Below are 72,089 nucleotides of genomic sequence, written 5' to 3'. Positions count from 1 at the left end.
GCAAAAAACTGGAAATTGCCCGGTCACCAGATGCCCATCAATTGGGGAATGGTTGAACACGTCATAGTGTATATTTGTGATGGAATATTTCTTTGCTATAAGAAATGATGAACTCCGTGACATTAGAAAAACATGGAAAGACTTGCACAAATAATGAACAGCGAAATGAACAGAACAAAGAGCACATTGTGTACAGTAGCAGCAATATTGTTTTAATAATGACCCTGAGTGAATAAGTCATTTTGACTATTATAAATACCCAAATTAACTATAAAGGATATATGAAGAAAGATACTATCTGTATCCTGAGAAAGAACTGATAAATAGAAGTATGTATAGAATGATTTTACATACATATATAGAGAATATATGCATATATGTATATATATTTGTTTCTAATGATAGCCATCTGCAGGGTTGGGGGGAAGGAAGAAAAAGAAAATTATGTGATGACTTAATAACTTGATATACATTTAAAAAGAATAGTAAGTTCTACATAGTAAATTTGCAGTTTCATGTGCAATCATAGTTTTAATTATACTATGTTATGTAAATATTTGTTTCATTCCATAAACTAAAACTAAAATAAAAATTTAAAAATTACATCATGCTGAATGGGAAAGATTTATGCATTTTTCAGGCTTTGGGCTCACTATCCCAACTTCCACTTGCATTGGCACTACTCAGAGCTAAGCTCACAACTTCTTTCTATGAGTTATAGGGGCAACCCAGAAGAGATGGAGGTGGTGTTCTATTACTTTGGCTCACAAGCCCTCACTGGTGTGCTTCCCTCCTACCCCCATGATTATCAATTGATATGAATTAGCCAGATTTAATTGAGGCTTATTATATGTTACTCATCTAGTCACATTATGAACAGCTTTTAATATTAAGTGAGTTTGGTTTTGATCCTAAAATCAATCAGGAGTCACTGAAGCTTCTTGACAGGGGAGTAATGTAGTAAGACCTGTGCCATAGAAACATTACTTTGGCACTTGCATGGAGGGTGGCTTGAGGAAGGGAGAGACTTGAGGCAAGGAGAACAATTAAGAAGTTGTTGTGCTAGTCCATATTTTAGTTCAGAATTAGCTTTCAGAAACGGCTATTTATTAAAATGGTATAGGAAGATTAGTTGGTACAATCTATCCCCAAACTAGGGGCACACTATTCTGTAAGTATCTACACTGTCCAGGGAAAGTGGACTCGAACTGAGAAAGCACACATAACACAGGAATAACTCATGGCTCCTGGAATTTCTTTTGTTGGAAGTCCCTCTCTCTCCTTAGTGAAGTTCTCATGAATTTCCTCCTAGACATGCTTTCGCTTTCTACTAGGAGTCCAGAAGCTGCCTTTTCTTAGTTTGTTTAGTTTGTCTTCATTGCCCAATGTAAACACTGCCATCATCTACTGCTTTTCTAGGGATATGATAAGAAGTTCTAATCTTTTGACCCTTCAATGTTCACAAGGTTTTTTTTTCTGGTCAATGGAGCAAGGAGGGGACAGATTCTTTTCCTCCTCCTCCCCAAGCGATTCCTTCTTGGGGGCTTGAATGTAAATCTTTCCTCCTCTATGCTGCCAGACACTGGAACACTCAGGTTCTGAACTGGCTTGTAAAAAACAAAACCACATGACAGCAGTAACAATAACAAACACACAGGACATGATTTCTCTTCAGCCATTCCCAATACACCACCTTTGTACAGTCTTTGATTGACCAGTTTCGTAGATTTGTCTAGGCCTTGGACAAACCTAGTTCATATCTCCTCCGATTGAATGACTCATTTGAGAAGTCTAGACTCTCTATAATTATTGAGGTAGTGGCAGGGAACACCCCCTCAAACATTAGCAACGTGGATCTACGGAAACACAGATCACTGTAACAAAGCTTAGTATATGTTGCTGTTCATTCAACAAAAATTTATTGATTATAAGCATTATTTTTTAGTTTAACCCAGGAGTATGCACTCACTCACACACACACACACACACACACACACACACACACACACACACACATCTCAGTAATTCTTGCAAACAATCCAGGGAATTACTTTGGAAAGATTAGTGATAACTAGGACAAATCTGAATCGTAGACTATTTTAAAAGAAATGCAGGTAGATTGATCTCAAGTACAACAGTAACATTGCTAATAAAATATTTCTAAACAGAGGTCCTGCTAATGCTGCTTTTGTGAATAGATGAAAACTTAATTTTGATGATCATATTTTTTTGTTTAGCATGCGTGTAGGAAACATTAAAGACTTTTTTCCCCTTCTAACTTAATTGTGTTTGAGTACTATATTGGAGGACTTGAGAGAATCCCTTTGAAGCAAAGGGGCCTGATAGAACTGGAGAGCAAGTATCAGATCCACAGCTATATTAGCTCTCCAAGACTCATTTTCATCACTTGCAAAATAAGGGGGTTGGGTTAGATCAATTTCAATCTATAAAACATTATTTTCCTTGTATTCATTCATTCATTCATTTATGTATTTATTTATTCATTTATTCATTTATTTATTTATTTATTCATTCACCTATCCGTTCATTCATTCATTTAATTAATTAATTAATTCATCTATTTATTTATTCATCCATTCATTTATTCATTTTATTCATTCATTCATTCATCTATTCATTCATTCATTTATTTATTCATTCACTTATTTTTTACTTTGTCCAAACTTTTGTCCAGTAAAAAGCTCTGATCTTCAACCCGTCTCTACTCATTGGTTGGCAGTGAAGAAAAGGAATTGTAGCCCTGGATTTCATGGAAACTGTTTTCTGAGGAAGAGAAAGCATACGGCAGTGTCAGTGCCATTGGCAGAGACAGTGGCAGGATAGCAGAGCCCCAGAGCCTCCAAAGTATAACAGATGTGATTAGATGTAGCACAAAAATTCAGAGAGACAGAGGTAGAGACAGAGAAACAGAGGACAAAAAGAGACAGAGAAGGTACTAGTCACATGGATTGTATTGAGAAAGGGAGCAGACTCTAGTGGTCTTGACTTCATTCCCCACTTGGGACTTCTCAACCCAAAGGTGTCACTATAAGGCTTGCGGTTCCTTGAGGGAGATAAGACCTAGTGGAAGAAAAAGTTTTCCTGATTGTCTATGGGCTCTGGTATGGTATAAGTTTGTGTAGATCCCTGAGGGAGGTGGAACTTAATAGAGAAAAATGTTTTCTTGATTCTTCATAGGCTTTAGTATGAGTCTTTGCTGTATTCTTTGCTGTGAGTTATAAATTAATTCTGTTTTTCGTGCCTTGGTAACTTCTTATGTTTGCAAGGGAACTGAATATCCTGAGGAGACTGGTTGAGAGGAACCAAATTAAAATGTTCCCATTGTTGCCTTGGGGTGGGTGGATGGAGACACAACCTATAGAGTTATTATTGAGAAATATTCAATATTGATTCTGGTTTACGTGACCCACAGCAACGGTTGTTGATTAGAATATACTATCGCTCTTTACCTTTGAATGGTATCTGTATCAGAGGTAAGGAACCAGAATGTAACAAACCTAGAACCAGAATGAACCAGAAAGGAACAAACCCAGAACATTCTCTTAAGTAGGGTTGTGAGTTGTATGGACTGTGATGAGAGACTCTTGATAAGAGAGGTGACTCTCTAGTGACTCTAAATTCGTTTTCCACTTGGGAATTCTCAACCCCAAGGTGTCACTATAAGTCTTGTAATTCCTTGAAGGAGGTAGGACCTAGTAGAAGAAAAAGTTTTTCCTGACTGTCTATGGGCTCTGGTATAAGTCTTTGCTATACTTTTTTGCTGTATGTTATAATATGGCAGGGGTGTAGACTATGGAGTTATTATTGAGAAATATTCAATATTGATCCTGGTTCATGTGACCTATAGCATAGCTGTTTGTTAGACATGTCTTTTATCTTTTTAAAAAAAATTATTTATTTTCAGTTCACAACATACAGTTCCACAAGGTTTTGAGTTCCAAAATTTCCCCCCTCCCTCCCCAAGATGGCATACAATCTGATATAGGTTCTACACATACATTCACATAAAACATATTTTTGCGTTAGTCATGTTGCAAAGAAGAATTATAACCAATGGAATGAACCATGAGAAAGAAGAAACAAATCCAAATAAAAAAGAGAGAGCAAATACTATGGTTCAATTTGCATTCAGACTCTGTAATTCTTTCTCTGGATGTGGACAGCATTTTCCATCATGAGCCTTTTGGAGTTGCCTTAGAACCTTGAATTGTTGAGAAGAGTGAGGTCAGGCATCTCGCAATGTGGCTGTAATTGGTATCATTTCATGTAAATCTTTCCTGGTTTTTCTGAAGTCCGTCTGCTTATCATTTCTTATAGCACAACAGTATTCCATTACATTCATATACCACATCCATTGTTCATCCATTCTCTAATTGATAGGCATTCCCTCAATTTCCAGTTCTTTGCCACCACAAAAGAGCTGCTACAAATATTTTTGTACATGTAGATTCTCTTCCCACTTGTATGATCTCTTTGGGATACAGACCTAGAAGTGGTATTGCGGGGTCAAAGAGTATGCACATTTTTATAGCCCTTTAGACATAGTTCTAAATTGCTCTCCAAAATGGTTGGATCAGTTCACAACTCTACCAAAAATGCATTAGTGTTCCAACTATCCCACATCTTCTTCAGCATTTATGATTTTGCTGTTTTGTCTTGTTAGCCAATCTGACAGGTGTGATGTGGTACATCAGAATTGTTTTGATTTGCATTTCTCTAATCAATTGTGATTTAGAGTGTTTTTTCATATTACTATAGATATCTTTGGTTTCTTCCTCTGAAAACTGCCTGTTCATATCCTTTGGCCATTTATTAATTGGGGAATGACTTGTATTCTTATAAATTTGACTCAGGTCTCTATGTATTTTAGAAATGATGCCTTTATCAGAGATACTGGTTGTAAAATTTTTTCCCCCAGTTTTCTGCTTCCCTACTAATCTTGGTTGCATTGGCTTTGTTTGTGAAAAACTTTTCAACTTAATGGAAAATTATACACTTTGCATTTCATAATATTCTCTGTCTCTTTTTTGGTCATAAATGCTTCTGTTCTCTATAAATATGACATGTAAACTATTCCTTGCTCTCCCAGTTTGCTTATAGCATTAGCTTTTATGTCTAAATCACATACCCATTTGGACTTTATTTTGGTATATGGTGTAAGATATTGGTCTATGCTCAGTTTCTGTCATGCTATTTTCCAGTTTTCCCAGCAGTTTTTGTTAAATACTGAGTTCTTTTCCCAGAAGCTGGAGTCTTTGGGTTTATCAAACAGTAGATTACCATAGTGATTGACTACTGTGTCTTGTGTACCTAACCTATTCCACTGATCTACCACTTTATTTCTTAGCCAGTACCAAGTAGTTTTGATGATTGCTGCTTTATAATACAATTTAAGATCAGCTATGGCTAGGCCACCTTCCCTAGCATTTCTTTTCATTAACTCCCTTGATATTCTGGACCTTTTGTTCTTCCAGATGAATTTTGTTATTATTTTTTCTAGCTCTATAAAATAATTTTTTTGGTAGTTCATGTCTTTTATCTTTAAAGATGATTGTGAGATGTATCTGTGATGGGCTGAAAATAGTGACCCTTTCCACATGTCACATTTATGAAGACAGTCTTTTGGTGTGATACTGTTAGCTATGCCCACTGCAGCTCTCAGCTTTGCTTTTTAGATTTGTAGCCTTTGTTCAAAATGACTCATCTTGTTACTGATTGCTGTTCTCTGGGACTAGGTTTTCTTTTGTGACCCTCTGTCCTTGGCTGTGCCATAGTACTTGAAGCTGTGATTCATTGAGTCCTTAAGTGCATGCCAAGGGGAATTTGTTGGGTAAAGAAGATGAGCCTCTATTCAGAGAGAGATATTTCCAGCATCTAAACTGAATGTATATGACAGCCAGGACATATGAATCCCAAAGGGAATTTACATACTGATTCTAGCATGCTAGCCATAAAGGACATGTAGGAACCAATTACAATTCACTTTGATGGAAGTGCCTCCTTGGCATAATTATTGGAAATCATGAAAAATTTCAGAAAGGATCCCTTATCCTTCTTTATTTGACACATAAAGATCTCCATGGATATCATTTGGCTATTTTGACATAGTACTCTAAAGTTTGCATAAAGCTCTTAAATTCATAATTCAGAGATGGGAAAAGGAGGAGCAAGTGAGAGATAATGTCAAGAGATTTTGAAATGAAGAAAATGGTAGAAAAATGAGAAACCATGTTGAATGGTCTTAATTTTCTCAGTAAAATGAAGCAAGGTCCTCAAATTGGCAGAGATCTTGGAGGCTTGAGGAAGAAGAAGGGTTGCGATAAATTCTGTGGGGAGTGAAATAAGCAGTCAATCAAAAAAGGAATAAAGGGATTGTCTTCACCAAAACACCTACTGAAAAGGCAAAGCAAATCCATAATATTACATAATTTTCAACCTATAAACCTGAATCACCTTCTTCTATCACTATACATAGATTTTGTGGGAAGAATTGGCCAATACTTAAAAGTCTCATGGTAGTAAGGCACACATATAGGGAATACATATGGGGAAAACTTGTACCTCTGGACTTTTATATCCTCCTGTGTCAGGGGGAACTGTTCATAAAAGTTCCTTGGTGAGTGTAGTTTCTATGTGAACAAATGCTTTTACTTCTAAGCTGAGCTGATCCATACCCTTCTGGACTAATGTCTCTTTGGACACTGCAACCTGCCTGGAGGATTAGAATCACTGGCCCACTTCTCTGCTGCTTCCTTTCTAAGCTGTCCCCTGCTCAACTGGGCTTGCTCTTCTGTAACAGCTGTAGTATTCATCATTTTCAGCCTCCTTCAGACTTAACTGATCCTTCAGCTGAACTAGCCTTTAGCTTTTTCAGGAAAAGACAATGACTTTTATCTTAAAGTTGGCAAAACCTCTCCAACTCTACTTCTTTGGCAGAATTCTTCTCCATTTCTCAGCAACAGATGTAATACAAAGAAGTATTTTTCTTTTCCTTCTTTTCTCTTCCCCTTCTCTTCCCTCCCCTCCTCCTCTTCTCCCCCTCCTTCTCCTCCTCTTCCTTCTCCTCCATATGGCTCATTTTTTTTTTCCCAGAACTAACTCCTCTTCTGAACTTTCCTATTTCTGTTGAAGACACTATGATCCTGCCAGTCACCACGGTTCACAACCTTGCCATAATTTTTGACTCCTCATTTTCCTTTAGTATATAAATCCAATCAATTGCCAAGTCTTATCATTTCTTCCTCCATAAGATTTCTTCCTCCTGTTCCCTTCTCTCTATTCACACAGTCACCATCATACTTCAGGCCATAATCATCTCACAGACTATTGAAACTAGCCTCCTAATTAGATTCCCTGTTTCAACTCTCTCCCCACTCCAACTATCCTCCACAAAGTCGCCAAAAGGATTTTCCTAAAGCTCTGACCATGTCATATCACTTTCCATTCAATAAACTCCACTGGCTCGCTATAGATTCGAGTATCAAACATTATTTCATCTATATCTCATCTTTTTAATATTTCCAGTTTATATGTTATATAACATAAATGTTATAGACAAATACATGTAAATTGGGAGTATTCTAAAATGTATAAACTTTGTTTTTTGCCATAAAGCAATTCTCTTTTGTTGGCAAAGAACTGGAAATTTCAGGGATGCCCATCATTTGGGGAATGACTGAAAAAGTTGTGGTATATGATTGTGATGGAATACTAGTGTGCTATAAGAAATAATGAACTCAATGATCTTAGAAAAACATAGAAAAACTTGGACGAAATAATGAAGAGCAAAATAAGTAGAACCGAGAGAACATTGTATACAGTCACAGCAATATTGTTTTCAGAATGACTTTGAGTGAATAAGTCATTTTGACTATTATAAAATACCTAAATTAACTATAAAGGACATATGAATGAAGATATTATCTCTATCCAGAGAAAGAACTGATAAATAGAAGTAGGTATAGAATAGTTTTACTATATATAGACCTATTTATATCTAATGGTAACCATCTCTAGGGTGGGAGAGGGAAGAAAAAAGGGACAAAAGGAAATTCACATGCGAATTTTGTTATATATTTAAAAGAAATAGAAAGTTGTACATAACAGATTTGCAGTTTCATGTGCAAACATCTCTTATTATACTATGTTATGGAAATGGCTATTTTATTCCAGAAATTAAAAATAAAATACATTTTAAAAAAAGTATGTGCTCAAAAAATTTTTGCTAATAGGATTGTATGATCAAAAAAGTTTAGAGACCACTGCTTTAATCAACTCTGACTATAAGCTATCGGGAAGCTGTTAACTTGCATTGGTGAAATGAATTTTCTCATCTAGGAGTTCCTTACACCAATGAAATCATAGTCCCTATTCCCCTATTATAGAGAGTAAGCATAAATGTTTACAGAATTGCTTAATTACTTTTAAAAGTTCATTGTTTTGAATGGTTCATTTTTTAAATACAATGTTAATTTTCTTATATGCCCCTCCAAAGGACTATTTCTTATAAAAATGAAAAACAAGCAAAATAAATTAGCACAGCCATTGACTGAAAAAAGAATGCTATATGATCTTTTTTTATAAAACAGAAAATTTGTTATTGAATTAATTCTTCATCTTTTAAAAATAATTATATCCAAGTTTATGTAATGATGAGATAAGACTTCTGAGGAAAGTGGTTCTCTAAGATGTACCAGGATAGAGTGATAAGGAAGGATTGAAGATCATTTCAATAAGTTACTTGAGATGACTCCATGTCATGGACTCATTGGCGAATTTGACCCCAGTGTTGATGATGATGACGATGATAATGTTCCTATTGTCCCTATTCCATTTCCTGGGTGAAGAGGTATATAACCTGGGAAATCAGTCACAATGATCTTTAGCACCCTTATTGTTCCTAAGACTGATATTAGTTGTGTTAAGTTTAATTGCCTTTTAGCAGGATGACGGGTTGTTATCTGGGGGGCACAAAGATGCAGCAAGGTCCTTGAGAAAACTTGTGGAGAGAGGAGACAATGCAGCTGCCTGGAAGGAGAAAGCAAGTTAAACATTTTGGAATTTTAAGGGGAAGTTCAGTTTCCCTTTTCTCTCCCTGACCCAATCCCACCTATCATTTCTCCCTCAGAGAAAAGTACAAGTCAAAACCATAGGGTATTACCTAGTGTGGCCATGGGGTGGTAGTAGATAACTAAAAGCTCTGGATATATTCAAGATGGCACAATAGTCAAATATTTAGATTTACTCCAAGAACCTCCATATCCAGCCACCTAAAAGATGGTCGAGAGAGCTGGGAGGTTCCCCCTTTTAATTTACTAGACCAGTCCATTCAACTGAGAGTATATCTCACAGTTCTCACAGGTTGGGCAGGCTCCTATTGTGCATAGCCTTTTGAGGGTTTATCAGCTGGGTTGGGAACATGCTGATAAAAAAGTTAATTTCTATTTGCTGTTGCTCTGTAATTGGATGAACATGAAAGCAATTAAATATTAAAACATACAAACAAATAACTAAGTCACTGTAATTAGCCAAAGTTTGATCACTGTCATATTTATTTAGTAGGAGATGATATGTCTCAGCAGGTGACATTTTAAATACCCTCGGCCTCTTTGGTGTTGTCTTTGGAGAATGCTGAATAATGTACAGAGAATTTAATTAAACCCTGTTGTAAATCAGCTATGATGACAGGGAAATGACAGCCACATGTTGAAAAGAGAATTAGTCTACAGCAAGAGATATTAATTAATTCTTTTCTGAAGGGCCTCTGGCACGGAATATTATTTTAAAAAGAGAAACCAGTTTTTGACAGGGGGAGGGGACTCTGTCTATTATTATTATTTTTATCTTCATTATTATTATTTATGACTTTGATGGCTCCAGTGGCTAAAGTACAGCTAATAATGATGATTTGTACGTTGTAAAAAGCTTTTCCTTACTGGGAGCTTTCATCAAATGAAGATAACGTGAAAAGAGAGCAACATAAGATGTTAAGAGAATTTACAGAGTTCCCTTTTAAAGTTGAGCATTTTTATGAACAAAGTACATGAATCTTTTCCCTCTCCTTTGCCCTTCATACCCTACCATTTTGGGCTAAGGGATAAGATAGGGTTAGGGTAGGGTCTTGACTGTGCTTTCATTAATATAAAAAACTTCCAGGTGAGAAAATTTCTTGTGATGTGGGTTAACAGCTTATCTGAAATTTATTTTCTTAGAGAGTTACTTAGGGCTCTCAAAAAGTGATGTGCTCAGGGTCACATAGTCTGTGTTAGAGGATGGTTTGAACCTAGGTCATCTTGATTCAAAGGAAATCATTATGCCAAGTAAGACTATATAAGAAACAAAATCCTAGATCTTGAAAATTGGGAGGAACCTTAGGCATTATCACCTAGTCTCATGCCTTGATTTTACAGATAAGAACTGAAGAGCATTAAGTTCCCAAGAACACATAAGGAGTTAGCGACAGAGCCAGGATGAGAACACAGATCCCTTGGTTCCCAGTTCAGAGAGCTGTCTTTCTCATACTGAATTGCATTTCATAATTTAGAAGTGTGGATTGCCACAGATGATTAATAAAGATGATGCTCACACTCGGCTAATGAAAATGCCCATCAATATTGGCATTGGAGGGGTCATAGAAAGGCTGTTGGTCAAACTGTGAATTTGTCAGAACATTCTTGAAAGAAATTTGGATTTATGATAAAAAATGCTTAAAATTTTCATACCCTTTGACCTGGAAATCTTACTGCTTAGGCATATGCTCCAAGGAGGTCAATGATTAAATGAAAGGGGCTATATACACAAAAGTATTTATAGAATTGAGTTTTGCAGTAGTAGGTAACTGGAAATAGAGTAGAAATACATCATTGAGGAATCAAGTTGTGGTACAGGAATGTAGTGGAATATTATTACGCTGTGAGAAACAATATGATGACTATAGAGAAGCATAGGAAGATTTTTATGAATAGATGTACAGGGAAATAGACAGAACCAAGAAAACAATATACCAAATGACTGTAACAATGTAATTCTGAAAAGCAACAACAAAACAGAAAAAACTGAATACTATGAAATGATAATGACCAAGATTGATGCTAGAGAAGAGATCATGAGAATACATATCTTTCCCTTTTGGTAAGGAGAGAGGAGAAGGATATATTGGGAAATGTAGATGATTTGAAAACAAAATATATAAATAGAAAAATTTTTGAAAAGAGATGACATTTAATTGTGATAAAAAATTTACTCAAAATGGGGAGTGTTCTCCAAATTCCCTGAATATGGTAGTCTCTGTGGTTTTGTCAACATAATCTTGGTTATCCTTCCCAAAGAAAAAGAGGGAGGCTGTGACTATCATTGGTATTTCTTTCTCCGCATCAGTACAGACACTTTGAATATATCTTGCAAGTAGGAAGTTGCTTGTGTCCTCTCTGTGAAAGGAAAACAGTGTTTGAAGCAACTAGTAGCTTACCAAATTCATCTAGATCAGAGGTTCTTTACCTTGTAGTCCATGAATTTGCCTTTTTAAAGAATCTTTGGGTTACTGTATTTCAATATAACTTATTCCCTTCAGAATCTTATGTATTTTATTTTATGTATTTACCATCATTCCAAGAAGGTCCCATAGGCTTCACAAAACTTCCAAAGTGGTCCATCACACAATAGGTCAAGAACCCCTTGCCTAAATCATCCTTGTGTGTATAATGTCCCTTGAGGATTGTTTGGACTCAATGCAATAAGATTTATATTGCTTATTAAATAAGTAGAGATAGGCTTATCCTATTAACTGCAGTTGAAAGGCATCTTAACAGAGCAGATGACATTGGATGATAGGATCATAGTCATAGACCTGGAAGGGATGTTAGAAGCCATCTTAGTGCAACTCCCTCAATTTTCAGATGAAGAAATTGAAGCCTAAGGAAATTGTTTGATTGCACAGGTAATGTGTCCATTGGAGAGTGAGGAGTTCAAACCTAATTCCTCTGACTCCAGAGTTAGTACTTCTTGCATCAGGATTGGGCATAAGGAAGATCTGAATTAAAATGTCACCTATGATATTTACTAGCTGTTTGTCGTAGATAAGTCACTTGAACTTTCTGAGTCTCAGTTTTTTCACCTGCAAAATAGGGATAATGCCTTCTGTAATACTTATATGTATGATAAAATATAGCATACTAATCTTGCGAAAAAGATGGAGAAATTTGGTCTAGATTATAATACAATTAGATGGATTCAAAATTGCTAGATGGTTAGACTCAAGGAATAGTCTATTAATGGTAAAACGTCATTTTGGTAGGAGATCTCTAGTGGAGTGTCCTAAGGATTTGTACTTGGTACTTGACTGTTTAAGATTTTTAACAAGGACTCAACTATAAATATGGCATTCTCATTAAATCTGTGGATGACCCACTAGTGATAATTGTGAAGTCTTACAATTGGGTTCAAGAATAAGTTTTACAAATACAAGAAAAGGGAAGCATGACTGCCTATCAGTGTGCCTGATAAAGGTCTGGGAATTTTAGTGGATTCTAAGCTCAATATGAGGCAACAATATAAAAAAACATCTACAAAAAGCTAAAAGCTACAAAATGGAATTTGATCATGGGTGCATTAAGCGAGGTATAACTTACAGAAATCAAGAGGTGATAGTCCTTCTATACTCTGACCTGGTGAGACCACATCAAGAGTATTGTGTTCAGTTCTGGGGGTCACTGACAGGCTGAAGGAGTCAGGTGAAGAGCATGCAGGGACAGCTCACTAGAATAGTAAAGAATCTCGAATCCATGTCATATGAGGACTGGTTAAGAAGAGAAGACTCAGAAGAGGTATGATAGCTGTAGTGGAAAAGACATTAGACTTAGTCCTTTGGGCCCCATAAGGCAGAACCAGGTGCAAGTTAAAGAAAAAAAGGCAAACCTGGGCTTGATATCAGAAAAAAAAATATCTTCAAAAGTTAGAGCTGTCTGAAAGTAGAACAGATTGCTTCAGAAGGTAGTGGCTTTCCCCTTACTGATGAGGTCTTCGAGCAGAGAACGACCACTTGTCAGGTGTGTTATAACAAACATCCCCACATCCTATGGAGGTTCCTGTTAGACTAGATGGCTGCTGAAGTCCTGTCCAGCTCTACAACGTATAGTCCTATGATTCTATGTGCTTAGTAGTGGTTGGGGGTAGAAGGTATTTGGCTAAGCTAATTATTTCCTCTCGGCTGGTGTGGCATCACTGCTATTCACTGTTCCAATGCCCTAGGCCAAGCCCTTCTAGGAGATGGATTTTCTTTCAAACCTGGGGGCGGGGGGAGGGAACAGTGAGAATCTAAATAGCCATAGAAAAGCTAATACCATGTTGTTTATGGGCCTTCCCCTAAACAGGATAGCCTTAGATCATAGGACCTAGGTTTTGCTCTGGATTCTTATGTTCTCTCTGCTTTGGGGAAACTATAAAGAAATGAACAATAAAATCCTTTTTCAGTCTAGCTCTGAGCTTCAATGCTTAGGAATGCTCCCAAGAATTTGAAAAATCTCTCTCTCTCTGTCTTTGTTTCCACATATACGCGCGTGCGCACACACACACACACACACACACACACACGCACACTAAATATAAAGAGAATAAATACCAGGCAGTTAAATAAAAGGCAGGGAGTGAGGGCACTAGCTATTGGAGGCGGGGATGAGGAAAGGATCTGTGTAGAAGGTGGTGCTTGAAATTTGCTCTGAAGAAAGTGAGGGATTCTGTGATGTGGAAATGAGGAGGGGGTGCATTCCAGGCATGAGGGATATTCGGTACAAAGACACAGAAATTGAAGATGGAGTGAGCAACAGAGAGAAGGCCATTTCAGCTCACTGTACTCTGTGGGAAGGGGAATAATGTATAATGTGAATTGAAGGATAGGTTTGGGCCAAGTTGTGAAGGACTGAAAAAGCTAAACAGAAGAGTTTATATTTTGTCATAAAGGCAATGTTTTTGTTTTTGTTTTTGTTGTTCAGACGTGTCTGACTCTTCATGACCACATTTGGGGTTTTCTTGGCAAAGATAATGGAGTGGTTTGCCATTTTCTTCTCCAACTCATTTTCCAGTTGGGGAAACTGAAGCAAATGGGGTTAAGTGACTTGCCCAGGGTCACACAGCTAGTAAGTGTCTGAGGCAGGATTTGAGCTTATGTCTTCATGACTCTAAGTCCAATGGCCTATCCTACTACACCACCTACCTGCCTCATGATTTTGGGAAAATCATTTGACCTCTCGAGACTAAAATTACTCCGTCTCTAGAATGGGAAGAATAGCAGCATTCACCTCAAAGGCTTCTTGTGAAGGTTTAATGACAAAGTGCATATAAAGTGTTTAGCAAAACTTAAGGGACCTTATAAATGTCTATTATGATCTTATTTTTCTCATCTTGTTTGGTGGAGGTCAGATAGAAATGGTCCAGGGACAAGTTGCTGTCCTATTTTTTCTTTAAGCTTAATATTTTGTGGACTATTGTAAGTAGACAAAATGCTTTTTGTAACTGAGTAAAGGTATTGATGTACACATGCCTTCTGTAGGTCTGTTGAAAGTGTGAGAAAGGTGCTAGCTCCTGAAAGAATAATACTCATCGTGAAGCCAGGAAAATTCTCTTTTTATTTTACATTCATTCCGAATGAATGGGTAACTCCCAAATGGAGTGCGCTTGCTCAGACAAATGTAGGTCTTTTTGTGCTGTTCCCAATTCGAATTTCCTGCCTTGTTCTCCATGGGCTTCATGTTCTATTACTTGATATGTTCCCCTTCAAACAGCTCATTAAGCACGAGTACAAGCTTCTGACCTTTTAGCTGATCAGAAGCCTGGTTCTGCTAGGTCACAGCTCTGATTAGAACTAGTCACCTCTGACTTATATCCTGTTATCACTTCTGTTATCACCTCTACAAAACTGGGAGTAGTTTTAATCCTGTGGAAACAATTCCTTCTTTTGTTTCCCACAAAAGCACCTTCAGGACATCTCTGGAAGCAGACAAGATTACAGGAATAATACATAACTCATTCTATTCCCACATGGATTTGATGCCTGCTGCTAGGTTGTTCCTATGAATATTATGAATGGAAAATATGAATATTAGTAAATGATGGTTAATAAATATATTAAATTGTTCTTAAATTTCTGTGGATCAGTGTTGTATCTGCATGATTGTGAGCAACACTTTTGAATGTGACAATGTTATTGGGTTCTAGTAGAGTTAAATTCTCAAGGATGTTTTGAGGTCTGTACTTGCAATTTGTGGATTTGTAATCTGTTTATGAAGGATCATGGGATTATTATCATTGCTAATTTTGTTATTTTCCTCATCTTAGGTCTATAGAGTACCTGTGAAACAGTGTTAGAATAGATCACTCTCCTGCCATTACTCTTTTCTCTTTAATACTTTGTATTCTCTTTCACAGTTGGATAAAGTATGAGGATGTAAGCTTATCTTCTGTAGTCACTGAAATTTTCTCTGGGAAAATAGCAGAAAGGATGTACTTTATTTTTTCCCACATGGTTTTAATTTTTTCTAATAGAAGTCTATATATTTTGAAAGATGAAGATGATGATGATGATGATGATAAGCCATCTCATCCTTGTCACCTTTTTCTATGAAGTCCAGTCCTGGGACAAGTCACTGTCGTGCTGTTTTTTAAATTTTTGATGTTCTATAGACTATTGCATAGATGGATAAAATATTATTATTATTTTATTATTTCTCTTTATCCTTATAAAGGTTAGCAAGCTTCTGGTGTATGATTCTAGATACCAGAATGTTCATCTTATTTTCATGTTGTTGCTGTTGCTTTTTTTATAGAATGCTCCTGGGATAAGTCACTATCCTGCTATTATCCCTTCATATCTAATGTTCTCTAGACAACTACCCAACTGATTAAAATGATTGCCTTTTGTAATTAAATAAAAGTATTGTGATGTAAGCTCATCTTCTGTAGGCTCATTAAAAGCATCTGTGTGACAAGTTGAGTAGTAGATAGGATCATGGGGATAGTCTTCATCCTATTCCTGTATGATTTGAATGTTTTCTTCTAGGTCTCTTTATTTTAAAACCTTTTTGTTCTATGTAGTTTGGACATTATGAATATTTGGTGTAGTGACACTTATGAAAAAATATTCTTTAATTATTTCAGATCAATGTTATATCTGGTTACATGTGGGCCACAGCTTTGCTTTGTGATGGTCCTGTTCCAGTTTATTTCTTGAATTTTCAAGGACAATTTGAGGTCTGTACTTACAATTTGAGGTACTGTATTTACAGTACAGGCATTTATTATCTGTTAGTTTATGAAAGATAGCAAGCTTCCAATGTATAATTCTAGCTAGTAGGTCATGTCTTGGTAGGTATTCAGTAGGTGCTAAATTTAACAGTTTATAGTGGTGAATTCCACAGTTTCTAACTTTTTTTCATAATTTGGATTAGTAAGCCTGTGATCCTTAATGATAACTCTTCTGTAATTTCTGGTGGTGATGATTGGAACCTGAGTTCCTATCACAATTCCATCCATTTCTATAAACAAAATCTGATGACATAGCTATTTATTGGATACATATTTGTTGACACTGTTGATTAAATTCATTTGGATATCACCCTCAGAGGGTCACTTGATTCCACTCGGGTTTTAGCTGTATTATAGTCTAGACCTTAAGTTAAACTACTTAGAATTACATTCAACCAATTCAAATGCTAACCTGTTGTTAACCTCTACTATTTGTCAGTAAAGTGATGTCTGCTTGTTTTAAAAGTATCTCTGCAAGTTTTAAACTTATTTGCCATGTGCTCTGAAGATATCTATGAGCCATCCTCCTTTTTTGAAGTAGACACCTTCATCCACAGAGCGACTGGCTTATATTTTCTTACTATTATACCACTTTCTGTCAGGACACTTTCCAAATTTGTAATGGCTCATTTTACAGTTCTGAAAATGAATATTAAAACTGGCATCATGCAGGTGTTACTTATTTTAATATGTGCTTTGCATTGAGCTTGGATTTCAGGATGTCAATGTCTTTAGGTAAACAACTATATATTCTTCTTGCTCAATGTGTCTTGCCTAGAGGAGAGGCCAAGGTACTTTCAGTTAAATTTTATTTTATTTTCAAACAAAGATCAATCTATTCTCTCTCTCACTTCCCTCAACCTCCATGTTGAAAAGAAAGAAAAACAAAAGTTGTTAAAAGCAAAAAATCAGGCAGAATAAAATTTCTTATTGATGATGTCTAAAAATAAAATCTCAATTTGTGCTGAGTTGATGGCCTTTGTCAGGAAGTGTGCAACATGCTTTATAATAAGTCCTTAGGAATCGTGCATGGTTATTTTGTTGATCAGAGTTCCCAAGTTTGTATCTATATCTAGACATATATATCTATGTATGCACACATACACACAGATACACATATGGATATATTTGTATATTTTGTGTAACTTTATGTACAGAAACACATGCACACATAAGATATACATATTTAGACACATATATATGTGTGTGTATGTATGAATGTATGTGTATATATATGCATATCAGCCAAGAGCTACCTTCTCACCCTACCACCCCAACTCCTCCCCTTTGAGAACACAAACAAAACAAAACCTATTGCCATGGATCAAAATAAATTTCCACATTGGCCATATCCTAAAAAAAAAGTCTCATTCTGCATTCTGAGTCGTTTGGCTCTCTATCAGGACAGGGGTGACATGGTACATTATTAGTCCTCTGGAATGCTGATTGGTCATTTGCTGATAAGAGTTCAGCACAATAGTATTCTTTCATATTTATATACCATAATTGTTCATCCATCCCCCAATTTATTGGTTTATTCTCAGATTCCCATTCTTTGTCACCTTCAAAAGAACTATAGTAGGTGTTTTTGTACATCCTTAGAATTTGTTTTGCTTAGGACTGATCTCCCTCTTAATCTACCTTCCTTCTAATTCTACCTTCTCTCTTTCCCCCTTTTCTTCTTATTTGACCACTGAGTGAAATATATTTCTGTACCCAGCTCTCTCCGGGTGTGTACTTCCTTCTTTTGACCAGTTCACCATGAGAATTAGGTTCAAGTGTTAGCCACTTCCTGCCTATTCTTTGTTTGTGTAGATGTCTACTTGTATACCCTAATTATGTGAGAAGAGAGTACACATGTGTCATTTCCTCATATTTGAATGTAAACAGTTTACTTCTGTTTAGTCCTTTATCATTACTCATTCATGTTTATATTTTTATATTTTACTTCACACCCGTGTTTGTATTTCAAGTTTTCTATGCAGCACTAGGCTTTCCATCAGGAATGCTTGGAAGTCCTTTATTTCATTAAAGACCCATTACCCCACTGTAGCAGTTATTCTGTAAGTTCATATCCATTGCCTTCAGAAATACAGTATTCCAAGTTCTTTGCTCATTTTTAGTAGCGGCTGCTAAATACTGTGGCTTCTAGATACTTAAATTCTTTTTTCTGGGTGCTTGCAGGATTTTTTTGTTTGTCTTGGAAACTCTGAATTTTGGCTCTGATATTCCTAGGACTTTTCATTTTGAGGTTTCTTTCAGGACCTAATTCTGATTCTTGTATTTTCCACTTTGCCCCCTAGTTCTAAGAGATTGGGATAATTCTTTTAAGATTTCTTGAAATATGATGACTAAGATCTTTTTTTGTTCATGGCATTCAGAGAGTCCAGTGATTCTTAAATCTTTCCTCCTGAATCTGTTTTCCAGGTCAGTTGTTTTTGCTATGAGATACCTTACATTTTCTTCAATTTTTTCTAGTATTTTTACTTGGTTTTAATATTTCTCATTGTCTCATGGAGTCATTGGATTTATTTGGTCCATTCTAATTTTCGGGGAGTGAAGTATTGGATAACATTTTGTACTTCTTGTGCCAAGCTGTTAATTCTCTTTCCAATTCTTTCTTTTATAGCTCTCATTTATTTTCTAACTTTTCCCCTCAAGTGCTCCCCTTTCACTTATAAAAACATTATTTAACTCTTTTTAAAAAAAACTCTTGCTTCGTGTCTTCTGGGAATTCCAGCTGAGTTTGTGCCTAACCAGTGTTTTTTCCCTGAGGCAATGCTTGTATAGATTTTGGAGTCATTCTTTTTTTGTGTTTGTATCTTGAGTATCCTTGCCACCACAATAGCTCATTATAAGGGGCTCTTTTTTGCTTGCCCATTCTTTCAGTCTACTTCCTGACTTCAGATTTGATGTGCTCTGTGGCACTTCTGGAGGGACGATCTGGGCTCGTCTTGTTGCTGTTTTCTTGAAGGTATCGAGTGTTATGTAATTCCAGTTGCAAGCTTTCAGTGCTCTCAAAGCAGTCTGATCCAGGGCAAAGTTTAATTGCAATCCCCCTAGCCTGAATTCTGCATGTTCTTGACCTGGGTTTGGGTCTGAGTAAGAATAGACTGCTGCTAAGCTTTGCCCCATTGGCCAATTAGAAAGGTCTATTGGCCTAGGGTAGCAGAATTGTAAACTCTTCTTTGGTCATGTCCTACCCTAACCAGGACTCTGCAGACTGGGCTAGATGTTGTGAGGTCTCACACTTTGCATGTGAGGTCTGAGCCATACCACCACTGTTGCTGACTTCTGATAATCCTCCTTTCTCCATATAACACTCAAGGTCTCCCTACCTGGGAATTCCAGTGCTGTGTGCAGCTTTCCTTCTTCCTCCATCTGTGATCTGTGATCCAAGTATTAGGTAGTATTGGGTAGTAGGCAACAAAGCTGCCAGTTGACATCTATCTCCAGTGCCCCATTGTGGCTATGCTTCCCTGGCATGGGCTTGAGACCACCTTTTGCCTTGGTGCACAGCCTCTCCCTGGATTCTAGAAAGTTCTCTTTTCTCCTCCCCCAGTGGAGTGCTGCCTGTGAAGTAAGATCATGATTTAGCCCATCTCCAATGTCCTAAGACCTCTCTGTCTGCCTCTCTATGCCAAGCTGGGCTTGACAAAGGAATCACTGTGACTCTTTTTCAATTCCCCCATCAGAATTTGACCTGGTCCATTTTCTAGATCTGTTAGGAAGACTTTGTGCAGAAGAACTCACTTCATTGCTTCCTATCTCTCAGTCATATTGGCTCCAACTCAAGACCAAGGTACTTGTAAGTATTGTCTGTGTCTGTTGGTTCAATTTGGACTTTGGTTTTAATCCCTAAGCTTTTGGCTTCTATCTTCCCTTGTATATAAAAAATTTTACCCTTATTGATTCTAAATGACATTTTGATACTACTGGATAAGGTTTCCACAAGATGTAGTAGCTATTTAATGATGCCATTCATGGATGTCAAGGGAGTATTATGATTTTTGGTACAATTCTCTGTTTTACTTGAAAGCTATACTCAACCCATTCAGGAATAAAGATAATGGATTTAAGGTTAGGCAGAACCATAGAAGGCTTAACTTATCTCCATGGAAAGAACTATATTTTCTATGAGGTGTTCTTGACATTATTGTGTGTGTGGCATGTTTTAAATACCCATGTGAAATATTTATCCATATGGACATAAAATATTCTAGCATTTTGACTGTTCTTGGATCTGTTTTACATTTTTGCAAGATTAAGCCATAAGTGTGGAACTAAGCCAAAGGCTTTGTGATAACTAATAAAGGCAATGTAAATGTTATGGCACTTTCAGGTGACTTATCGCTGAATTGATAATTAGGTGCTTTTTATATATCCCTGGGACTTTTTTTTTTCTAGCACACCCCTTTTGTTCCTCTGTTTGTGTGTATCTTATAATTGCTTATAGATTGTTTAAGTGAGACAATTTAAGAAGGTTTTGTATAAAATATATAATTGGCCTATTTTGGGAGGGGTCAGTGGTGTTACCATCTTTTGGTAATAGCTTTGTGATGCCTTGACTAAGAAAGATGGGATCAGTCCTTCATCAGAGAGAAAACTGATAAAATGTTCTATTAATAATTCCTGCTCCTACTGTGGAGTGCTTTATCCAATAATTATGGACCTAAACTGACTCACCACTTTCCAGTTCTGTAGAGAAGCTAGAGTTTTTCACTTTTCTTGACATGAATGTTCTGTCACTCATTTCATTAAAAATACATAAACTTTCTGTTTTTCAGTTGATTCACTTTGTGTTTTTGTTGTGTTGAGCATCTTTCAACTCAAAAAAGAGCAGTAATTTTCCACATTCTCTTTCAGGAATTCTCTTTCTCCTCTGATTTTTTTTTTTGCTTCTCAAGACTCCATAGTATAACTTTTGTTGGATGTTGAATTGTTTATTTTGTTCTTTGTGATATTTTGACACCTTATATCACCTTAGCATTTTAGCTTTCACTTTCAATTATGCCACACCTCCTTCCTCTCACTGAAAGAAGAGAAACACCATTCCATCAAGCACCAGACTCCTAGCCTAGTCTCTGAAATTTCCTTATCCAACCACAATAGTTTATCTTTCCCACCTCTTCCTTTGCCTTGCAACCCTAAAATATATTACTTTTTTCACCTTACCATGACCTCAACTCCCCTGTTTTTTTCTTAGGCCATCACCACTATACTAGCTACACTCTCCTTTTTTCCCCATCTTGACCTCTGGTGAATTTGTTCTATATCATCTTCTTCTCTTGAGTGTCTTACTCACTTATTGTATCACTGATCTCCTCCTCCCAAGCCTCACTCTTGAATCACTTCCAACATCCTATGTCTTTGCTTCCACACAAGTGCTGCTGAATACAGCTGGAGGTGTATGGAAAACATTGGCAGATACTATACAGACTATACTATCCCATGACATTGGCCTCCTTGCTGTTTCTAGTGCATAATACATTTCAGACTCTAGGCATTTTTTGCTGTTTGTTCCCAATGCCTGGAATATTTTCCCTCTTCATCTCTGAAGTCAGTCTCCTGACTTCTCCACCTTTCTTCAAATCCAAGCTAAAATCTTATCTTCTACAAGAAGCCTTTCTGGATCCCCCTTCATGCTTCCTTCTCTTGTTTATCTCTAGTTTATCCTGTTTGCACATAGTTATTTTTCTGTCACTTCCCCCATTAGACTGTGACCGATTTGAGAGCAGGGATTGTCTTTTATCTTTTCCTTGTACAGTGCTTAGCATTGTCTGGGACACAATAGGCATTTAACAAATGCTTATTGACTGTCATTTCTGACATGGATGATAAGATTGAGAAGGAATTATTAATGTTATCACATCTGTTATCTCATTCTATTCTATTTTGAAGGGGTTCAGATATAAGGAGTTCGAGAATGAGGCAATATATTGCTATAGTTCTGGTATATTTACTGTTATACAGACAATTGCATAAATGGGTAGAATTATTGCTTTTTTGGGTAATTGATTAAGAATATTAGGCTCTAAGTTCATCTTCTATAGATTCAATGAAAGCATTTTTGGAACAACTATAGCAGCAGAGAGAAATAGCAATAATATGTATTTCATCCTCTTCCCAAGTAGTTTTAATTTCTTCCACCAGTTGTCCTTATTCTGAAAGTTTTTCATTCTGTGTAATTTGGAGTTTGTTGTTTTTTAATGGTGAGAACTGTTAAAAATATTGTGCTTAAAGTTTTATGAATCAATGTTATGCTAGTTGGTTATGAGTAACATCTGTCTGTAATGGTGCTTTAGCTCCCATACAGTTTAGACGTTAAATTTTCAAGGATATTTTGAGGTTTGCAATAATAATAATCACAACGTTTATAGTGCTTTATGATTTGCAAAGTGCATTATGTATATCATTTCATTTGATCTCCCTAACAACCTTGTAAGGTGGTTTCTATTATTCCTACTTTTTAGATGAGGAAACTGGGGCTGAAGTAGGTTAAATGATTTGCCCAGGGTCACATAGTCAGTAAGTGTCTGAGAGATAGGATTTGAACTCTGGTCTTTTTGACTATGAGTCCAGTACTAATTGACTCCATTCTGAGTATTTGTTGTATGTTAGTAAATAAAAGGTGATGAACTCCTAATGGTGCATAGTTTCTACTAATAAGTAAGTTCAGAACCCTCAAAAATGACTTTGCTATAATTTCTGGTGTCAATGACCTAATCCTAAATCATTTTCCTAAACCCCTCTATTTCTATAAACAAATCTGCATGACTAAAGTCTTAGCACAGTGCCTATAACATAGTAGGTACTTAATAAAGGCTCACTGATGAACTGACTAAGCCATTTTGTTCCATGAATCTTTGTCAACACATTTTTTGTTGAGTTTCTGTAGATGTTGCCCATGGAGGGCCTTTTGACTCCACCCTTAGATCTTAGCCATTTCATTAGCTTCCTCCAGAAATGAACCATTATTGATTACATTTGAAAAATCTAGTAATGTGACATTGTTGGTCTTTACTATTGCTTTGTAAAGTGAGATTTATTTGTTCCAAGTTTTTTTCTGTACATATTTATCTTTCATTGGGTACTCTGAGAACCCTATCAATACTCTGCTTTCCTTTTTTTTTTTAAACAAAGTATTCACCTTTCTCCAGCTGCTTTGGGTTGATGAGCCCTGTGTTTTATTAAGATTGGATTTTTGTTTGGATATATAGATCCAATGTCAACCATTTTACTATACCCCAATATATATGTTAATACTTTTAGGGGCAGAGCCAAGATGGTGGCTGGAAAGCATGGACTTGCCTAAAGCTCTCCCCCAGGTCCTTCCAAACACCTGTAAAAATGGCTCTGAACAAATTCTAGACATGCAGAATCCACAAAATAACAGAGGAAAGCAGGGCTCCAGCCCAGGAAAGCCTGGATGGTCACTGGGAAGGCTCTATTGCACAGAGCTGGGAGTGGAGCAGAGCACAGCCCAGTGTTGGCCATTCCAGGACCAACCAGGGAGCTGGGTGGAACAGGCGGTAGGGCCCTAAACCATTGAGCTGTGGCAGTTACCAGACTTCTCAACCCACAAACACCAAAGACAACAGAGAAGTTTAGTGGGAAAAACTGCTAGAATGGAGTGAAAGGAGTGCATGGTCAGCCCCAGCCCTAGGGTCATGGAAGTGATGCAGCTCTGGGGCTGCTCCCAGAGCTCCAGCTGTAGTTGCTTCTGGCCCCAGGCCCACTGGGTGGGAGGAATTGAGCAGTGGATCAGAATGGGAGTGCAGAGCCTGCTTGGATCTGACTTGAGGTCCTGGTTGGCAGTTCTTGGGGGAGGAGGAGCACTGGTGGGGCAGAGCTTGCTGTGTAGAAGCAGATCTGAAAATAGTAGCACAGCCCCTAAAGCTTGGGACAAAGCACTCTCTACTCTACAAGCAGTCATATCTTGACAAAATGCTCAAGGGTTCAAGTAGTTGGCTGGGAACATGGCCAGGCAGTGAAAACAGACTCAGATTCAGACTCAGACTTCGGAATCTTTTCTTGGAGACAAAGAAGAGCAAAATATACAGCTAGAAGAAGTCAACAAAGTCACAGAGCCTACATAAAAAGCCTCCAAGAAAAATATGAATTGGTCTCAGGCCATGGAAGAGCTCAAAAAGGATTTGGAAAAGCGAATAAGAGAAGTAGAGGAAAAACTGGGAAGAGAAATGAGAAGGATGTGAAAAAACCATGAAAAACAAGTCAATGACTTGCTAAAGGAGACCCAAAAAAATACTGAAGAAAGTAACACCTTAAAAATAGACTAACTCAAATGGCAAAAGAGCTCCAAAAAGCCAATGAGAAGAAGAATGCCTTGAAAGGCAGAATTAACCAAATGGAAAAGGAGGTCCAAAAGACCACTGAAGAAAATACTACCTTAAAAATTAGATTGGAGCAAGTGGAAGCTAGTGACTTGATGAGAAATCAAGATCTTATAAAACAGAACCAAAGGAATGAAAAAATGGAAGACAACGTGAAATATCTCATTAGAAAAACCACTGACCTGGAAAATAGATCCAGGAGAGATCATTTAAAAACTATTGGACTACCTGAAAGTCATGATCAAAAAAGAGCCTAGATATCATCTTTCAAGAAATTATCAAGGAGAACTGCCCTGATATTCTAGAGACAGAGGGTAAAATAGAAATCAAAAGAATCCACTGATTGCCTCCTGAAAAAGATCCCCAAAAGAAAACTCCTAGGAATATTGTAGCCAAATTCCAGAATTCCCAGGTCAAGGAGAAAATACTGCAAGCAACCAGAAAGAAACAATTTGAGTACTGTGGAAACCCAATCAGGATAATACAAGATCTAGCTGCTTCCACATTAAGGGACTGAAGGGCTTGGAATATGATATTCCAGAGGTCAAAGGAGTTGGGATTGAAACCAAGAATCACCTACCCAGCAAAACTGAGTATCATGCTCCGAGGCAAAATATGGATTTTCAATGAAATAGAGGACTTTCAAGCTTTCTCAGTGAAAAGATCAGAGCTGAATAGAAAATTTGACTTTCAAACAGAAGAATCAAGAGAAGCATGAAAAGGTAAATAAGAAGAGAAATCATAAGGGACTTACTAAAGTTGAACTGTTTTGCTTACATTCCTACATGGAAAGATGATGTATGTAATTCATGAGACCTTTCTCAGTATTAGGGTAGTTGAAGGGAATATACATATAGATAGACAGAGGGCACAGGGTGAGTTGAATATGAAGGGATGATATCTAAAAAAATAAAATAAAATTAAGGAATGAGAGAAGAATATATTGAAAGAGGGAGAAAGGGAGAGATAGAATGGGGTAAACTATCTCACATAAAAGTGGCAAGAAAAAGCAGTTCATTGGAAGGGAAGAGGGGGCAGGTGAGGGGGAATGAGTGAATCTTGCTCTCATTGGATTTGACTTGAGGAGGGAATACCATACACATTCAATTGGGTATCTTACCCCACATGAAAGTAGTGGGAAGGGGATAAAAAAGGGGGTATGATAGAAGGGAGGGCAGATAGGGGGAGGAGATATTTAAAAGCAAACACTTTTGAAAAGGGACAGGGTCAAGGGAGAAAACTGAATAAAGGGGGATGGGATAGGACTGAGGGAAATACAGTTAGTCTTTCACAACATGACTATTTATGGGAGTCTTTTGCATAATGATACATGTGTGGCCTATGTTGAATTGCTTGCCTTCTTAGGGAGGGTGGGAGGGGAGGGAAGAGGGGAGAGAATTTGGAGCTCAAAGTTTTAAAAACAGATGTTCAAAAACAAAAAAAAATAGTTTTAGCATACTACTAGGAAATAAGATATACAGGCAATGGGGCATAGAAATTTATCTTGCCCTACAAGTAAGGGAAAAGGGGATGGGGGTGGGGAGAAGGAGTGGAGTGATAGAAGGGAGGGCTGAGTGGGAAATGAGGCAATCAGAATATATGCCATCTTGGAATGGGGGAGGAGGGTAGAAATGGGGAGAAAATTTGTAAGTCAAAATCTCGTGGAAATCAATGCTGAAAACTAAAAAATATCAAATAAAAAATCATAAAATACAAGACTTTTATCATACAAATATAAAAATTTTTCCCTCTATTTTTAAAAAGTTTGTCATTATTGTTTATATTTGTATATTATAATTAATAAACATAATTAATCTCTTTTATCCTACTCCCCACCCCTACGACTGAGCAAATTTTAAAAAATCAATATATAGCTATATAATCCAGTAAAACAAATCCTCACATTAGACATGCTTGAGAATGTATGTTCTTTTCTGCATTTTAAGTTCTTCAGGTAATGAATGGCATATTTGTTTTGGACTAATGATTTATCATTGCACTAATCTGAGTACTCAAATCTTTTAAAGTTGTTTTTCTCTAATCTTTGTGTATAAATTGTTCTCCTAGTTCTGTCTGCTTAGCTCTGCACCAATTCATATACGTAGATCTTGCCAGATTACTTTGATATTGTCTGTTTTATCATTCCTTATGGAACAATAATATTCCATTACATTCGTGTACCATAATTTCTTTAGTCATATTTCTTTATCATCCTAATAAGAGGTCAGCCTTTTAGCTTCTAAGATTTGGTCACCATGAAAAGGGCTGCTATAAACAATTTCATATTATACATCCTTTTCCTCTTTGATTTATTTGGGCTATAGCCCTAGTAATAGTATAGCTGGGTCAGAATGTATGCACAATTTGGTAACTTTCTAAGCGTGGTTCCATATGGCTTTCCAGAATGGCCAGATCAATTTGCAGTACACTAATGTACTTGTTTTCCTGCAGCTTCTCCAATATTTATCTTTTATTTTTTTATTTTTTATTTATCTTTTTCTTCTTTTGTCATCTTTGGTAATCCGATAGATGTGAAGCAGAACCTCAGAACTATTTTAATTAGCCTTTCTCTAATTATTAGTGATTTGGAGCAATGTTATTTGTGGTTGTTGATAGCTTGGATTTTTTTTCCTATGAAAATTGCTTGTTTATATTCTTTTGTGGTTGCTGTTGTGTCTTTTCAGTTGTGTCCAACTCTCTGTGATACCGTTTGTTTTTCGGCAAAGATACTGGAGTGGCTTGCCATTTCCTTCTCCATCTCATTTTACTGATGTGGAAATTGAGGCAAACAAGGTCAAGTGACCTGCCCAGGGTCACACTGCTATTAAGTATCTGAGGCTGGGTTTGAACTCAGCTCTTCCTGACTTCAGGCCCACTCCTGTACCCACTTCGCCAGCTAGCTGTTCCCTTTTTTGGGTTGAATGGTTCTTATTGGGGAATTAGTCTTTGTATTATAAATCTGAATCAGTTCCTTATATATCTTGGTTCAGAGACCTTTATCAGAGAACCCTACTGCAAAAATTCCCCTTCCATTCCAGTTACTTGTTTCTTGTCTAAGATTTATTTGTGCAAAGCCATTTTACTTTAACATAATCAAAATAATCTATTTTACTTTGTGTGATCTCTTTTAATCATGTTTAGTCATAAACTCTGCTTCTATCCATAGATCCAAAATATTATTTCTTCTTGCTTCTTTAAATTGTTCATAATGGAATTTTTATATCTAGGTCATGTTTCTACATGGATCTTATCTTGTGTGAGGTTTTGGGTTAAATTTAATTTCTATACTGATGTTCAGTTCTCTCAGAAGTTCTTGTTAAATAGTGAGTTCTTTTCCCAGTAACTGTGGTCTTTGAGTTCATTGACCACCATGCTACTGTGTTTGTTTGCTTCTGTATATTTTGTACCTAATCCATTCCACTGATTGCCCTCCCCTATTTTTAACCAGTACCAAATTATTTAAATGATTACTGCTTTGTAGTACAACTTGGGATCTGGCAGTTATAGATTCTCTTCCCACTGTTTTCATTATTACCTTTAAGATTTTTGACCTTTTGTTCCTCCACATGAATTTTGTTATACTTTTTTCTAAGTCTATAAAATATTGTTTTGGGAATTTGATTGGCACAGCACTAAATAAGTAGATTAACTTACGTAGTATTGTAATTTTTTTCTCAATCATATTTTTTTAATTTAATATATTTAGTTTTTAGCATTGATTTTCACAAGAGTTTGAATTACAAATTTTCTCCCCATTTTTACCCTCCCCCCACTCCAAGATGGCATATATTCTGGTTGCCCTGTTCCCCAGTCAGCCCTCCTTCTGTCACCCCACTCCCCTCCCATCCCCTGTTCCCTTTCTTTCTTCTGGGCAAGATAAATTTCTATGCCCCATTGCCTGTGTATCTTATTTCCTAGTTGCATGCAAAAACTTTGTTTTGTTGTTTTTGAGCATCTGTTTTTAAAACTTTGAGTTCCAAATTCTCTCCCCTCTTCCCTTCCCATCCACCCTCCCTAAGAAGTCAAGCAATTCAACATAGGCCACACATGTATCATTATGTATAACCCTTCCACAATACTCACGTTGTGAAAGACTCACTATATTTTGCTCCTTCCTAACCTATCCCCCTTTATTGAAATTTCTCCCTTGACCTTGTCCCCTTTCGAAAGTGTTTGTTTTTGATTACCTCCACCCCCATCTGCCTTCCCTTCTATCATCCCTCTTTTTTTTAATCTTCTTCTTCCTCCTTTTTTCCTGTGGGGTAAGTTACCCAATTGAGTATGTATGGTATTCCCTCCTCAGGTCAAATCTGATGACAGCAAGATTCACTCATTCCCCCTCACCTGACTTCTCTTCCCTTCCTACAGAACTGCTTTTTCTTGCCACTTTTATGTGAGATAAGTTACCCCATTCTATCTCTCCCTATCTCCCTCTCCCAATATATTCCTCTCTCATCCCTTAATTTGATTTTATTTCTTTTAGATATCTTCCCTTCATCTTCAACTCACCTTGTGCCTGCTCTCTCTCTCTCTCTCTCTCTCTCTCTCTCTCTGTATAAATATATATACAACATACATACATACATACACACTCACATATACATATATATACATGAACATATACATATGTATGAATATTCCCTTCAGCTACCTAATACTGAGGTCTCATGAATCATACACATCGTCTTTCTATGTAGGAATGTAAACAAAACAGTTCAACTTTAGTAAGTCCCTTGCAATTTCTTTTTCTTGTTCTTTTTCTTGATTACCTTTTCATGCTTCTCTTGATTCTTGTGTTTGAAAGTTAAATTTTCTATTCAGCTCTGGTCTTTTCACTGAGAAAGCTTGAAAGTCCTCTATTTTATTGAAAATCCATATTTTGCATTGGAGCATGATACTCAGTTTTGCTGGGTGGGTGATTCTTGGTTTTAATCCTAGCTCCATTGACCTCCGGAATATCGTATTCCAAGCCCTTTGATCTCTTAATGTAGAAGCTGCTAGATCTTGTGTTATTCTGATTGTGTTTCCACAATACTCAAACTGTTTCTTTCTGGCTGATTGCAGTATTTTCTCCTTGATCTGGGAGCTCCGGAATTTGGCGACAATATTCCTAGGAGATTTCTTTTTGGGATCTGTTTGAGGAGGCGATCAGTGGATTCTTTCAATTTCTATTTTGCCCTGTGGCTCTAGAATATCAGGGCAGTTCTCCTTGATAATTTCTTGAAAGATGATATCTAGGCTCTTTTTTTGATCATGACTTTCAGGTAGTGCAATAATTTTTAAATTATCTCTCCTGGATCTATTTTCCAGGTAAGTGGCTTTTCCAATGAGATATTTTACATTGTCTTCCATTTTTTCATTCCTTTGGTTCTGTTTTATAATATCTTGATTTCTCATCCAATCTAATTTTTAAGGTAGTATTTTCTTCAGTGGTCTTTTGGACCTCCTTTTCCATTTGGCTAATTTTGCCCTTCAAGGCATTCTTCTTCTCATTGGCTTTTTGGAGCTCTTTTGCCATTTGAGTTAGTCTATTTTTAAGGTGTTACTTTCTTCAGTATTTTTTTGGGTCTCCTTTAGCAAGTCATTGACTTGTTTTTCATGGTTTTTTCACATCCTTCTCATTTCTCTTCCCAGTTTTTCCTCTACTTCTCTAACTTGCTTTTCCAAATCCTTTTTGAGCTCTTCCATGGCCTGAGACCAGTTCATGTTTTTCTTGGAGGCTTTTGTTGTAGGCTCTTTGACTTTGTTGACTTCTTCTGTCTGTATGTTTTGGTCTTCTTTGTCACCAAAGTAAGATTCCAAAGTCTGAGACTGAATCTGGGTGCGTTTTCGCTGCCTGGCCATATTCCCAACCAACTAACTTGACCCTTGAGTTTTTTCAGCGGTGTATGACTGCTTGTAGACTAAAGAGTTCTATGTTCCAAGCTTGGGGGGATGTGCCAGCTCTGCCACACCAGCACTCCTCCTTCCCCAAGATCCCCCACCCCAGACTGGACTTAGATCTTCTGCAGACTCTGCGCTCCTGCTCTGATCTGCCACTTAATTCCTCCTACCAGGTGTGCCTGGGGCCGGAAGCAACTGCTGCTGTAGTTCTGTAGCTGGCCCACTTCTGTTGCCCCCAGGGCGGTAGCTGAACCACGAAATCCTTCCACTCTGTCCCCGGCAGCTTTTCCCACTAACCTTCTCTATTGTCTTTGGTGTTTGTGAGTTGAGAATTCTGGTAACTGCTGCAGCTCACTGATTCAGGGTTCTAGGGCACGCTCCGCCTGGCCCCTGGTCTGGTTGGTTCACACCGCCCATGCTGGGCTCTGCTCTGCTTCGCTCTGCTCCCAGCTCCGTGCGGGATAGACCTCACCCAGAGACCATCTAGGCTGTCCTGGGCTGGAGCCCTGCTTCCCTCTGCTATTCTGTGGGTTCTGCAGTTCTAGAATTGGTTCAGAGCCATTTTTTATAGGCTTTTGGAGGGACTCCGGGGGAAATCATGCTAGTCCCTGCTTTTCAGCCACCACCTTGGCTCTGCCCCCTAGTATTGTAATTTTTATAATGTTGGCTGAACCTATCCATGAACAATTAATGTCTCTCCATTTTCCTATTATGAATTCCTCCTTGAATTTACCCTCAATCTTGTTCCCTCCTCTCCCTTCTTTTTGTTCCCTGTTGTTTTCCTGTTGAGTCAAATGTATTTCTTTTTATCTTACCTTCATTTTCTGAGTTCAGATGAAAGTGAAGTTTAAGTGTCACCTAATTCCTGCATACCTTCTTCCTAGTTTGTATCGTTTTGTTTGTGTTCCCTGATTATGTAAGATAAGGTCCCTCACTCTTCTTTCCCATTTTCTTTAATATATACTTTTCCCTGTCTTTCCCTGCTGTTTTTTCATTTAAATTCATAGAAACATAACGAAACCACTCCTAGGACCTCTGTCACATTTAACTTTATCTGTGACTCCCTATGACATTAGGACTTTAGATGAATACTTGTTCAATCTCACCCTACAAAAAGGACAAACATTTCATCGGTAAACAGTCACTTCCAATTGCTCTAAAACATTTACCTTGTTATGTTTTTCTTGACTCCTGTGTTTATATTTCAAAGTTTCTATTTAGCTCTGGCCATTTCATTAAGAATACTTGCAAGTCCTTTATTTCAATAAAAGTCCACCTTTTCCCCTATAGAATTATATTCAGTTTTTTTTTTGGTAATTTACTCTTGACTATAACCTTATATCTCTTCCCTTTTCAAATATCATATTAAAAGCTCTCTGCATCTTTATGGTGGTAGTTAACTCTTGGGTGATCCTGATTGTGACTCCTTGGTACTTGTATTCTTTCTTTTTGGGTATTTACAGTATTTTTTGTTTTATAAAATGATATTTTCTTCAAAGATAGCAAAAACGAATGGACATTTTCCACAACACTTTTGGGACCATATTCTCACCAATAGTACAAGGACTTCAAGTCACCCATCTTCAGGAGGTCACTCCCAAAGGTTGCTCCTTGCTCCTCAGGGCAATTTTGGGCTAGTTTTAAAACCTGGCCTGGACTCTGCCTCCCAGATTCCTGTGGCTTGCTCACTTTGACCTTTCAAAACATATAAGGTAGGAGACTCCATTCCCTTCAACTAGAATGGAAAAGAACAATCTTAGAAGCCAAAGACTGAGTCCTGTTTTAGGGCCACCTGCCCTTGATAGGAAGAAGGCCCCAAGCCCTCATCTTTTGTCTCATTGTCTTTGCCTTGATGTCATAAGTTTCATAAGTTGCTGTGGCCAAAGGGCCTTTTTAAATGTCTTCCCAACCTATCAAAGATCTTCCTCTTTGCCACCTTGTTAGCTGATCGAATCCAGTTATAAATGGTGCAGACATGCTCCATAGTCTCCCCAAGGCCTTACAGAGACAGCATGATGACTTTTTTGGAGGCAAGCTCTCTATAGTTTCCACATGAGATTATATCTAAGGTATTTTGCACATACACCCACACCCCCATTACACATGCACACACATCTATCTATCTATTGCCTATCTATCTATCTATCTATCTATCTATCTATCTATCTATCTACCTGTCTATCTATATATATACTTTATCTGGCAGCTAGGTGGCAAAATGGATAGCATGCTGGGACTGGAGTCAAGAAGAACTTAGCTGAAATCCAGACTCAGATACTTTTTAGCTCTGTTATGCTGGGCAAGCCATTAACCCTGTTTGCCTTAGTTTCCTCATCTATAAAATGGACTGGAGAAGGAAATGGCAAACCACTCCAATATCTTTGCCAAGAAAACCCCAAAAAGGGTCACAGAGAGTTGGACACAACTGAAAATGACTAAACAATGACAAATATTTGCAATGTATGCATATATCAGAAAACAAATGGAATTTGGGGCTAGATGTTTTCTTACAAGTTTGGTTATGATTTGGAGAGGTAAAAGCACCATATAAATTCTCATCTGTTTAGATAATTGACTTGTATAACAAGGAATTCACCAGTACCTATCTATGTGACTCTTGGAGAGTCTGTGGCTGAAAGCTAAGCCCCACCAAATTCTCCACCAAAGGGAATAAGGGAAGATCAGATAAGTCTCACTAGGGATGATGGCAACAGAGAAAGTGGAAGCTAATTGTGAGAAGCCCCAGGGAACATATTGCCACTGGAATAGAGAGAGATCAGGCTTTCACTGCCTGCTCAACACAGCCTGCATTCCAAAACCATGACTGGGAATGCCAAGTCAAGAGAGGCTGAGAGATCTGCCCACCTCATAGCACTGTGGACACTGTGGCACTCAAGTCCTTCCAAGGCTGTGGTCCTGCAAGAGAGAGATGTTGTTGCTGTTGCAGTCTGTCTGCCACAAACCATGGTGAAGCTCATTTCCTGCCTCCTCCACCTTCCAGTCTTCTACTTCATCTTGCTGGCTTTCTCACTGAGGCTATTTTCCATTCTTTATTTCTTTTAAATAATCTGTTCCCTTTCTGTATTGGCTAAGCGTTCTTGAAAAGAAACTGATTTCTCTAAGATATCATTCTGTGTGTGAGGGTATATCCTTGGGGAATTAAAAGAAGCAGTGTAGTGAAAGGCTGTGGTTTCTCTGGGGGCAAGGGGGTGGGGAGAGAGAGAGAGAGAGAGAGAGAGAGAGAGAGAGAGAGAGAGAGAAAGAGAGAGAGAGAGAGATTCTTTTTCCAAATTGATAAGTTGTTTCTCTGGATGGAGACTTGACATGAGACAAAGAAATATTAATGATAAGCAGTATTATAATGTCTTAAAAAGTAGAGCAAATAAGAAGTTACATAAATCTGGACCTCATGGATTCCCCTGGGTATAATTGAGTCAAACACTGGTGTAAGGGAAAAGAGACTTGTTAAGTAAGGAGCAGCAGTCACTTTCCTCAGAGGCAATTGTCTTGGGTGTCTGAGAATTCTTCTTTGTTTTTCCCTTACAAAATTAAAGAAACCCTTACATGGTGGGGGGGGGGGGAGGTGGGGAATTCTGAAAACGGGGACTGGAGAGAAAGTCACACCTGAAGGGAGGAATAGGGGAAAGGATGGAACTGCTTACATGAGGGTTGGGGTTAGAAAAAGAGAATGAGTAGATAATTTTCCTGCTAAACCAAACCTCCAGCTCCTGTTAGAGCAGCATCTTCCAAAGGATTTGGCTAGCAGAGTTTGGCTTCCCATTTCTTCATGATTCTGGTGGTTAGATCCTCATTTTCTTTAGTAGGGAAGGTATCTCTCAAGATGGCTGAGCTTTGGGAAATCAAGTTACATTTCAATATTTTTTCCTGCTGCCTTGGAGATAATCACTCAATCAAGGCAATTATTTTATTTTAATGCATGTCTATTGACTAGAAAATGTTGCCAATATATGGAAAATCAGCCTTGTGAGAAAAAATGAAAGGAACAAAGGTTGTTTAGTCTATAGCAATAAAGGTTAAGGATAACAATCACTACTTTGAAGTAAATGGCTTTTATGAGGATGAAACTGGGCAGTTTTTCTTGAGGTCCATAGAAGACCAACAAATAGAAGAGTTTAAATGAAAGTAGGAGAAATTTTCATTGGGTGTAAGCAAGAACTTGGACTGGGCTCCCGCGATATACACTCTCATTTCTTGGAGGTATTACAAAAGAGAACAGACAAAAACACTTTCCCTATGTGATTCAACTGTTAGAAGATGGGGGTTAGACTCGGAAATCTCAGATACAATGACAATGTCCTATGCCTCCCTTCACATGTGACTCTCTCTTTCGCCGTTCTCAGATCTCTCAATGGAAGCATTTCTTCAAACTTGTGAGGAAAAATAAAAGGATATTCTAAAGTCCCTAAGACAACTGCCTCTTGTGGTCCTGTCCAGCCCTAAAATTCTATGGGTACATCAAAATCAGGGAGTGATTTCCATATGACTGTGACTAAATTTGACAAAACCTTGAAGAACTATTTCCCAGAAAGCCTTCATTTTGACTATGTTTTTTCATATTCTTTGCTCAAAGTTCCACATCTGTGGGATTTCATCCCAACTACCATTTCTTATCTACCAGAGGAAGATGAGAGAACTTTTGGATGTGGTGTAGGGGAATGGAAGACAGTAGCTACTTTAGTCTCTGACACTTTGCATTGGTAATTAAGATGGGCTTTTAGCACTTATTCAGTCAAGTGCCCTTGAAGAGTTTGGCCTTTGTTTCCTTGATTAAATTAGGAGTCCTTGAAGACCTCCTTGCCTCAAGGGAAAACCTAGTTTACATGAGTTTGAGTGACATGTTTGTGACATCAGAGGCTTTTAGGCCATGTGGGTTTAAGTCGAATTTTTGTGACGATTTTAGGTCAAGTGGGTGAATCACATGTGTGACTCACCTTTGACCCTGAACAAGATATATAAAACCAGAGGTTGGTGCTCTCCCTTGGGGCTCTGAGCCACAGGAAGAGTGGTGCGTGACTCTGGGCTAGCCATTGTTATGAGCTCCCCAGCTCCTGAACTCAGATGTTGGTTTCTTGGTAACTATGAATTGTATTTGGTCTGTTTATAAATGTATGTTTATAATTTGTTTGTATTTGTTCTGAAGTTCAGGGTGCTGACTTTCCCCCCTGAACTAAGTGAATGATATGTATATGTTGATTGAAATAATATTGTTAACCCCTTAACGTTGCTTTCCTTAGTAAAGCAGATCAAAAGAACCTGTGCTGGCAGCGTTCTTGTTGTTGGGCTTTCACCCCCACAGCAGCTTCTAGCCAAATTGTTGAAACACCCTTTAGTGAGATAAGAAGCAGGATGGAATTCATTCTTGTCCCATGGTAGTAGTCAGGATGCCTACCAAGGAAGTCAGCAGAGCCTGTGAAAGCCATGGGCACTAGCAGTTGCCTGGGTCATACTGATCTTCTAGGACAAGGTTCTAGAAGGGGTGATACTTTTTGTAGTTGTGGCATTCCCTTGAATGGGAGCATAGGCCGTGTCCTACGTATGACATACTTAGTTATCATTAACACGAGCCAATTTAGCCCAATATTAGTCACAAAAGGAATGTACATGTGTAGGAGGTAGGGAGGAGATGAAGATTGTAATGGTAGGGAGAAGGAAGTTGAAGAGGATGAAGTAGGTCATTTCTTAGATTTATAGTTGAAATGGACCTTAGAGTTCATCTAGTCCAACCTCCTCATTTCAGAGATGGGGAAACAGGCTCAGAACTAAAGTGGCTTTTCCAAGGTATTCTAGGTAGTAAATGAAAAAGCCAGGGTTTGAACACAGTTCTTTTGATTCAAAATCTAGTACTCTTTCAGTTGTGGCACACAATTATCACACGATGCATCAACAAGCTTTATTAATCATGTCCTAGGTACCAGTTTGTGTTAAGCACTGGAGATGCAAGACAAGGGCAGAACAATCAAGGGCTCACATTTTAACTGGAGAGGCAATATGCACATATATGGGTACATAGAGAATCCATGTAAGGCTGCTACAAGGTAAGCTTGGAGGGGAAGGCACTAGTAGTGGGGGGTGGGGAGTGGAGGAGACACCAGGAAAGGCGTTGGGTCAAAAGGTGGTGCTCGAGCTAAATATTGAGGGAAAGGAGAGATCCCAAGAAATGAGGAGAAGAACTATTCTTGGCATGGAGGACAACTAATACAAAGGCTTGTACTACATATACTATTAACAGCAAGGATAATATGGCTGTTCTATAGACTGTGGAGGGAAGTAATGAGTAGTAAGACTGGAAAGATAGGAGAGGGCCAAGTTGCAAAGAGCATTAAATGTGAGACAGATGAGTTTATATTTATCTGAAGAGTGATAGGGAGCCATTGGAGTTTATTGAGTGAATAAGTGTGTGTGTGTGTGTGTGTGTGTGTGTGTGTATGTGCAAGCGTGTGCACGTGTGTACATGAGCATGCATGGGGGGAGCTGTGATATACCTGTGACTTAGAAAATATTCATTTGGTGGTGGTATAGAGGATGGATGGGAGTGGAAAGTGGCTTGAGGTTGGGAAATCATATAAGAGGGTATCAATAGTACAAGTAAGAGGTGATGAAGGATTGACTAAAGTAGGATAATATCTGTGCAGGTGAATAGACGGGGACAAGGGAAAGAAGTGTGGATATAGAAATGTCAAACACTTTCTAAAATCTTTTAGGTTAATTGATGGCCCATTCATTCAATAGATATTTGAGAGCCTACTATATAGAAGGTATTGTCAAGGTTATGAAGATTTATAAGACTCTGCCCTTGAGACTCTTACAAGCATCAGAGTGGTGGGCTACCTCATTGAGGGCAAGTACCAGGAACTTTCATTAGTACAGAGCCCTTCCTGGATTAAAAAGAGCCTTCAAATGCTTTTTCTTTCCAATGAAGAGGGCATCTGGGCAAAATTCTTCCTGTGGTAGTGCCTCGTTCCCTTCTTACTTAACCCTTACTCCTGTCAGCTAGAGTCAATGCCAGTAAAGCCAAGAGAGGGTGCCATGACATACTGAGGTTGGGTGTCACCTCCCTACATCCCCACACTACACAGTGACTGTCAGATGGGCAGCCTAAAACCTAGCGCCTCTGCAACCCTGCCAAGGGTGTGAGCCCACGTACACATAGGTAGCACTTTTAGTTGCCATGGCCTCCTTATGCGCCCACTCCTGCTGGTGTTAAAAATAGAACTGTGCTCTGCAACAAGAGATTCTCAAGTGACACCCACCAAGTACACATTAACTCATCAAAGTGGTGATTCCAAATTGATTATTTCGATTGTAAGCCATAATAACATGTTCACTTGAAAAATAATTAGCAGTGGAGTGGGGTCCAGGGTAGCCTGCTGGCTGCTTGGCTGGCTCTCCTGTGCTGACTGCTGAAGCAAGCAAGGGGGTGGGGTGACTGAGGATAACATGTTGTTTGTCTCCCCTGGGCAAACTCAGGTGGCTGAGAGAGTTGATAATCTAGGATTAGAGTCCTAATCCCATGGCCCCCTGTGCCCCAACCCAGGCCATCTCCATGGCGCTCTGTTTTGTCTCCTTCCCCCTGAGCATCACCCCCCTTTCCTTCCCTTCCACTCCAATTTTCATTCCAAGCAAATCTCTTATTGTTCAGCTCGGCTAGGCCGGCAGTAATTGGCTGGGCTCCAGCTGAGAGTGCTGGATTATGGATGACACACATTTCTCACACTCTACGGTGTGGGCAGCTGCCCCGTGCACCTTCACTCTGGTTTCCTTGGAAACCAAATCACTCTGCCAGTATTAGGCAGTGTAAAAAAAAGCACCCCCTCACAACAAAACAAAACATATTGCCACAAACCTAGAAAATCAAAAGATACTGCAATACTGTCTTTTCAGTCTTCACCTTTAACTCCTCCTTATGGAGGCCATGTGCCCCTTCGAGTGCTCCTTAGCATGGGCTCAAACCAGGGTCAGGAAGTTGGAAATGATCATCCTTTGGGAAGGGAGGAGAGGCAGCTTCTAGAGGAACCAGTGGCTGCTGATGTAGCAAATCCAGCAAGATGTTTATGGGCAGTTAGATTGGGAAATGGTTCCTGAGGGGGTAAAACAGAACAGGCTGCTTATAAAATCAAAGTCTGGCTCAAGATGCAATGTGGAAGGCATTCTTATATTCTCTGGAAAGGTTTGCAATTCTTTATACCACTTCTGAATGACTGAAGACTGTTTGGGGATACCCTTCACAACTCTCCTAATTCCTAACTATTTCTTTTATCCGAGCAAAAGGGGCATGACCAAAGGAAGTGAAAGAACTTCTGGTTTCTCCTTCGTTGCCCCATTCCCTCCCAGTCGAGGGAGGGTTTATGAATAATCCATGTTCAAAAATGTCTAACCTTTGGAAAGTCTAGGGATCTTTATCCCAATGCCCATTCTCATTCATGAGTCCATTTTCCAGAGCAAGACTAGTTACATCTTCCCCTTAGGTTTCTTTTCTTTTCTTTTCTTTTTAAAAGATATCCATTTATTTATAGTTTTCAACATTCACTTTTATAAGATTTTGAGTTTTAAATTTTCTCCCCCCTCTCTCCTCTCCACTCCCCAAAATGGTGTGCAATCTGATATAGGCCATACATGTACAATCATATTAAACATATTTCCGTATTACTCAAGTCGTAAAGAAGAATTAGAATCAAAGGAAAAACCATGAGAAAGAAAAACAAACAAACAAACAAAAAAAACAAAAGAAAAAGACAAATAGTATGCTTTGATCTGCATTCAGATTCCACAGCTTTTTCTCTGGATGTGGATGTCCCTTAGGTGTCTAAGGGTCTTTGGGTAAATGTTTAACAACTGACTCTCCAAAGCAAGACACATGGATGTCCCTTAGGTGTCTAAGGGTCTTTGGGTAAACGTTTAACAACTGACTCTCCAAAGCAAGACACATTTACAAATTTAATTTGTGTCATGAATATTTTCTGTACCACTTTCTTAATTCTAGACAATCAACAAAACAACAAATCAAACATGATTATATAGCATTTAATGATTTCTGAGGTGTAAACCCTTACACTGAACATTTGAATATAGACTCTGGAGAACCCATTCAAGGTATCTCCAAGACATTCCTGGGCATCCCAAGGAGTTGGGGGTTATCTTTTTTCTAATGCCGTCAGCTCCATCTCCTATTCTGGTATATTAATCACCAGGTAGTTAGTACCTCCCTTATATTATCGATGCCCTCTAGTGATTAGCACCACAGTACCACTGACCCAATTAACAGCCTTTAGTTTTTACCAAGAAATAGCTATTGAGATCATATGGCAGGAAGCAAAGTTATAAACATTTCCCCCAACACCTTGAGGCACACTCTCCCCTTCAGCAGATGGCAAAAAAGAATAGACACATCACAGAGTGAAGCATTCTTGGGCCAAAGCAGCCTGGGTGGGGAGGCAAAGAGCTGATGCCTCTCTGCCCACTGAGGACTTAGGGCAGTTCTTGCTTCCTCCCTCAAACATAGCTGGGAAGGACAAAGGACATACCTTGGTTGCTCAGAGTCTTTTTGAATGCATTCTCATTTCTGGTTCAGCATCCATCTGGAACGCTCCCCTTCTTTATGTAGTAGTGGGACTGGAAATAGCCAAAATACCTCATATTCTCTGAATGGGGAAGCAGGGCCCTTGCATTACACATTGTCATGTCTTCCCACAAGCAGGATCTCCAGCTTTTTCCACGTGGACTGGCAGCCAGCAAAGCCTACCTTATTTGCTCTGTACTTGGGGTTGGGCCTCCATTGCCTAGGCTGCTGTAACACTCTCATCTCAACTTAAAATTTTGCTGTCCTTGGCAAATCAGCTATAGTGAAGACATTGTTAATGTTCTCAATCCAGAAGAGTCATGTGGAGTCCCAGACAGACATAAGTGTTATCTTTATTCACTTCCCCAGTGCCATACATGGAAAGAAAACTTCAAAACAGCCAGTGTGGCACAATTTAATACAATCCCACATGGACAGGCAATAATCATGATTGTTTCCAAATACAAAAGTATTTAGAACAAAGAGCAGTTTACAATGCTTATTAATGATTATTGCTGTCTTAATACTTAAGAGGCTATCTCACTCTTCACCCTTCTTGACCTCTCTGTAGCCTTTGGCACTGTTAATCACCCCTGGTCCTTGATACTCTCTTCTCTCTAGATTTTTTCGACCCTACTCTCTCCTGGTTCTCCTCCTATCTATCTGACTTCTCTTGTCTGCTTTCCTAGATCTTCATCTGCGTTACAGTTCCTATCCATTGGTATCCCACAGGTCTCTGTCCTAGACTATCTTTTTCCTTCGCTCTCTATATACTATTTCACTTGGCAATCTCATCTGCTCTTATAGATTCATTTATCATCTCTATGTTGATAATTCTCAAATCTACTTATCCTCCTTGCTGACTCCCAATCTTACGTCTCCCACCGCCTATTGGACATCTCAAACTGGTTGTCCTCTAGAAATCTCAAACTCACCATATTCAAAACTGAACTCACCTTTCCCCCTGAAATCTAACTTTCTTATTACTATTGAGGGCACCATCATCCTCGCAGTCACCTGTACTTGTAAGCAAGATATAATCCTCAACTCCTCACAGAAAGGTCTTCAGGTCTCAAAAGGGCTAGACTCATTTGCCCTGTCAGCAGACTAACATGATGTTGTATGACCATATGATATATCTTGACTATTACTGATGCTCATTTTAATTATTTTATAGTTTGAGTTAGGTTTCTGTTTTTTTATTTTGCTGTTATGTTTATTTGCTTATATGTTATATATGTAGTATAGCAATATTTAAGTGTTACCTATACACATAGTTTTGTTGCTTGCTATTTGCATATACATGTGTTTCATGCATCCTTTGTTCTTTTATAGGACAATTGATGTTCTTATTTCTAGCTTTATTTTGTTTCTCTATTTATGGTTCTTTGCTATCCTGTGGATGTGTCTATACTGTCAGAATGCGCATCTATGCCCTGCATGTAATTTAGACACCTGAGGCAGAAAATGATGCTTTCTTCTGTGCTACACCTGGTGCATGTACTGCCGATGTTCTTTTGCTCTCAACAGTATCATGGGGTGATTACTTGAGAAACTGGGATGCTGCTGACATAAAGTGTTGACATTTCTTTTGATGTGTATGATGTGTATTTGCAGATTTTAAGTATATTACATCTAATTTCTATAGGAAATTTCTCCTTCGAGGAAGAAATGTAACCTTGGCCAGCTGTTAAACCAGGAAGACTAAGAATGTTGGAAGTAACTATGCCAACTGAGAGGACTTACTCAGAGTTAATAGGACCTATGATGCCCACTTGACTGACTTTTATTGGTGAGGCCATGGGAATGAAGGAGGATGCATAGAATTCATCTCAGTTGAGCCAAGATGGAGGTGGGAGACTAAGGGTCTTAGTAATGTGTTCTGCCCCCAGGAATTCTGCCCTGGACCTAGGACTCTTGCATCTTCTTGTTGTAGATGATGGTTATTGGAGCTGAGTGAATGAACCTGAGACTTCCTGAAGCTAAAGGGTCTTTTGGGTGAGACCAGACCATAAAAGGCAGTTGGAACCTGACACAAAGTCTTCTGTCCCTTACCTTAACTGCTAGACATTTATTTCATGCTCTTTTTCTGAGAGAAGCAATTGTCCTTCCCTGGCTGTTAGACAAAAGTGGCCTGTATCTGAACTTTTGTTTTCTAACTGTTGTCTTTAAATTCTTATGCCATTTCATCATTTGATATAAAACTAGTGGCCACTGATTCCACATGAGTTAATGTGTTATTTTCTGAAGGGGAGAGAGAGAGAGAGAGAGAGAGAGAGAGAGAGAGAGAGAAATTTTGCCCTTAATGATATTGTAGATATTGTTACCCGTCATCAGGAGCTGAGGGAGGGGAAGGAGGTCTTGAATTCTTTAGGGAAGAAGGAATTCATGTATTTGCTACTCCCTAGACCTTTGAAGCAAATCTATGCCACAGAGAAAAAAGTTTCCTGTGCAATAAGGACTGAAAAAGTTGTCAACATAGGTGTGAACTGACACTGAAAACTTTTGGCTTTGTTGTGACTGGTTAACTAGATGTAAAGATTTGGTTATTTTGTCTGGTGAGACTGGGCTTCTTATACATGTGGGAAAACCATGCTCTACATTTAAGCACTTTCCCTATGGGTGGAACCTTTTACTTTTACATATGGGAATGCATTTAACATACAAACACAACTGTTTTTCTCAATCAACAAGCATTTAGTAAACACCTACTGTGTACTAGACATTGTGCTAAGCACTGGGGACATAAAGAAAAAAAAACCCAGTCTCTGCCCTCAAGGACCTTACATTCTAAATGAGGGAGACAAGATTCATATATACATATGTATGTGTGCATATGAATAAATGCAAATACAAGATGGAGACAGAGTAGATAGATTTTTTTTCCTATGAATATGTGGGAGCTCATGTTCATTTTCTTGGTTACATTTTCTACTTCTACATTATTTTACATGTATCTACTTCTTTTATATTCAGAGAAATAAGTATATAAAATAGATACAAAGGAAATACACTTTTTTCACACATGGGAGGGAGCTTACAGTAGGAAGAATAAAAAAAAAACTGTGTAGAGGTGAAATGAGAGTCTATTCCAGGCATGCAGCAGAGGCTATTGCAAAAGTGCAGGGATGAGACATGCAGTATTGTGTGTAAGGAGCAACAGGAAGGGCAGTTGAACTGGACTGTAAACATGACGGGAGAGGAATAATGAACAATAAGGTGGGGGCCAGGTTGGGGCTTTAAAACCTATTTATCCTATATTATAGATTCATAATTAAGAGCCAAAATGGACCTTAGGATTGTCTAGTCAAATATCCTTATTTTACTAGGGAGAAAATTAAGGATAAGAGAGGGCTAATAATTTGTCCAAGATGGCAGAGAACTAGAACTCAACTCTCACCATTCATAATTGCGTCCTTTCCACTACTCACTAGTGACCTGGTGAACTGGCATCTTTTTGCAGGTGATAAGAAAGTAGGATGTTGATACAAATTTAACTATGGAAGAGACTTTAGTCCAATCACCTCATTTTACAGATTAGGAAACTGAGGCTCAGAACAATGGTTTACGAACACAACAGGGGTGGGACTCAAACCCAGAACCTCTGACCCCAAATCTAATGTCTATATAACCTGTATCTATGTATGGCAATGTAACAACAATGTGGCTAGCAGCTACTGTGACTGTGTAAGACCAACAACAAGAGCATACAGAAGGACCGCCAACACACATTCTTTGATCTGCTTTTCCAAGGAAAGCAACTTTAAGGGGTTAACACTCTCAGTTTAATTAAACATACATATATCATTCACTTAGCATAGGGAGAAAAGATCAGCCTCCCGAACTTCAGGGCAAATACAAGCAGAAATTACAAATCACATACATTATATAAATAGATCAAATAACACAAACCAGTCTATCCATAGCAATACATAGTTACCAGAGAAGCACCGACATCTGTCTGGGTTTATTAAAGCCGGGGCAGGGTGCTTTTTCAATGGCTTTCCCAGAGTCATTTCGCTCTTTCAATGAGTGCACCCCTAAAAGTGAAACACTAACCTTCCAACACATATACTCTGCTCAGGGCCCTGGGGGCTCAAGGTTCACCATCCAGGGTGTGGGAAAGCACCACATCATATACAAATCAACGACTCTCCACTGCCCCAGAGCTGAGAAGCATTCCAAGACAATAGATCCCACCTTACCTGCCCCATTCAAAGAAAGGCCAGACTCATCAAAGGCACTTGACAGCCTTAGCATCCCAAAAGAGAAGAACAGCAAAAAATCCTGCCCTGATTACCATTACAAGCAAGAAAAGATATGATCAAAAGGTGGAAAATTAAGGCAACATGATAATATTGAAAGAACATTGGATTTGGAATCAAAAGATGGGGCTCAAATCCTGGCTCTGCTGTTTTTGGTTTTTTTTCTAGCTTGTTTGTTTGTTTTTTACTTAAAAAATTTAAGCTTTTATTTTTATGAACATGATAACCACCACCCATAAACAAAGGACAGAAAGACAGGATTATACTCCAGACCATTGATAATGTACAGTTTGTATTTTTAAGGACATATTCAATCTTTCAAGGCAGCACCAGAACTACCTTGCTTGCATAACTGAATCTTCCTCTCAACTTCCATAGTCTCTATTCTGTATATTAAAAGAAAGTCAATGATGTTCTTTTCTTTCTTCCTTTTTTCTGTCACTATCACTACTTTCCCAATCCCCTCTCTCATCCAGTAAAACCCCTCCCTTGTTACCAATTTGTGCTGTTTTGGTCATGTCTGAAAATTCTTCTTTAGTCCATTTGTTAAGATGGTAGAAAGAATTTTCTCCTTCATTTTCTACCTCTGTTAAGAGGTAGAAAGAATGCTTCATTATCCGTTCTGGAGTTGTGATTGTTTACTGTACTGATCAGAGTTCTTCAATCTTTCATAATTGTTTCCCTTTTTAATGTTGTAGTCATTGTATAATTTATTCTCTTGGTTCTGCTAACTTGGCTAACTTGGCCTTTCATACATATCTTCTAAGGTTTCCCTAGAGCCAAGCCTTTCATCATTTCTTAATATTCCTTTATATTCATATATCACGATTTGCTCAGCCATTCCTCAACTGATAGGCATTTGTTTTATTTTCAACTCATTTTCATATGACTCTTTTTCCTATGTCCCTGATTTCTTTGAGGGGAATATATCTAGTAATGCCAATACTGAGTAAAAGAGAATATAGAGTTTAGTGACTCTTTGGATTTAATTCCAAATTGCTTTCCAAATAGACTGTATCAATTCACAACTCCACCAACAGTGCGTTAGTGTGATGGATTTCCCATGCCCCTTACAACTGCCATTTTCCTTATGTCATTTTTGACATCTGATGAGTGTTAGATGTTACCTCAGAGCTGTTTTAATTTGCATTTCTCATTTCTCTTTTTATTAGTCATTTGAAGCATTTTTTTCCATATGGTTGTTGATTGTATTTCTTCTTTTGAGAATTTCTTGTTTATGTTCTTTGACCATTGAGGAATGGTTCTTGTATTAGTTCCTTATATATTTTGTATCTTAGATATTTGTCACAAAAATAATGGCCACAAAGATTTTCCCTAGTTAATTATTTCCTTTCCAATTTAAACTGCATTGCTTTTGCTTGTGCAAGGTTTTCAAATTTTTAGTCATCAAAATTGTCAATTTTTTCCCTCCCTCCTTCTCTGTGAAGGTGGGGGGTGGCACTGGCTCAGGCCCCTGAAGGCCTCAGGAGCTGAAAGTAGGAAGGGGCCTACAAGCAGTGCTCAGTCTATGGCTGGGCCACAGCCAATTCCTGATGTTTGCAGTCTCTACCATTCCTACAGCCTTGACAGTGTTTTTTCTTCACACTTAATACCATGTGGATGGGTGTTGAGCCACATGGAGAGCCACAGCAAAGTCTCAATTTGAAGATGGGGAACAGGTATAACAGTCCTTTTATTTTATTTTTTTTTGTTTTCAAATACCATATTTTATTATTAATTTTTTTTTTTAGTTTTCAGCATTGATTTCCACAAGATTTTGAGTTACACTTTTTCTCCCCATTTCTACCCTCCTCCCCCACTCCAAGATGGCATGTATTCTTATTGCCCCATTCCCCAGTCAGTCCTCCCTTCTGTCACCCCACTCCCCCCCCCCCATCCCCTTTCCTCTTACTTTCTTGTAGGGCAAGTTAGATTTCTATGCGCCATTGCCTGTATATCTTATTTCCCAGTTGCATGCAAAAACAACTTTTCTTTTTGAACATCTGCTTTTAAAACTTTGAGTTCCAAATGCTTTCCCCTCTTCCCTCCCCACCCACCCTCCCTAAGAAGGCAAGCAGTTCAACACAGGCCACACATATATCATTATGCAAAAGACTTCCATAACAGTCATGTTGTGAAAGACCAACTATATTTCCCTCCCTCCTATCCTGTCCCCCTTTATTCAATTTTCTCCCTTGACCCTGTCCCTTTTCAAATGTGTTTGCTTTTGATTACCTCTTCACCCATCTGCCCTCCCTTCTATAATCCCCATTTCTTATCCCCTTCCCCCTACTTTTATGTGGGGTAAGATTCCCAATTGAGTGTGTATGTTATGCCCTCCTCAAGTCAAATATGATGAGAACAAGATTCACTTATTCCCCCTCACCTGCCCTCTCTTCCCTTCCAACAGAACTGCTTTTTCTTGCCACTTTTATATGAGATAATTTACCTCATTCTATCTCTTCCTTTCTCCCTCTCTCAATATATTCCTCTCCCACCCCTTAATTTTATTTTATTTTTTAGATATCAAATCTTCATATTCAACTCACCCTATGCCCTCTGTGTATATATACATACATACATACATACATACATATATATTTATATATATATATATTCCTTTCAACTACCCAAATGCTGAGAAGGGTCTCATGAATTACACACATCATCTTTCCATGTAAAAATGTAAACAAAACAGTTCCACTTTAGTAAGTCCCTTATGATTTCTCTTTCTTGATTACCTTTTCATGCTTATCTTGATTCTTGTATTTGAAAATCAAATTTTCTATTCAGCTGTGGTATTTTCTTTGAGAAAGCTTGAAAGTCCTCTATTTTATTGAAAATCCATATTTTGCATTGGAGCATGATACTTAGTTTTGCTGGGTGGGTGATTCTTGGTTTTAATCCTAGCTCTTTTGACCTCTGGAATATCATATTCCAAGCCCTTTGATCCCTTAATGTAGAAGCTGCTAGATCTTGCATTATCCTGATTGTGTTTCCACAATACTCAAATTGTTTCTTTCTGGCTGCTTGCAGTATTTTCTCCTTGACCTGGGAACTCTGGAATTTGTCTATAATATTCCTAGGAGTTTTCTTTTTGTGATCTTTTTCAGGAGGTTATCAGTAGATTCTTTTGATTTCTATTTTACCCTCTGGCTCTAGAATATCAGGGCAATTTTCCTTGATAATTTCTTGAAAGATGATATCTAGGCTTTCAGGTAGTCCAATAATTTTTGAATTGTCTCTCCTGGATCTACTTTCCAGGCTTTTTTCCAATGAGATATTTCACATTGTCTTCCATTTTTTCACTCTTTTGATTCTGTTTTGTAATATCTTGATTTCTCATAAAGTCACTAGCTTCCATTAGCTCCAGTTGAATTTTTAAGGTAGTATTTTCTTCAGTGGTCTTTTGGACCTCCTTTTCCATTTGGTTAATTCTGCCTTTCAAGGCATTCTTCTCCTCATTGGCTTTTTGGAGCTCTTTTGCCATTTGAGTTAGTCTATTTTTTAAGGTGGTATTTTCTTCAGTATTTTTTTGGGTCTCCTTTAGCAAGTCTTTGACTTGTTTTTCATGGTTTTCTCACATCACTTTCATTTCTCTTCCCAATTTTTCCTCTACTTCTCTTACTTGCTTTTCCAAATCCTTTTTGAGCTCTTCCATGGCCTGAGACCAATTCATATTTTTCTTGGAGGCTTTTGTTGTAGGCTCTTTGACTTTGTTGACTTCTTCTGGCTGTATGTTTTGATCTTCTTTGTCACCAAAAATGATTCTAGAGTCTCAGTCTGAGTCTGCATCCTTTTTTGCTGCCTGTTGCTGTTCCCAGCCAACTACTTGACCTTTGAGCTTTTTGTCAGTGTATGACTGCTTGTAGAGCAGAGAGTGCTTTGTCCCAAGCTTTAGGTGCTGTGCTGCTGTTTTCAGAGCTACTTCTACACAGCAAGCTCTGTGACACCAGTGCTCCTCCTCCCCCAAGAACTGCCAATCAGGACTGCAACCAAGATCCAAGCAGGGCAAAGCAGGCTCTGCACTCCCTCTGTGATCCTCTGCTTAATTCCTCCCACCAGGTGGGCCTGGGGCTGGAAGCAACTGCAGCTGGAGCTCTGGAAGCAGCTGCAGCACTGCACCACCTCTGATGCCCCCAGGGCTAGGGCTGACTGCGCACTCCTCTCACTCTCCTTCAGCAGTTTTTCTACTAACCTGCTCTGTTGTCTTTGGTGTTTGTGGGTTGAGAAGTCTGGTAACTGCCACAGCTCAATGATTCAGGGCCCTACCACCTGTTCTGCCTGGCTCCTGGTCTGATTGGTCCTGGTGCCCCATGCTGGGCTGCTTTCTGCTCCCAGCACTGTGCGATAGACCCATTCAGGCTGTCCTAGGCTGGAGCCCTGTTTCCCTCTGCTGTTTCGTGGGTTCTGCAGCTCTTGAATTTATTCAGAGCCATTTTTTACAGGTGTTTGGAGGGACCTGGGGGAGAGCTTAAGTGAGTCCCTGCTTTCCTGCCACCATCTTGGCTCTGCCTCTAACAATCCTTTTCTAAAGGCTTTAAAAAAACTTAAATTTTCATACAAAGTAAAAGTGCTTAGCTACTGACAACCATTGTGGGTTTGAAGTTTCAAAACTGACATGATTAGATTCAATATTAAATAGTTTACAACACTTTGCCTTATTGATATTGTTGTTCAGTTTAATAAAATTGAAGTAGACATTAAAAAATTGTCAACTTTTAAATCTTGTGATCTTCTGTATACTTTGTTTAATCAAGAAGTTTTCTTCTATCCTTAATTGTGAAAAGTATCTCTTTCCCTTGACTAATTTGTTTATGATATGATCATTTATATTTAGTGTTCATTTGGATCTTAATGAGAGGAGAGGAAGGGAAAGAAAAGGGAATCAGCATTTATATAGTATTTACTATGCGCCAGGCCCTGTGCTTAATAAATACTTGTTGACTTGCCCTAATTTGACTTGACTTGACTGATTCAGTGGAGGTGTTTCAAGGGGTTTGTGGGGAGAGCTCAATTAGGTCCCTGCTTCTACTCCCTCATCTTGGTTCCTGCCCAGAAGGTAAGCAATTCAATATAGGTTACACAAGTGTAGTCATGCAAAATATATCCATAGCAGTCATGTCGTGAAAGAAAACATAGACCAAAAAACTCAAGAAAAATAAAGTAAAGTACGCTTCAATACTTTATTCAGACACCATCAATTCTTTCTCTGGGGATGGATAGCATTTTTCATCACAAGTCTCTCAGGGTTGTTTTGGGTTATTTTATTGCTGAAAGTATCTAAGTCATTTATAGCTTATCATCTTACAATATTGCTGTTACTTTGTACACAGTATATTTCACTTTGCATCAGTCCATGCAAGTCTTTCCAGGTTTTCCTGAGAGCACCCTGCTCATCATTTCTTAGAATACAATAGTATTCCATCATAATCACATACCACAACTTTTTCAGCCATTCCCCAATTGATGGACATCTCTTCAATTTCTAATTCTTTGCTAGTTACTTTAAGTGAGGTAGGATGAATAAAATGATGGTCCTTTCCCCCCTTGTCTTATTGCTATAGCAAGTACTTCTAGAACCATATCAAATAATGTTGGTGATAATGGATATCCTTACTTTGCTCCTGATGTTATTGGAAAGACTTTTAAAACTTCCCCATTGTTTTTGGTTTCAGATAGTTTACCACATTAAGGAAAGGTTCATTTTTTAATGTAAAGGAGTGGTATGTTTTGTCAAATTCTTTTTTTGCATCTTTTGATACAGTCATGCAGTTTATTATCCTTTTAGTTTCCTGATATTGAATCAGCCTTGCATTCTTTGCATAAATTCAACCTGCTCATAGTGTATATAATCTTTTTAATATGTTGCAGTAGTCTCTGTTCTAATATTTTATTCAACATTTTATACTGATATTCGTTAGAGGTGTTAGTGATATAGTTTTCCATCTCTATTTTTTTATCTTAAACAAGAAGTTTATTTAAGCAACAAGATGTTTAACTTGAAGGGAAAACTCTCTAGGATCAATTTCTTTATAGTAATTTATCCCTACTTAGAGACAGAGATTGCCCTACATGTAACAGCTACATACAAAAAAGCTATAAAATTGTCCTTGATCTTACAATGATAAAAGAAAAACACTGAAATTATCCAATCAAACAAGGTATGCAAGGATTTTTTTTGTGTTTTTTGTTGTTGTTGTTAAACAGTGAGAGCAAAATAACTTACTGGAATATAAAGATGAAAGTTGAATGCACATGCCACTAATAGAGAAAAGGGATATTTTCACTGAACTAGTGTGTTTTTTCCTCTCGCCATCTCCATTTGATATTGATCAAAACATACCATCGGCCATTTAGTTAAAAAAACATGCATTATGTCTATACACATACACTTGGTATTTTGTGTACAATAAAGGAATGGGGGAAGGGAATCAAAGGAGAGAGAAAACTATACTGCAGTAATCAGCGTGTGGATGAACCAAATCTTGGTTTTCTAATTGTGAATGTATTGTTTTCCTTGGGAGCACAGTTCTGGAGTAGAGTTGAAGATTCTCTTTTTAGTAAGCACCTCCTGTCTCCTGCTGGAATACATCAATTGTATCTTCATCTTCCATTTCCATGCAGGTATGTCTGTTTCATGGATTGGTTGCCTTTCAAATTGGAATTTGATCTGCTTCCTTGACAACGCTGTTGTTCACAATAGGCTTTCATTCATTTACTAAGTGGTGTGTGCCTCTGAATCTTAAGCTGCACCACCCAACCATCTTGCTCTGTCACCTTCAAATTAATGTGGTCGTTGTTTTCAGTATTGACTTCTTCCTTCGGCTTTTTGTCAGCCATGGCAAGTCCGGGGGTCTCCTCAGCTGCCACTTCTCAAAAGAGGCACCACGATGGTCCACTCCAGTGGAAAGGGGAGGGGGGAGAAGCAGCAGGGGCAGGAGCAGGAGGAGGAGGAGGAGGAAGAAGATGATGGTGATGATGGTGAGGAAGAGGAGAACAAGGAGAAGGAAGTGGAGGAGGAGGAGAAGAAGGAGCCCATCTCTATTTTATCTCTTCCTTTTTTGGGGCATCAAGACTATAGGTGCCTTATAAAAGAAGCTTAGTAGGTGTTCTTTGCTATTTTTGCAAACAATTTGTGCAAAATTAAAGTTAATTGTTCTTTAAATATTTGATAGAATTTACTGGTCCTCAGGTTCGACCCTCTCCTTTGGGAGTTAATTTATAGCTTGTCCTATTTCTTTTTCTCATATCACTTTATTTAAATTCTCTATTGCTTATTCAGTTAATATTAGTGTTTTATATTTGTTTTAAATGTCCATTCACTTAATTTGAGTTTAGTTTTGTTGGCATTTAATTGGGCAAAAATTTTCATAATTTCATTTATTTCATTTTTATTTGCTATGAATTCTATTGTTTCATTTTTTATTTTTGGCAGTTGGTCTTACTCTTTTATTTTGGATAAAATTAGTGAAGAATTTGTCTATATTATGCTTTTAAAAACATCTCTTTATTTATAGATTCAGTGTGGAAATATGGGGTCAGTGGACTAGATACTTTCCCTATTCCTAGCAAAAGACACCAGGCCTAGGTTGTGACCTTAGCCTAGTGGTGCCTTGCTAGACAGTGACAGTAGCGCAATAATAGTAGAAGACTTTAATGTTTCTTTCTCAGAGCAGGACAAATCTAACAGAAAGATAGAACAAAAGGGAAAATAGAAAAATGAATAAATTGTTGGAGAATTTAGCTATAAGATTTTGGGCACCTTCTGAATTAAACAACTGAAAAATGGAAATTTTTGAGAAACAGTGCTTAGAAAAAATAGATCAGGTAATGTGGCAAAATTGCAAATAAAAAAGTAGAAATATTAAACACATTCTTTATGGATTGGTAGCTGGGTGGTATAGTGGATAGAGTGTAGGACATGGAATCCAGAAGACCCAAATTCAAATCCTGCTACAGACATTTACTGATTATGTGACCCTAGGCAAGCCACTTATTCTCTTCTGTTTCAGTTTCTTTATCTACAAAATGGGGATAATAATAACATTTATCTCCTAAGGTCACTGTGAAGATCAAAGGAGATAATATTTCTAAAATATTTTGCAAACCTTCAAAAGCTATAAAAATGCTAGCTAGTATTATGTTTTTGTTATTGTATTAGGACACTATAAAAATCACAATCAATTCAGGTAGCATAAACAAAAAACACAGAATTAATAATGAATCCTAAACAATAGGTACATCAAAGAATAAATTAGAGAAACAATTAATAACTATGTGAAAGATGGTAATACAACACAGAATGAGGCAATCTTTAGAAGAAAAAATATATCTCTAAAATTATGCATTAACAAAATAGAAGAGCAAAATGACAAACTGAATGTGTAATTTAAAAAAGGCCAACAAAAACCCAAAATAAGTATAAAAGAGTACATCTTGAAAACTGAGTAGAAACAAATAAATTGGAAATACTAAAACATAGAACTGATAAAACTAAGAACTTGTTCCTTGAAAATACCAATAAAATTAAAAAAAACCAAAATTAACAAAATAAAGACATGTAATAAACATAGAAGAAATAAAAGATATTATCAAAATCTATTATACACATTTATGTATGGGAAAACTAAGAACCCCAAAGAAACAGACAATTATCTACAAAAACATAAAATACACAAATTAACAGAACTAATTGAAATCTTAAATAATCCAAGCTCCCAAAAGGAAATGGAACTTGCAGTAAAGGGGGCGGGGTGGGAAATCTTCTTATGCAAATAGATTTACAAAAGAAACAATTAACAGCTATTCTGTACAAATTATTCTTAAAAAACAGAGAATGAGAGCCCTCTGCCAGAATCTTTTTATGAGGTAAATATAGTCCTTATATCTAAACTGGCGAAGAATAAAAGAAAGACAGAGATCTATAGATACATAAATGTTGAGTCAAAATTTAAAAATAAAATCATGGCCAAAAGACTATGACAATTTGTCCCCAACATTATTCATATGATGGATTTACACCAGGGATACATGGATGATTCAACATTATAAAAACATTAAACATAACAAAAACCATGTTATTTAAATAATAAATGCAGAAAAAAGATTTTGAAAATGCATAACTCTCATATATGTTTTCAAAAATAAATTTATTATAAATTTTTTTGTTTTTTATATGACTAGAATTTCTCCTAGGGTCCTTCCATCTTTCCCCCTCCCAGAAAGCCATCCCATATAAAAAACACTATTTTTTTAAAGAGAGAGAAAAAAAAGAAAAAGGAAGAAGAGAAAAGAACAAATAGCAAAATTAATCAGTACATCAAAAATGTGTGAAAATATATGAAATGTACAGCAGTTGGGGGCTTTCTACCTCTGCAAAGGAGTAGAGTAGATGTGTCTCCTCATATTTCTTCTTTGGGACTATACTTGTTCTTTTTACAACATTCACTTTTGATTGTTTTATGGTGGTTCTTTTTATTTACATTAGTGTAGGCATTATATCTTTTCTTTTCTTGGTTCTGCTTATTTCATTCTGTATCAGATCATGTAAATTTCTTTGTTCTTCCTTATATTTATCATATTTGTTGTTTCTTATACAATAGCAATATTCCATTACATTCATATACCACATATTTTTAGCTACTCTCTAATCAATTGACAACTTGCTTTCCCCAATCCCCCCCCCCAATTCTTTGCTATTACAAAGTGCTGCTATTAACATTTTGCTGTATAAGGGGACTTTCTTCATATCAATGACCTTCTTTCTTATATATTTTGTAAATGTTTGAATTTCTTTTTTTTGTTATTTATTTAATATTTTTAGTTTTCAGCATTAATATTCACAAGAGTTTAAATTACAAATTTTCTCCCCATTTCTACCCTCCTCCCACTTCAAGATGGCATATATTCTGATTGCCCCATTCCCCAGTCAGTCCTCCCTTCTGTCACCCCACTCCCCTCCCATACCCTTTTCCCTTACTTTCTTGTAGGGCAAGATAGATTTCTATGCCACATTGCCTGTATATCTTACTTCCTAGTTGCATGCAAAAACTTTTTTTCTGAACATCTGCTTTTAAAACTTTGAGTTCCAAATTCTCCCCCCTCTTTCCTCCCCACCCACCCTAGCTAAGAAGGCAAGAAATTCAACATAGGCCACATGTGTAGCATTATGCAAAATCCTTCCACAATACTCATGTTGTGAAAGACTAACTATATTTTGCTACTTCCTATCCTATCCCCCTTTGTTGAATTTTCTCCTTTGACCCTGTCCCTTTTCGAAAGTGTTTGCTTTTAAATACCTCCTCCCCCTATCTGCCCTCCCTTCTATCATCCCAACCTTTTTTATCCCCTTCCTTCTTCTTTCCTGTGGGGTAAGATACCCAATTGAGTGTGTATGTTATTCCCTTCTCCAGTAAAATCCAATGAGAGCAAGGTTCACTCATTCCCCCTCACTTGACTTCTCTTCCCTTCCTACAGAACTGCTTTTTCTTGCCACTTTTATGCAAGATAATTTACCCCATTCTATCTCTCCCTTTCTCCTTCTCTCAATATATTCATCTCTCATACCTTAATTTGATTTTTATTTTTTTTAGATATCATCCCATCATATTCAACTCACCCTATGCCCTGTGTCTCTGTCTCTGTCTCTCTCTCTGTCTCTCTCTCTGTCTCTCTCTCTCTCTCTCTCTCTATATATATATATATATATATATATATATATATATATATATTCCCTTCAGATACATATATACATACACACACACAGACACACAGACATACACACACACACACATATCTATATTCACTTCAGCTACCCTAATACTGAGGTCTCATGAATTATACACATCATCTTTCCATGTAGGAATGTAAACAAAGCAGTTCAACTTTAGTAAGTCCCTTATGATTTCTCTTTCTTGATTACCTTTTCATGCTTCTCTTGATTCTTGTGTTTGAAAGTCAAATTTTCTATTCAGCTCTGGTCTTTTCACTGAGTAAGCTTGAAAGTCCTCTATTTTATTGAAAATCCATATTTTGCCTTGGAGCATGATACTCAGTTTTGCTGGGTAGGTGATTCTTGGTTTTAATCCTAGCTCCATTGACCTCCGGAATATTGTATTCCAAGCCCTTTGATTCTTTAATGTAGAAGCTGCTAGATCTTGTATTATTCTGATTGTGTTTCCACAATACTCAAACTGTTTCTTTCTGGCTGCTTGCAGTATTTTCTCCTTGATCTGGGAGCTCTGAAATTTGGCTACAATATTCCTAGGAGTTTTCTATTTGGGATCTTTTTGAGGAGGTGATCTGTGGATTATTTCAATTTCTATTTTATCCTCTGGCTCTAGAATATCAGGGCAGTTTTCCTTGATAATTTCTTGAAAGATGATATCTAGGCTCTTTTTTGATCATGGCTTTCAGGTAGTCCAATAATTTTAAAATTATCTCTCCTGTATCTATTTTCCAGGTCAGTGGTTTTTCCAATGAGATATTTCACATTGTTTTCGACTTTTTCATTCCTTTGGTTCTGTTTGATGATATCTTGATTTCTCATCAAGTCACTAGCTTCCACTTGCTCCAGTCTAATTTTTAAGGTAGTATTTTCTTCAGTGGTCTTTTGGACCTCCTTTTCCATTTGGCTAATTCTGCCTTTCAAGGCATTCTTCTCCTCATTGGCTTTTTGGAGCTCTTTTGCCATTTGAGTTAGTCTATTTTTTAAAGTATTATTTTCTTCAGTATTTTTTTGGTTCTCATTAGGAAGTCATTGACTTGTTTTTCATGGTTTTCTCACATCACTCTCATTTTTCTTCTCAATTTTTCCTCTACTTCTCTAACTTGTTTTTCCAAATCCTTTTTGAGCTCTTCCATGGCCCGAGACCAATTTGTGTTTTTCTTGGAGGCTTTTGATGTAGGTTCTTTGACTTTGTTGATTTCTTCTGGCTATATGTTTTGGTCTTCTTTGTCACAAAAAAAGATTGCAAAGTCTGAGTCTGAATCTGAGTCTGTTTTCACTGCCCAGCCATGTTCCCAGCCAACTACTTGGCTCTTGAGCTTTTTGTTAGGGTATGACTGCTTGTAGAGAGTACTTTGTCTGAAGCTTGAGGGGTTGCTCTGTTGTTTTCAGAGCTATTTCTACACAGCAAGCTCTGCCACACCAGTGCTTCTCCTCCCCCAAGAACCAATAACCTGGACAGGACTCAGATGTAAGTAGGCTCTGCACTCCCGCTCTGATCCGCCACTTAATTCCTCCCAGCAGGTGGGCCTGGGGCTGGAAGCAACTGCAGCTGTAGTTCTGCAGCTGCACCTCCCCTGCTGCCCCCGGGGGCCATGGCCAAACCATGAACTCTTCCACTCTGTCCCTGCAGATTTTCCCACTCACCTTCTCTGTTGTCTTTGGTGTTTGTGGGTTGAGAAGTCTGGTAACAGCCACAGGTCACTGATTCAGGGCATTCGGGCTTGTTCTGCCTGGTTCCTGGTCTGGTTGGTCCAGGTGCAGCCCATGCTGGGCTCTGCTCCGCTCCACTTCCAGCTCCATGGGGTAGACCTTACCCAGTGACCATCCATGCTTTCCATGGGTTCTGCAGCTCTAGAATTTGTTAAGAGCCATTCCTTATAGGTTTTTGGAGGGACCTGGTGGGAAGCTCATGTAAGTCCCTGCTTTCCAGCCACCATCTTGACTCAATGACCTCCTTGGAGTAAGCCCAGTTATGGAATCTCTGGGCAAAGGGTTTGGGTATTTTAGCAATTTGATTTCCATGATTCCCAATTGCTTTCCAGAATGGTTGTACCAATTCACAGCTCTACCAATCATGCACCAGTATGTCTATGTTCCCACAATCCCTGCAACGTGGACCATCCCCACATTTAATCATCTTTATTAATTTGAAGGGTGTGAGGTAAAATATCAAGGTTGTTTCGATGTGGCTGCCTCTCATTATTAGTGATTTAGAGCACTTTTCATGCAATTATTAATAGTTTACAGTTATTCTTTTAAGAACTGTTTGGTCATATCCATTGGTTAATTATTTATAGAGTTTGAATACCAAACTCTTATCAGAGAAATTTGATACAAAGATTTTTTTTCCTCACTCCACCATTTTCCTTTTTATCCTAGGTGCAAAAGTTTTGCTTGTGCAGAAACTTTGTTTCATTAAATCCAAGTTACTTATTTTTTCTTTTGTAATTGTCTCTGTCCCTTGGTTTCATTAAAGATTATATTTTATGCTGCTAGCTATGAAAGGTATACAATCTCTTATAATTTCTTTATGGAATGACCTTTTAAATTATGGTCATTATTTAATTTGACTGTATTGTGTAAGACATTGGTCTAAGTCCATCACCTTTCTGCCAGATGACATGTTTCACTGTTGAATCTCTGGAATTGTAGTTTGTCTTTGGATTGATCAAAATTCTTACATTTTTGCTTCAGCTGACACATAATAGAGTTGGCCCTAACCCCTTATTTTTGCTCTGTTTTAATCTTCATATTTCAAGTGTGCTCCTTGTAAAGAACTTATTACTGGATTTTGTTTTCTTTTTTCTTTTCTTTCTTTTCTTTTATTTTAAATTTATTTATTTGACATATTTAGTTTTCAGCATTGATTTTCACAACAGTTTGAATTACAAATTTTCTCCCCATTTCTACCCTCCCCTCTACTCCAAGATGGCGTATATTCTGGTTGCCCTGTTCCCCAGTCAGGCCTCCTTCTGTCATCCCACTCCCCTCCCATCCCTTTTTCCCTTCCTTTCTTGTAGGGCAAGATAAATTTCTACACCCCATTGCCTGTGTATCTTATTTTCTAGTTGCATGCAAAAACTTTTTTTTTTTGTTTTTGAACATCTGTTTTTAAAACTTTGAGTTCCAAATTCTCTCCCCTCTTCCCTTCCCACCCACCCTCCCTAAGAAGTCAAGCAATTCAACATAGGCCACATGTGTATCATTATGTATAACCCTTCCACAATACTCATGTTGTGTAAGACTAACTATATTTTGCTCTTTCCGAACCCATCCCCCTTTATTGAATTTTCTCCCTTGACCCTGTCCCCTTTCCAAAGTGTTTGTTTTTGATTACCTCACCCCCATCTGCCCTCCCCTCCATCATCCCCCCCCCTTTTTTATCTTCTTCCCTCTTCTTTCCTGTGGGGTAAGATACCCAATTGGGTATGTATGGTATTCCCTCTTCAGGCCAAATTTGATGAGAGCAAGATTCACTCATTCCCCCCTCACCTGCCCTCTCCCCTCCTCCCACAGAACTGATTCGTCTTGCCACCTTTATTCAAGATAATCCACCCCATTCTATCTCTCCCTCTCTCAATATATTCCTCTCTCATCCCTTAATTTGATTTTATTTCTTTTAGATATCTTCCCTTCATCTTCAACTCACCCTGTGCCCACTCTCTTTCTCTCTCTCTCCATATATATATACACATATGTATATACATACATACGCATCCATTTATATATATATATATAAATATATATATGTACATATATATATATATATGCATATTCCCTTCAACTACCCTAATACTGAGGTCTCATGAATCATACACCTCATCTTTCCATATAGGAATGTAAACAAAACAGTTCAACTTTAGTAAGTCCCTTGCAATTTCTTTTTCTTGTTCTTTTTCTTGATTACCTTTTCATGCTTCTCTTGATTCTTGTGTTGGAAAGTCAAATTTTCTATTCAGCTCTGATCTTTTCACTAAGAAAGCTTGAAAGTCCTCTATTTTATTGAAAATCCATATTTTGCCTTGGAGCATGATACTCCATTTTGCTGGGTAGGTGATTCTAGGTTTTAATCCTAGCTCCATTGACCTCTGGAATATTGTATTCCAAGCCCTTCGATCTCATAATGTAGAAGCTGGCAGATCTGGGATTATTCTGATTGTGTTTCCACAATACTCAAATTGTTTCTTTCTGGCTGCTTGCAGTATTTTCTCCTTGATCTGGGAGCTCTGGAATTTGGCGACAATATTCCTCGGAGATTTCTTTTTGGGATCTATTTGAGGAGGCGATCAATGGATTCTTTTAATTTCTATTTTGCCCTGTGGCTCTAGAATATCAGGGCAGTTCTCCTTGATAATTTCTTGAAAGATGATATCTAGGCTCTTTTTTTGATAATGGCTTTCAGGTAGTCCAATGATTTTTAAATGATCTCTCCTGGATCTATTTTCCAGGTCAGTGGTTTTTCCAATGAGATATTTCACATTGTCTTCCATTTTTTCATTCCTTTGTTTCTGTTTTATAATATTTTGATTTCTCATAAAGTCACTAGCTTCCACTTGCTTCAATCTAATTTTTAAGGTAGTATTTTCTTCAGTGGTCCGTTGGACCTTCTTTTCCATTTGGCTAATTCTGCCTTTCAAGGCATTCTTCTCCTCATTGGCTTTTTGGAGCTCTTTTGCCATTTGAGTTAGTCTATTTTTTAAGGTGTTGTTTTCTTCAGTGTATTTTTCAGTATTTTTTTGGGTCTCCTTTAGCAAGTCATTGACTTCTTTTTCATGGTTTTCTCACATCCTTCTCATTTCTCTTCCCAGTTTTTCCTCTACTTCTCTAACTTGCTTTTCCAAATCCTTTTTGAGCTCTTCCATGGCCTGGGACCAGTTCATGTTTTCTTGGAGGCTTTTGGTGTAGGGTCTTTCACTTTCTTGACTTCTTCTGTGTGTATGTTTTGGTCTTCTTTGTCACTAAAGAAAGAATCCAAAGCCTGAGACTGAATCTGGTTGCGCTTTCACTGCCTGGCCATATTCCCAACCAACTAACTTAACCCTTGAGGTTTTGGGCGGGGTATGACTGCTTGTAGACTAAAGAGTTCTATGTTCCACGTTTGGGGGGGGGGGGGATGCGCCAGCTCTGCCACACTAGCACTCCTCCTTCCCCAAGAACCCCCAACCCAGACTGGGCTTAGATCTTCAGCAGGCTGTGCACTCCTGCTCTGATCCGCCACTTAATTCCTCCCACCAGGTGGGCCTGGGCCGGGAAGCAACTGCAGCTATAGCTGCCCCACCTCGCCTGCCCTGGGGGCGGTGGCCGAACCATGAACTCCTTCCACTCCTGCAGCTTTTCCCACTAACCTTCTCCGCTGTCTTTGGTGTTTGTGGGTTGAGATGTCTGGTAACTGCTACAGCTCACTGATTCAGGGCGCTAAGGCCTGCTCCGCCCAGCTCCTCGTCTGGTTGGTCCGTGCCGCTCACACTGGGCTCTGCTCCGCTCCGCTCCCAGCTCCCAGCTCCGTGTGGGATAGACCTCACCCAGAGACCATCCAGGCTGTCCTGGGCTGGAGCCCTGGTTCCCTCTGCTCTTTTGTGGGTTCTGTAGTTCTAGAATTGGTTCAGAGCCATTTTTTATAGGTTTTTGGAGGGTCTCGGTGGGGAGCTCACGCTAGTTCCTGCTTTCCAGCTGCCATCTTGGCTCCGCCCCCGGAAATCTGGATTTTGTTTTCTAATCCATTTTTAGCCTCTTCCATTTTATGGGTGAATTCATCCCATTCACATTCACAGTTATGATAACTAATTATATATTTTTCTCCATCTCATTTTCTTATACTTTTCCTTCTCTTTGTTTCCCACCTGCTCTTTATAACACAGAAGAGGGTGGAGAGGGTCACTATTCTAAGTTTGATGAAATCTACTTCTCCTTCCAGGCTCTTCTTTTCTTTCCCTCACCCAAAGCCCAATTTGGGGTTCTTATTGTTTCTTTTCTATTAAGCCTCCTTCTATGATTCACCCTTATGACAGCTTTAGATCCCTTTGTGTTTGAATTGATGGAACATAGAGATCTTATGCTGCAGTTAGTGACAGAAGGTAAGGAATAACAGGACTATGATAACCCTTGAGAGGCTAACCAATTCTGCATATTCAAGGGAGCAACATGGTACAGTGGAAAAGCAGTGGCCTAGGAGTTAGGAGGTCTTGGGCTCTTAGAGTGATTCATTGACTGTAAGATGTGTGAAAGTAGATTGTCTAAATATATAAACTTGGCTCATGGGTTGCACATGTAGGTATGATCTGAGGTCTGGTGCATTTTTGCAGAGGGCAGGAGAAGGTCTGAGCCTGCATCCCCAGCGTTACAGTTGTGGGGAGAGGGAGGCAATGTTCATGACAGTCAAGGCTGGGCAATCTCTCTTCCACTCTACAAGAGAAGGATGAGGCTCAAATACTGTCTATCTTCAGTTCCTCAAATATATCTGGTTTAGTTTTATGAATGTGGATTCATAATGAAAGCCACTTATCACTCTTAAGAGAGATGTTAGTCCTTAGCTTACCCTGGCCAGTTTAGTCCCTCTGTACCAAAATGCTAGTTTCACAAAAGACCATCACAAGTAGTGAATAGCAAGCAAACCCATTTATCCGAGAAAAAAATAACAAACAGAATTTGAAGAAGTTCTATAAATTAGAATATGTCAAAGAATACACTAAAGAAAATAAGCTCTTCCTTCATCTGGGAGAAGATAAGATCTCAGCTCAAAACAGGGGAGAGAGAATGCCCTTATCCAAGGGAAGTACTCTCTAAGAAACCTCTTGAATTGCAGAATCTGGAGGGCAGAAATATTATGGAATTGCCTTCCATGCATATATATCCATGGCTCAGAAGGCAATGAAAACCAAAGTAAAGATTTAAATATGAAAAACTCACAGTATTGGAATAATTTCTTAAAGCAGCTTTACAATGCTATACTGGGCATTCTCTTAGCCATTCAGGAATCATCTCTCTGTCCCTGTACATGGCAGCATGCACAACCATTCCTGGCTTATGTGGAAGCTGGGTTACAATGTCAAAGTATTATTTAGCACATACTAGATGTAAGGCACTATACCAGGCACCAGGGATACAAAGAAAAAAATAAAAGGAAGAATGTGGTATAAAACAGAAAGAACACTGGCTCTGGAGTCAGGGGTCCTGGATTCAAATATGACCTCTGAGGAGTATTTCTGGTGTGATCTTGGATGAATCATCCAAATGCCTTGGCCCTCACTTTCCTTATTTATAAAACAAATGGGTGGTCCTAGAAAGCCTCTGAAGTGCCTTCTAGATCTTGATCTATGATTTTAGGGGACAGCTCCTGCCCTTGAGGAACTAATATCCCCTTGGATAAATTTGGAGCTAGAAGAGATGTTAGAGCTCATCCAGTCTCATTCCTTCATTTTGCAAAGGAAGAAACTGAGACCAAGTGAGGTAAATGATTTATCTAAGGTCATGTAGACAGGTTTTCTGACTTTCAACCCCATTCCACTTCCACCATGCTTAGTAACTGTGACTTTCTGTAAGCCATTTGACTTATCCAACTGTGCCTCAGTTTCTTCCTATCTGGAAACTTTAAAGAGGTAGTTTGCTAGAATTGTTATCTGAAGCCAGTGGCTGGTTAGCAGCTTGAGAACAAGAGGGTTATGTCTGAAAGTTTTATCTGCCACTCTGAACATCTTTTCCTGGGTTTGTCTGTGCTTTTGCTCATTTCAGGGACAGTTAAGTTCTGTGGTGTAGTTTTGTGTTCTTGCTCTTGTCCCTCCTAGAAAGAAGCCTCTGGGTTTCCACACTTTCTGAGGCCCTTAAAAAGAACACAGCCTCATCTTTCTATTTTAATGTTGCATTCCCCTTTCCCTTTTAGATGCTGAGGCCAGCAAGTGATCTCTGTATTCATTCAGACATTACCTTTCAAATGCTTGTTAATTGATTATGTCTCTCGTTCCTTTTTAGTCTTTGCTACTTAGAGTAATTTAATCACCATCCTGCACCTTCTGACTGTAACAGAGCACACTTCAAAATTGAAAGATGAAACAAAGTTTTACAGGAGATTTCTGTCCTGGGGATCTCCTAGGGCTCCAATGACAAAAACTGGAATCTCTTCAAATATTCATTAAGAACACACTGGATGCCACCTACTTTCTTTATTGTTGGGAATATAAATCTAGAGACTCTGCTTGGCTGAGACTCAAGGGGATTGTACACCTGTATCACTCCCTTTTTGAGACCAGCTCATTGCAGTTTGCCCGGGTTCAGCTCTGGGGAAGCATCGCTTCTACTTGGGCAGTTAAGCTTCTCCTTTCTCACATCTTTTACTCATCAAATCCCTACCCTGGCATCTTTGGGACAATGCTAATTACTGTAAAAGCTATGGCTCGTGTCTGGCTCTTTCCAAAGGGGAAACTAAAAGAGATATGAATCAGGAAGAATCGTAGCATGCATTAAGAGAAAGATTAAAGCAGGATTCAGTACCTTAACTTTATAGATATTGTTGTATTTTGCTTAGAGAGCTGTACTTAAGCCTTGTCAAGAAACAGAACAGTTGTCAAGATCGTGAATTAGTCATTTTACATTTAACCATTCTGGGCCTTGTTCGATCCACACTTGGCTCAAGCCAGATCCTCCAACAGCTAAGCTGACTACTCCTATTTCTTATGCTTTTCTCCAATTCAGACATTTCTCCTGTTGTTTAGCTCTGGTGGACATCCCTGGAGCTGCCATGCTGTTGGGTTATTCCTATGGCTGTTCTTAGAAATGCTGCTGCTGCAAACCTTTTGAAATGCACAAAGTTATCTGCTCAAGGAAAGGAAACACAAGGGCATCAGGGGCTGCCAGGGCCGTAGGCATAAGCTTAACCACTTGTGCCCTTCAGCATCAGCGGCAGTGAAAGCAGGATCACTATAACACAGGGGCGAAGAAATGATCCTGTCCTTCCCCACCCTTCAGTGCAGTCACATCTTGTCACTTCAAGAGCTGTAGCCAAGAAAGAACCAGACAGAAACTTTCTCTGTTTCTATACCTGTCTCTCGTTGTCTCTCTGTCTCTGACTGTTTCTCTGTCTCATGAGTCCTCAGCTCTTCTGGACTAGTAATCAGTTAAGGAAATCTCTAACCCTAACCTTAAAAACATGTCTAATGTGCACATATGTTGTGCATGATTTCTCATATATAATTTATATCACATTTCTTGTCTTATCAATGTGTGGGGTGGGGCTGGAGGGAGGGAAACAATTTGGAACTCATTTAAAAAAAGGATATTAAAAATACATAAATAATAAAAATTAAGGTACTATTAAATTTAATAACAAATTGAAAGAAAGGAAGAAACCTAATCCACTTTATAGCAAATGCATATGTCAGGAAATGCTTACTTGACAAGAAGTCACCCCCCCACTCCCACTCACCTTCTATGTGGTTGCCAAGAATGGAGACTGAGCATATTCCAAGGGAGAGAAGGAAGAGTGAAAGGGTATCAACTATAGAAAGATAAGTAAGATATAAATTCTGATTCTTCTGGGGGTGTTGGTAGAGGTAATAACATATACACATTTTTTTTAGTAGAGATTGTCAGGACAGAATAGAATGAATGAATGGAAAGGCATTTATTATGTATTTACTATGTGCTACACATTGTGATAAGCACTTGGGATACAAAAGAAAGAGACAGTTATGCACCAAAAGATCAGAAGTGGGATGGGAGGAGAGTGACGGATACAGTCGAAATTGGCTGATTATAAATAATTTTTGATAAAGAGAGAATGTTTCTGTTCATATGAGGATTCTCACTCGCCCCCACCCTGCTTTGAGATACCAGTCTTCTTTATGGCTTTGCTCAGGTAGCTCACTGGTTGCTATAAATTTTCTTATCTCCAGTGCTTTTCCAATTATGGCTAACAACAGAAAGGCGGTCATTGGTTTCTAAAAGGTCATCAAGATAGAGTGTCTGATTGGGAACAGAGTGACTTCTGAAGTTGGCTTATATAAATCTGGAAAAATTTTGTGCACAATTTGGGTAAGAAATATAAGCGAGATTCATAAAATATACAAAGATTTATAGTGCCTCTACTGATGACAACTTCCTTTCCTTTTGGTGTTTGTGTGTGGATTACTTGGTTTTTGTTGTTTGTTTTTTTTCAAGAGTTTGAAAGTTAGCTTGGTTGCTCTTTTAATCACTAATCGGTGCCATCCATTGCACTGTGGATATACTCAGAAAATAGTTAGAACTGGAAGGGATTTTAATTGTTCTTTAGTCATTTTTTTAGTTGTGTCTGACTCTTTGTGCAGATAGCTAATAAGTGTCTGAGGCCTGATTTGAATTCTTGACTCCAGGCTTGTTGCTACATCCACTGCATCACCTCGCTATCTTACATTCTAGAGTTTACTTTGCACATGAATGTAAGAAATAAAATGGAGGTTAGTATTTCATAAAGAAAACTTTATTTGGCATGTAACTTTTTTAGTATAAAGTTTGTTCAATGTTTATAAAAACAGTAAAATAAATTAGTGAGAGCTCTGGTCTCTGTTTCTGTTTTTTTTTCAACCAATAGTTTTATTTCTTCATTCATCTCAAGATTGCAGTCCTAACTCTCTGGACTTTCTTATCATGTCCCTGCTCACGGTACTGTCCTCTCTCCTCTGCCCTGACCCCTATCTTCACCTATTAGGGTGAACTCCTTTAAGGCAGGGACTTTCTTTGTTTTGCTTGCACATGTATTCCCAGAGCATAGCACACTGCCTGGTACATAGTAAACACTTAAGAGATACTAGTTGACTTGACTTTTATTCTTGGCAGAATTTTTGAAAGAGATACTTGCATACCATGTTCAGCATGCAGTTTTTTTTTATTGTTTTGGATTTGATTGTAAACAAGACTGAGAATCCTGATTCATGGAAAGAAGTTATTATAAAAGAAAATAAAACCTGTGAGCACATTTAGTAAGAATGGGATATGTTTCTCCAAGGCTTCATCAAAAATTTTGCAACTTCATTGACTAGAAATCAAGCTGGAGTTTCTGGTTATTTTGGAGATCCGTTAGTTCATCTCTCATTGGGTTATTTTTGCTGATTTTTTTTCTACCTTGGTATGAACAAGTTTTTGTATTCTAATCTCATTCATTTGATTTTGGTCATTTGGAGTTATTCCTCCAAATGTATCTTTAAATATTTTTTCAGATGCATCGTAATGTTCCCTCCCTTTCTCACTGGGCCCTGACTTTTCATGGTTCTCCAATATACTCATTCCCCCACCCCCCTTTTAGACTATTTCAAGAGGTTAATATAGTTATTTAGCAAATATCTCCCATATCCTCTTGACAAGTTTCTTGTACCCCCTAGGGGTATGCATATTCCAGGTTGGGAACCCCTGCTTCATATCTTTTGCAGTATTTACATATGCAGTTTAGCCCAAGGGCATTTTCTATTTGCCTGTAAGAAGTAGTATTGAATAGAAATTAATTCTCTGCACTTTTACTGTGTCAATGAAGAATTATTACAGTCCAGTTCAGGTAATTCCAGAGTCATCTCCTTCAGAGGGCCAGGGAAATTCCCACAACTTCCAGTTATATAATAATCATGGGACGTAATCTAATAGGCCATTAAAGGTGGAAAGGACATTAATTCAATTAGGATATAACATAGTATAGCAGATGGAACATTGCACATGAAAGCAGGAAGACTGGGATTGAAATCCTAGCTTAGATTCTTACTAACTGTGTGACCATGAACAAGTCCTAGTCCCTTGCCTTCGTTTCCTCCTCTGTAAAGGGAGGAGGGTAGACTAGACGCTCTCTAAATCCCAGAGAGATGAAATTATCTGCCCAAAGTCACACAAATAGTAAATGCTTGAACTAGGACTTAAATCCAGGTTTTCTGCCTCCAAGTCCACAGCTCTTTTAACCACCAGGTAACACTGCCAGCCACTATCTTGGTTCTGTTCAACAGCAAAGCTTGCTTCAAGTTCATACATTTCATTACACTGAAGAGGAATGCTGGAGAAATGCCAAAATGATTCTTTGAAGAATTGGTTGACCTATGCCCAACTTTCACCACTAATTCCATGAACATACCATCCTGTGTAGTCAGTCTGAATGTAGCTGATCAGAATAGCTCTGGGCCCCCACCTACCAGAAATATGTCTCTTCCCTCAATCAGCTATAGTTTGCTGAACCCTAGTCACATTTTGGAGCTGGTAGCCCATGCAGACAGATAGGCTTATAGTGTATTCAGTGCTTTTACTTGCTGTATTAAAAAAGGCAATAAAATTATAAATAATAGAACATCTACTGAGTACTGTGCACCTGTAGCTTCTCCTAGACTCAGGTCACTCCCAAACAACACGCAGGTTTTAGCAGCCTGATTCTTCAGGGTAAAGTGAGGCAGGGAGAAATTAAAGACTCCTTGAGGAAATATGATCTCAGGTGCTTGGAGGGAAAGGATTCAATTGTAGTAAGTCTTAAAAAATATTCCTTGATTCTACCACTATTTTTCTATTTTAATAACTGTATCAGGGTTGGCAAAAATCCTCAGTCAGCCTTGTTTGAGTAAATTACGGTGTTCTTTATCCAATACCCCAAACTCTCTTCCTACAGTGATCAAAGTCCTCCCTGCTCTTAGTGATCTGACATAGGAGCTAATGTGTAGCCCTGTTTGATTCATGGGCCTTCATGAGTAGTGTGACAAGAAGGAGGGAGACAAATTCTCCACATCAGGGCTTTCGTGTAGGACAAAGGATGGCAGCAGAGTGGATTTGCTCTCCCCCAGATTGACAGGGAATGAAATGCAGGATGTGGGAGTTGGTGCATGGGGGCATTTATCACTTTGCAGAATTATGAAGTGAGGAGCAGACGTCTGACCTGGAATGACAAAAACATGGACAGAAGAGTGAGAGCAGGGGGAGGGAGAGGGAGATAGACAAGATGCCGTTTTTCTGCTCAATTTTCCTTTTTTTAATGTTCCCATAGATTATGTGACCCAATCATTTGATAGCCTATATAGATGTTTTATGGTGTTAGGGGCTTAAGGTTTTAGTGAGGAAAAAAATTAAATGTGAACTTTCTGTCCTACAGAGATCCTCATCATCTCTGGAATACAAAGTTGATTTTTTTTTCCAATTTACTCAAGGTGAGAAAGATGAATGGAATTCCCCACCCAGGGCTGGCATTGAAAGAAAATTAAAAATAATTCTGTTCTCTTGAATTTCCCCTGTTTGTGGGAGGGGCTTGGAAAGCAACTCTTCTCTCCCCCTGTCCCACCTTCTTCCCCAAATTTAAGGGTCTCCTGAGTGAAAGAGAACCTAAGATATTAAATAGTTTTCTTTTTTCTCTCAAAATCTTTCTGCCTTCTTCTAAATCTCTTCTTGCTTTTGTGATTTGGAAAATCCATGTGAAGAAAGGGAAAGATAAACAGATGTTGTTTTCCATTTGTATAGAGGAAGAGCATCATGAATGCTAGAGAGAAAAGACCCAAGACACATGTCTAGTGTTAGTTTATCTTTCTAGGCTTTCCTTCACATACTCTGCATTCTAGCCCAATTGGCCTCCTTGGGGTACCCTGAACACAGCCTTCCATCTTCCTCTCCAGTTTCTTTGCCCAGGCTTTTTCCTGTGTATGTACTGGATTCCATCCTTCCAACTTCTAGAACTTGACTTATTTTGTAGCTCAGCTAGGGTGCCACTGCCTAGACTTTCTTGAACCTGTTATTTGTTAGCTTAGCTTTTATCATGAGTGAAATAATTTTCTAGGAAAGGACTCATTCCTACTATGGGAATACAAGGAGTCCAAGCAACACTAACAACAAAATAAATAATTCAACATCAGTAAAAAATGATACTATAGAAATTAGAAACTAGAGAGGAGGTGGAGGTAGTGGAAGCAGTATTTTAACTACCCTACCTCCATGCAAGAAATGCCATTCTTTCCTTAAAAGTTATTAAAAATTGTCCTTGAAATTTGCTCAGGGAATGAAAGTGTTGATGTCACTTCTTGGAAACAACCACGAGGAACTGTAGCTTTCTTTGGAGGCTTGGCTGGCAGACCACAATGGACAGCTCAGAGGCTGAGTGACTTCTTTCAGCCGAACCAATCTGTGGTGTTTTTGATGCATATCCTTGTTAAATATCCTTCCCTTATTATGACTAAATAAATGTCCTTTTGTTAACTGTTCAGTGATCTAAGAGTGTCTCATTTTGTTTGGATACTGCATGACTGTATGGGTTGTTTTGTCCTAGGCCTGGCTTAGGTGCAGGTCCCTAGATTCAATATTAGAATGAAATGAACCCTCTAGTGCCATTAATCAATTAATATCAATTAGCTTTTGCAAATGGATTTTCCTTTGAAGATATAGCAAGATCATATGTACCAACATCCCACCTGCTCCTCACCCACCTCTCCCCTACCAACTCTGGGGGGCCTGTAGCATAGGGGTCAACAAAGGGCCATATCCAGACTGCTGCCTTCTTCGTATAGCAAGCTAAGAATGGTTTTCACATTTTAAAATACAATAAAATTTTATTTCAAAATACAAAAATCATTATTAGCTCCAAGTGATACAAAAACAGGCAAGAGAGTGGATTTGGCCCATGGGAAATAGTTTGCCAATGCCTGCTATAGTTCCTGGCGGGGAGTGGACTCAGACTTAACTCAGTTTCTACATAGCATTTACTTCAGAAAATTCGTGTCCAAGTACAGAACAGCTGTTGGATGAATCTGGGTCTCAGTTACCACTGGTTCGAAGGGGGTTCTTCTAGGCATCTATGTTGGACTGGCTGGCTATAAACCCAACATGGATTTTACTCCTTGACCTTGCTTGGCCCATGCTTCTGACTTTCTGAAGCTCATAAGGTCCTAGTCATTTCTCATCTCCTTCACCTAGAAGCAAGAAAGAATGGAGACAACAAATACAGAAGCAATAGCAGGGTTCATGTCCTTTGGGCTTTGTGCAGGCTGTTGGGGAGAGAGGGTTAGAGCCCCCTTCCCTACCTAGAGACCCTCAGCAGCTTGTGCCTCTCTTATTCCAGAAAACCCAGAAAAGCCTGTACTGAGAAAGTCCTTGCCTTTTTGAATGCACCCCAGTTCCAACTCCATAGCCAGTCAAAGGGATTCCTCTTCACCCTGACCAAAACCAGTTACAGAATGTCTGTGCATGCTTCAGATTTCTCCAAGGCATTACATGTCATCAGGCCTGGAAAGGAGCAGGCTCCCTTGCTTCTTCCATGTGCAGTATTGCAATCATAGCCCCACCTCCCTCCATGTTGCCAAGGAAACACTGAACAAATGGTGGAGTCATGCAGATTTGTTTACAGAAATGGAAGAATTTAAGATAGTGATTCAGTGTCAAGTCATTCCCACTATATTTATAGGAAGATTATCATTAATGAACCTGGACTTATTGGTTGATGCAGTTTATGCAATGAAATGATAGAAACTAAACAACATACTGCTGTAGGCTGCAAAAAATCAGGATACACTGAATTCATAGAAAGACAGGACTAGGTAGCAAGAAGTATGCCAGATATTTGCCATCCTTTATAAACTAACTACCCAAAATATAATTGAAAATTCAGCAGATAAACTCAATTGAAATTGGATCCTTAGAGAGAGAACTGTTACCCACAAACATTTAGACATAATGTTGATTTACAAAATTTTAAAATAACATGTTTTAATAGATTTTACCATAGTGAACTCTAATTATCTCCAGTGAAAAGCTTTCAAAATATAGAGACTTAGTAGAAGAAACCAAAACCATGTGGGAACTAGATGAGGCATATGCCACACACACATTTCCTTGTATGCTACTGGACTTGCCCCAGAGATGCTTTCAGTAAGTTTACAGAAAAATGAGATCCTATCCCAATTAGTTTTTTAAAAAAATTTAAATCTGACTTTATTTGTATAAAAAGTGTTTTATAATTATGTTCATATAGTTTCTTGGTGTGTCTTAACAGGCATACTGCCAGATATCTTATATTGTCTATGGTTATTTTATTTTCTTTCTTTTTTATTTAATATTTTTAGTTTTCATCATTGATTTCCATAAGAGTTTGAATTACAAATTTTCTCCCCATTTCTACCCTCCCCCACTCCAAGATGGCATATATTCTGATTGCCCCATTGCCCAGTCAGCCCTCCCTTCTGTCACCTCACTCCCCCCCATCCCCTTTTCCCTTACTTTCTTGTAGGGCAAGATAGATTTCTATGCCCCATTGACTGTATATCTTATTTCCCAGTTGCATGCAGAAACAACTTTTTTTTGAGCATCTGCTTTTAAAACTTTGAGTTCTAAAATCTCTCCCCTCTTCCTTCCCCACCCATCCTTCCTAAGAAGGCAAGCAATTCAACATAGATCCCATGTGTATCATTATGTAAAACCCTTCCACAATACTCATGTTGTGAAAGACTAACTATATTTTGCTCCCTCCTATCCAGTCCCCCTTTATTCAATTTTCTCCCTTGACACTGTCCCTTTATGAAAGTGTTTGCTTTTAAATACCTCATCCCCTTATCTGCCCTCCCTTCTATCATACCCCCTTTTTTATCCCCTTCCTCCTTCTTTCCTGTGGGGTAAGATACCCAATTGAGTGTGTATGTTATTCCCTCCTCAAGTCAAATTCAATGAGAGCAAGATTCACTCATTCCCCCTCCCCTGCCCCCTCTTCCCTTCCTATAGAACTGCTTTTTCTTGCCATTTTTATGTGAGATAATTTACCCCATTCTATCTCTCTCTTTCTCCTTCTTTCAATATATTCCCCTGTCAGACCTTAATTTGATTTTATTTTTTTTAGATACCATCCCTTCATATTCAACCCACCCTGTGCTTTCTGTCCATATATATATATATCTGTATGTATACATACCTATGTATGTATGTATATATGTATATTCCCTTCAGCTACCCTAATACTGAGGTCTCATAAATTATGCACATCATCTTTTCATGTAGGAATGTAAACAAAA

The sequence above is a fragment of the Trichosurus vulpecula genome, chromosome 4 (genome assembly GCF_011100635.1).
Source record: "Trichosurus vulpecula isolate mTriVul1 chromosome 4, mTriVul1.pri, whole genome shotgun sequence".
In the NCBI taxonomy this organism is placed as follows: Eukaryota; Metazoa; Chordata; class Mammalia; order Diprotodontia; family Phalangeridae; genus Trichosurus; species Trichosurus vulpecula.
The sequence above is the reverse complement of the archived record's forward strand: the minus strand, read 5'-3'. Positions refer to the sequence as shown.